The following is a 68,512-nucleotide window of genomic DNA, read 5'->3' as shown; positions in this document are numbered from 1 at the left end:
TCACAATAATGCCGTATTATGCTGTACGCGTTGGCCGAAAACCGGGAATTTATTTGACATGGTATGACCAAAAATCTAAAGCAGAATTTCTCGAAGTATTAAATATTTCTTTAATATACCAATATTCAACACAATCACTGTTTTGAACCATTTGTTTCTTCAAAATAGGGAGGAATGCAAGAAGCAGGTTGATGGAGTTAGTGCAAAATTCAAGAAATTTCTTACTATAGATGAAGCCGAAGAATTCATGGCAATAAAAGACCCAAGAGATAACAAAATAACACGCAAATTTGTATGTTTCTTTCGTTATTCTCAGAACAGTTTTAAACTGATAGCATGATCGAGGTTAGTTCAGGCTTTTCTTAGATCCTGTAAAAATGTGTTTAATAGCATGCCAAACCGAAAAAGGAGCGTAGCCAGAAACGAAAACACGAGGAGCCGGAGGAGGAAAATTGGAGTTTTGAAAAAAGATCAAGACAAGGTCTGATGATGTGATGACGAGTTCTGATATTGTCTTTCACAATGCATAGTGTAGAAGTTCTTTTAAATTTAAGTCATTTAACAATATCATATGATTGTCTTTGACAGAATATGATCATAGGCGTACGGGCATATTTTTTTTAGGGGGGCTGCGCTCAATTTGCCCGAATGACATGACGTCATAGATTTTGTGACGTCATCATAAAATTATATAATCTGAGAAGACTACAAATGAAAGGATTTCCTTTGAAGATTGACAGACGTAATATAAAAAGAAATATCATCCCTAGCCATTTAAATTCTAAACTAAATATATTCATTACGATTTACAACGAAAGAAAAAGTGACTAACATAATAACATTTTATTTGATATATGAAATTCCGTCATGTTTTGCACTAGACATGCAAGGAATTTAGTTTTGTAAAACTATAATCTAGACTAGAAGAAATATGATTTACGATTACGTCGCTGTCCAAAAATGTCAATTATCTTTTCCATATCGTTCTTTAAAGTACTATTTGCATAAGCTCTCTCAATATTGATAAGGGCAATGCTGTTTAAGCGTTTTTGCCCCATTGTACTTCGAAGATAGGTTTTCAAGCGGCGAAGAGCGCTAAAAGATCTCTCAGCAGAGCAGGATGTTGCAGGGATCGTGGCCAGAATCGAAAATACTTTGTAAGCAACAGGAAGAACTTCATGAACACCATTTTCAAACATTTTCCTCACAATTTCAGCGGCGTTTTTTCTTTCAGGATCAGGGTTATCAGCATCAATATCTCATAGACGTTTTTCTCACTGCCAAGAAGCTCACTGTCGATACTATAGAAGTCTGATACCAACTCAATATTCTTCATGGTCGGAGAGCTGCTGAAGACTATGTCTGCAAGTGCCAATAGCACCTCTTGATCATTACCTTCAAATCTATATTTCATCTCCGCGACAATCCTGTCAATGCTTAGGTAGTAACATGTGATACGATAGTGGTCTTCCACTGTTCGGTACTCCACTTCTGCATTCACTTCAGGCATTTCGCCGACAAGTGTCTGCAGCCGGCGTGATGGCTGTTTGAGTCTTGGTACCTTTGCATCTTTGAAATTGAAATCAGTACCCTCAATTTGTTCCTTGATTTTGTCTGCCATGATTTCAGCGCGCGACCACAAGAGATCAAAATTTTCCTGGGTACGACATTCACTTAGTGTTTTGATCACGCCATCAACACTCTTCTTTGCCGTTACGACATCCATCTGCTTTCCTTGTAGGTATCTGCTCAAACCATCGGTGTTGGACAAAACAACCTTTAATACCATCAAACCAAAAACGAATCGAAAGTCACAAATCGAGTTAAGTAGGGAATTGCTGTCATTGTACGTCTTCGGATCACGATCTTTTGAGAGTGAGAGAAGAGCCTCGATGATCTTAGGCATTTGGTTTACCACTGCCTTTACAGCTGCCCAGCGACAAGACCATCTAGTAGCGCTCTGCGATTTAATTGTCAGTTTAAAATCTTCGCCCTCATCTTCGACTTCGATATCCTTGAAGATAGCGTGGCGTTTGGGACTTCCTTCCAAAAAATTATGGAGACTCTGGATCACGCCTAAAGCTTTCTGAAGTGGCTCAATTGTGGTCATAGTATCTTGTAGCGCCAAGTTAAGCCGATGTCCATGGCAATGAACGTAGATACTAAGAGGTGAACACTCCTTCATACGTGCGGCAAGCCCTTTACGAGCGCCACTCATATTTGCAGCGCCATCAAAGCATTCTGCAACTATGTCTTCTAACTTCAACTCCAGCTTGCTAATGGCTGTCTTCACTAGCTCATATAATACTTCCCCTTCCGTGGATTTAGTTGAATAGAAACCAATAAATGTCTCTTTAGTTTCGCCATTGAAAACATATCTAAGGAAAATGGATACTTGCTCTGTTCGACTGATATCTGCTGTTTCGTCTACAACTATTCCGTAATAGTCGCTACTTCTCGCTTCAGCTGCTATCCTCTCAAGCATGACGTTTGCTACTATTTCTAGTAGTTCATTTTGAACAACAGGCGATGTCCACTGAGCATGTAACTGGAGCTGGCTTTGCAGTTTAGACCTCAGCCAAGGCAAATCGTTGCATCTTATGCAAAGTAACTCGAGAAAGTTCCCTCGATTTATGTCAGATACCTCCCATATATCATTCCGGGTCTCTTCATGACCTCTAATCGCAACATTCTGTTGCGCAGTATACATCAAGGATTGTATGATTACTTTTAAGTATTGTCTGTTACTGGCAACCTGGTCCTTGTGTGCAGTACTCAGCTGCTGTAGGACGGAAGTTTTGTTTCTCTGCATTGCTTTGAACTGAAGCCATCTTGCCATGGACCTGACATGGTTCTCGCTCTTGCCGTGTTTTGCTAGCTTTGCTGACTTCTTCCAATTCTTAAACACAAATGAAGTATCTTTCCCAAATTCCACGCAGGCAAAACACACGCATGCATCCTTATCCACTTCATAACTTATCCACGGATACTTCTTGTACCATTCAGATTGAAATCTTCGCACAAATGTTTCATTGCCGAATTTTCTTGCAGGATACTCCGCTAATATAGGCTGTTTTGGGGCGTGAAGGGACGAAATCTGTTCTGTATTTTCACTGGGAATGGAAACCTTTTCAGGCTGTTCGTCTAGAATATGTGCTGGTGAACTAAGATCATCCATTGGTGTAGCTGCTAGAATACTAGACATCGTCATTGATTCTGGTGTAACATTTTCGCTATCTGTCACTGTATTCTGTTCACTATTTTCTCTGAGCTGTGACAATGCATTTAATTCAACATCATCAATGAACGCCGTTATTGGTTCTTTGCTCACGAGTTCCTTCACATTTTTGTCCGGCAGATCTTCATCAAAAGACACTGTGGCTGCAAAGTCTTTACTACCACTCGATTCAGTTCCAGGTTGGGTTATGTCATACTGCAGGTCATCGTCCTTGGTTGTCATGTTACTTTTTAGAAAGAAATTACTGATTTTCGACTGGGATGAGTCTGATGATTCCATTACTGGATGGCATTTTACTTTTTTACCATTATGAACCAATCGAGAATGCACCTCTTGATAATCACTATCGATTTCCTTATTGCATTCCTCGCACCGAACACGGTGTCGGTACCGCCTTTTACGAGATGCCATACGCTTTATTAGAGCTTGGTTATTGAGTTTTGTAATATTCCAGGCGATTATTTATATAGCGACGAAGCGGTCAAAAAAGATAAAGGCCTGAGGAAAGACTAGTGTAAGTTTACTTCACATGCACACACATGTGGTTTAGATCCAACTCTATTATTCAATATTTCGCATTTGGTATTTATGCTCTCGTTCCATAGGGCGTGTACGCTTCCTTTATTATCTAGAATGCTATATTTATTATCAACTGCTATATTTATATATTAATCTCGGACGCACTTGCAATGGTGCATCCGCGGCAGCTTACTTTTCCTTATTCTATTAGTATTAGCCTATATTTACATTTAATCCATTATCCGATATCCGTTACACTAGTCTAAACCGTGTGGTATAAAATTACTTATCCGATTGTGATCAAAACCAAATCCGGTTAATTTATAGCACTTAACCTTTAATAAAGGTTAATTTGACGCACATGCTTGAACCAGTTATGCGATCTATGCTAATATACACAACAGTTTCAGTTTAGCGTTATTGGGTGAATAGATTCCCCGTGTAATCACCAGACCGTCGTAACGTCTTTGCCCGAATGACAAGACTCTTTTTGCCCGAATAGATTAATTCCCCCCAAAATTGGGGGGGCTGCAGCCCCCCCAGCCCCACCCCCCCGTACGCCTATGATTATATGATACTGATAGTGATAGAGTCGTGGTTTATTCTGATGGCTGTTGCTTTGAAAATGGTAAAGCTTTAGCCAGGGCTGGTATAGGAGTTTATTGGGGCGAAAATGACCCGAGGTGAATTGAGGATCTGTTAAGCTTATAAGATATAAAATATGAAGAATAGAATTCACCTCTTTTTATCATGTATAAATGAACATGTTTCATAGAAATGTCAGCGAGAGATTGCAAGGATTGCAAACCAACCAAAGAGCAGAATTGAATGTAAGGTTCACATGCTTCATAAAATAATACATGATACATTCATAGGTAACCACCAAACTAGTACATTTTAGTGAACACACTGGGTTCCCCATGTTAAAATGGAAAAAAGTCAATGAAAACGACATGTTTTGTGATTTTAGGCAGCAATAAAGGCTATTCAAACAGCCAAGGCAAGCAACATAAACAAGTTGGAAGTTAGAACAGATAGTAAATACACTATAAATGGTAAGTAAAATACAAGCAAGATGTTGATAAGGTACTTGTTGACATGATGACATTGAAATATACCATGTTGTAATATACCACACTGTGACAGCATACGTCTTTTATCAATCCTCAATGCGATGACTTAAACATTTTTTAACAGCTGTAACAAAGTGGATGGACAAATGGAAACAAAATGGTTTCAAAACTGCAAATGGAACGGACGTAAAAAACAGAGATGATATCATTAAACTTCACAACTTATGTCAGAGAATCAATATAAAATGGGTAAACTATAGTCCTTTATCAAGAGGTTCTTAGGGATTTTAGTTCTGATTACAAAGAGAGAGAAGCATTATAGTTGAATGTTCTTGAATTTTAGACCCATGTCCGTGGACATAGGGGCCATGAGGGTAATGAACATGCTGATAAATTGGCGAAACAAGGAGCAAGAGCTTAAACTTGGATGCTAAAAGTGATCCTTTGGGTGTGTCCATAGTGTTAGTTACGTTTTGTGTTCCAAATGTTTATATATATAATGTATATATTTTATATGAGATAAATTCAAGATATATATATACGAGATATGACAGATATTGATTGAGATTTTGTAAATATGAAGTAAAAACTTGGTGAATAAATGTGAGTGAACTTCATTCCAAAGGTGGAAAACATTGTTAGATACAAATGAAAGATTTGTGGAAAACAATATAATAAATACTGTTTTCTCAATAGAACAAGTTAATAGTACTCTTTCACAAAAATACCCCGGAATGAGAACACAAGATATACTGAACTTTCCTCTTACATTTTGATAAATCCTGTACATGAATTACATTATTAGGCACATAGAAAAATATGAAACACAAATGCTGTATATTATTAACCAACCACCCTGATAGATATTGTTTAGCAATATTGGTAAGGGGGGGAAGTAATTATTTTAACAAAGGTGATATTGGGACTATTGGGAGCAAATAGGGTAAAGGATATACACATGCATCTCCTGATTACTATTTGTATTGTCCTGCAAATGGTTTATCAAATTGAGTGGGAGGTTAATAATTTACAGCATTATAATAGTTCAACTAACATACAACTTTTATACTAGGGTGATCTAACTACAAAAACACACAAAACTATCACATTTGTTTATAAAATAATCCTACATCCAGAACATCTGTTATCATATTACTTTGCCATACTCTTTGTCTTTTGCCCTTAGAGCTCGTTGTAGCTCGTTATTAATAATTAATATTTCTCAGCAATCTAAAAAATTAGCAGCCATTAACAATTCCAATGCAATCTCTGGTGCGATCGGGAACTCTGGAATCTCAGTGCTGCTGTTGGTATACCTCACTTTATATAGGAAGTACATGCAAACTTTTGCCAAGATATGAGATGGGATTTCCCGGAAATGAACCTCGTTCGTCTCATTTTCTGAGAATTGACCTGTTGTGGAAAATACACAAGTTACTTTCTTTTCATGAGTAAAGTGAAAATGAAAATGTTTTATTCTAATCAAAATAAAACATGAGATGAAAGCAAAGATATTTAAGAGGCTTTCTGTGCAAATTTAGACCCTAAACTCTTCAACTAGGAATTATCACCTGGTCCACTCAGCATAGCTTTAATTGTTCCAGAGGTCAATGCATAGTGACGCTTTACTACAAACTCATGTCCATCGCTTGAGATAAGTTTCACATATTGAGCTTCAGGCCCTTCACAACCACCATATGCCGGTTCAACGCCTGGGTTAGCCATTTTATGTCTTTATAACCTAGCAACATTAAAACATGTCTTGGAATATTTTGTGGTACATTTTGTTGTACAGATCATTCTGGTGGGGGGGAGATTAGATCAGTTCATGATATTGCTTCACTGCTATTATTAACCAAATATCTAATGCTAATTGTGCAGAACGCTATGTTTTAAGCACATTATATAATTTCACATATTCGATGAGCAATATCTGAGGAGAATTATAAGACCAGGAAACGAACTTAGCATTCAGCGAACCACAATATCTATTGAGCTCACATGACACACTTCATGAAACATCCTGAAAAAATGCATGTTGCCAACGTCAGTGAAGTCACAACAAACGTATTTTCAATAAATCTTACCCTTTCGCTTTAGTTTCGTGAGAACTATGGTTTAGACACGTTCCATCGTTCGTCTCGCGGGTTATTTCTTAAAGATTATTGGTGTAAAAGACTTGTATTTTCAAAGAAACTTCTCCACCTTTTCAATAAACACAGAGATGGAGACAAGATGGCGCATGGCTAGCACGGTTATTATATACGGGACTGGACACGAAACGAGGCTTTTCGCCGAGGTTTGATTTCCCTATTCCGTGCCGAGGCCAGGCACTTTCCCCGGTAGTCGCTTAAAATATCAGGACTCAGGGATAATGCCCGGCGTTTCGCCATTTTACCCACGTTTTCTCGACTAATTCCTTGTTTCTGTAACGGTTTCTTGATTGCTCAAGATAAGCTTCCTTTTTTTCCATTCATTTAACTCCCATCCACTCTGGTTCTTCACTCCATTCCTACATTCTCATATTGAGATGATGGTATATTTATTCCTCAGAAAAAAGTTGCTCTTTTCTATCAGTTTTCATTGCTAGCTTAAACTGTCGTTTCCTCTGTCATTCAACCAGTAAATAGCTTCTTAATATCTTCAATTTCTTTCCACCTTTTCGTCTCACTTTCTTCTCCATTACCCATCACTCAAATGCCCTTTTTTCCAAGGTCCTCCTTCCATCATTTATTCCTTCTTTTTTTCATCTCTCGTGTAAAAAAATACCACACTCTATATTTACAATGTTTCATTATTTATTTACAAATCTATTGTGCGACCAAGACTTCTTCTACAGCTGACCTTCATGAAATCCACCTTCTTGAAGGATTGTAAATAAACGACTGTTTCCCGACCTGTCGTGGACGATAGGACGCTATAAGAAACATTCATGATTGATAAACACTCTGATAACAAATAAGAAACGTGAGTTTTCGTTTAGGGCAGACTGGAAAGTGGCCAGACCGTTCAATGCATAATACAAGTTCTTAGCCACGGCTCTGTTTTTCCTACTTTCATGACTTAATATCTTCATGGAGGGGGGCGTTTCAGGCTGTAAAAGATATTAGAATGCGTTTTTTCCTTGTCAGAATGAGATGATGCTGTTTAGATTGACAGAACCTCCGACAGGATTCTAAACTTAATCCCCCCTAAAATTAAACTAATACTCAAACTTGCACCCCGTCCTAGTCCTGCACCCACTAGGGGGAGGGTAGGGGGGTACTCACTATCCCTGGTAGATCCATCCTGGAATTTAGTACTCACTGGGTCCGGGTATTTCCATCTCAGCCTCCCACGTGGGATTCCATCGGCTTGTTGTTGATACAAACATGGAACTGGACATGAATCGCTTTCCTTCGCCTTCGTAATTGACAAGGTTATAGTGTCCAGGCCCTGGCGTCGGTTCTACGTCAGGCAGAGCGAGCGCTGGTGCCGAGATACTGAGATAGTGCTGACGTCTTAGAGTAAGAAAGGAAATAAGTTAAGGACGAAATCAATGTAAATTCAAAACAAAGTTGCCCTAAACATGCGATGATTTTGAAATTGCTCAAAAAACTCAAATTTTAAGATATTTAATGTCTCTTAGTTCTTAATTGATAAAGTAATAAATGTGCTATTATGAGTAAATATAGCCTTCATTCCCCCCAAAAAGCCATTAAAATTGCGATTGATTTATATGGGGGTCGTTTGGTGGTTTGGAGATCTTGAAAACCCGTCTGCGTGGTATAAGTGTTTTCGCATTTCTTCTGAAAACACTCAAAAGTGTTTTCGTGTTGCAACTGAAAACACTCAGAAGCAGACAATTTCGTGATTCTCAACACAACCACAGGAATATCTGGACACCTGTTTTTCTCCAAACTCTCCATACGACCGTCATTAATTCCCTTATCGAAGTAAACATTATGGAAAGGGCTGAAAGAAAGATTGCGCTGAACACGACAGTTTCTCAGTCGACGCTCTCGCATTTAAATCGAAATCAGACGAGAGATGACTTACTGGAATTTATAACCTTTTCGTTTCGCGTGTTTCGCGTGATAAGGATTGTAAGAGGCGGGGCCTGGGCTGAGGTCAGGTGTACGCGTCATTTTACGGTTAGTCGTGGATTTGAATGATGCTGTGACGCCAGATGATGTTTTATGGATCAAGTCTTCTTTAACATTATAGTGACCTGGCAATGCAATAAATGTTTATAAGATGGTTTTCTTGAAGATAAAACACGGTACTTCATGTAGGATCGTTGTAACTTACATGGTGATGGAACATTAGAAGCATTTTTCTTGTTGATAAAACTTTCTCTTTTGGAACTTTAAGAAAAACAGATCTAATTAGGAATCAACTAGACATCTTTATGGCAATTTTCTTCTCCTGGTGTATGTTATTGAGAAAATTTAATGCAGTTGATTACTGCACTTTGCCTAGCTTATGTAACTCTGTATATAATTCACTCAATAACATACGCTAGGAAGACAAAATTGTGGACAAAATTGGCCTTTGCAGCTGTGGTTTAAGAAACCAATCTGACCATATATTATTCAAATACTTACTTTGACTTGAAAGCGGCGTACGCGGACACATTATTATCATGAACTACTCTGCCAGTTGCTTTGGATATCTTGAAAAAGAGAATGAATGTACAGATGGTGAATTTGTGAGAAAGATGAGATCTCAATAGGATGAAATGGATGTACCTTGTATGAGTTTGGAGCTGGTGCTTGGCGCTGTTTTCTCTCACTTGGTGGTATTGCGATTGGCAAATGAAAGTTGCTAAGAAACAAAACATTGCATTTGTTCAATTTGAAGGCATTCCAGTGATTTGTAAAGATGTGTAGTTATATAAATAATGTGTTTTTTCTACCTTGTGACACTTGCTTTGTTAAAATCTGTTTTGCTTGGAAGCTTTCTTGGTTCGTATTCCCCTGCAGTTCATAAAACATGATTAATATTTCATTGCTCATTTATCAAAACAAAGTGGATTGAGTTGTGTCCAAGTCATGGTCTTTCCAATGTCGATCGTTCATGAACAAAAACAAGATTCTCATAATCTAAGAGCATCATTTCCTAGAAATACTCACCCGGACCTGGCTGAGCAAACTCCCTTTTATCCCTGTTAAATCTTCCTTTCTAAGAATAAATTATTGATTTGATAAGAAGTGGGATTCATAGAACGAAATACTGTGGTATTTCAAGTCAATATTATATATGATACCTTAGAAGCGAACGTCCCTGTGCCATGTTTGGAATACGACGGCGATGGTTCATCTTTCGCACACACAGGATCTTTGTAAGTTCCTGGTCCTGGGTTTTCATTCTGCATCACGGCAAAAACAACAGATAAGATTCACAGTACACAATTGTAATAAATATTAATTCATTGTTTTATGCGATTTCTTCTAAAGAAAAATGTCTCTTACAACGTATCCTAGATCTTGAAATCTCTTAGCTCTGGACAAAAAGCCTTTCTTTTCCGAGTTATCCACAACAAATGTTTGATATTTACTTGGAATCGAAGACGAAGCCGCCACAGTGCCATGTCCTTTTGAAATACAAAAGTTAGACCATCGAAATCAATGATCAGACGCCCAAATTTCACGACAGAAATCTGACTTTTTTACAAGGGTGATACTTTAAAAATTTAGCGGTATTTGATGGAAATGGTATTAAACTATAATTTGAAATACGAAATTTACCTCTATGTAGATGGCCAAGTGAATTTCCACCGACAAATCTGCCTCGATTGCTTTGAAGTAATACACTATCAGCCGCCATATTGCCTCAGTTACCATGACAACCACATGAAATACTATACTGACGCTGAGCTGTGAAAAAAACTGGACTCATCACCTATCTTTACCCTAGAAGTCCTAGAATACATCGAGTTTTACGTTTTTTAACTTTATATTCTGACAAAATTCAAACATAAAGGATAAAGCAATAATAAAGCTAGAATATTAACACTAACCTCTATGAACCCTTTTGAATGGCAGATAGGATCAGCCATCTCCTTATTAAACATTTACTCCACAAGAGACTCTGGAAACGGTTGCCTGAGGACAATTCCTTCGAGGGAACGAGCAAGTATTCTCAGAAGCAATACATTCATACAATTCGAGACAATTCAAGTCGAGTAGTCGACTCTCTATTACTGCACATTATTTTCTCACATTACTCTCACATTATTTTCTCATATCTCGATAAAATAAATTGGAAGAAAGACTGAAATACGAGTTGAAACAGAAAGCAACGATTCAACGTTGGTAACATGGGAAAAATTTTAAAATACGATCCAAGATCAATTCATTCCACCCAGGTTTCTCTTCTGCGAGGGGAATCGCAAACCTCAGTCTTGATGAGCTGTCCATCATCCTGGCGCCTTATTATTATACTAGATGTAATACTAATTAAAATCCTCAACTATCAAAAAAAGAGGTTTGCCCCAAATCCCTTTGGGGTTATCGAAACGAACCAAATCCAAATTATATAAATATGCCAACGCTCCAGTGGCCGTGGTTATCTTTCTTGTATAACTGAACTGAGTGTGTTTCAGCGATGGCAAGATTTTTGATATGATATCTACGTCCGCAATGTTTATTTTGATAACCGAAAATAAAGTTTTGACAAAATCTCGGTGAGCGAAACTTGGAAGGCAATTTTAACCACAGTTTGATTGCAATAACGCAATCATTGTTATCTGATCAAATTTAGATCAATTTCAGTGTTAAGAAATGATCTTTGGTTTCCATATTCACAACAATACCGCGGCCAAATACGTGCCTCTCTGGTTTCTCAGCAATCATGATTGAAGTCAGGTCTCATTCCATGGATAATTTCCGAAAAATTCTATTCGTTTTAGAAATCTTCATTTCAGCTTTCAAGAAAGTAGTACGGACCACGACACCTGGGGCGACAAACTAATTTAAAATAAAAACCTTTCCAATACTCAAAGACTCTTTTAACTTCCTATAGGCAAATGTTCAGTCGTACTGTAACTTATCAGTCAATACGATTTCAGAAAAAATAGTCTGGTTTCTTGATTAATCCATGCCACTATAATTTTCACCTGAAATTGTGTGTTTGTAATATATTCATTCTCATAATTCATGAGAATGGCTGACATTCAAGACGACATGAATCTTATGAAAATCAACTACTTCAGTTTCGACTTTTGAGTTTGTTCAACGGAAACAATACTAAACTATTAGGTCAGTGCTATACTAAACTGTTTTAGATAGAAGCATCATAGTAAGATAAAAAAACACATTTAAATTGCACAAACGATCGTTAAAAACGATCTATATTTCATAAAATAAGATAAAAGCTATATTTTTACTGTCATATTTGGAAGTCAAAAAAAGTGGACACATTGTCTGGTCTGGTCGCTTGTGTAAATCATGTTTATATTTTTGTCCTTTTAATTTCAAGCTGATGTGGCAAGAATATTTGAGTTATCCCCAACCAATCTATATGGAAAACATATTTAAATTTCTGCCAAACTTTCCAGAGAAACTAAAAGGACAAACCGTGAACGTCGTATATTTCGAAATTCTCATCACAATAAAGCATACACTATATTTATATCATCAAATATAGAAAGCATTTCAATAGGCCATAAATAATCTTTTCCACGTCTGCTGCGCAGGAAACAAACAGTCATGAACATCTGTCACTTTTGTCAACTTGCTGCGACCAATCAGAGCGCAGGAAATAAGGCGTGCAGCCAATCACAACGCGTTTCGTTCATCGTTTTAGTTTTATCTTTGTTCAGTAATGTTTGGCGCCTCAAGCCGGATGGGTCATGACATGATAAAGTGATTAGAAGAAACTGATATACGTCAAATGAAATAGAACTTATTAGTAATTCAAACAGAAACGAGCGCCACATTGTTTTGGCGAGCGGGACGCTTAGTTTAAGTCTGATGTCCGCGTGGGCTTGCTAGCGCACAATCGACAAAACAGTCGACATTCTGCCAAAAACTCCGCTCGATAAGCACCCAAACATCTTAGCTCTGTTCCAAATAAAGCTATATTCACAGACGGACATCATTTTTGGAACTGAAGTAATGATGAATCCACCCGGGAAAGAGAAAAAGTGGCTTTTCGTGAAATAGCAGAAGGAATCTCGATTGGTTGGGATCACAAAGCCAGAGAAGTTGACGTGAGTCAGTCATAGAAAAACCCCAAAGAAAATGCCGCAATTTAAAAGACATAAAAGATTAAAGCGTATATCTTCGAGGCAGAAATTTGGCGTACGTTATCTGCATCAGCACTTATTTAAAGACGACCCGACAAGCGAAGAAGACTCGGCGGTCGAAGATAGTCATCTTATACCACACAAGGCAGATGGCCGCTTATGTTTTGTACGCTCTCTTTCCGGTTTAATGATTTTGGCCGGGCTTGTACTCGCTTTGGTTGGGGGTCTGGTGAAGAGGCGAGAAATCAACTACCGGGTTCATAATGATGGAGAAGAAGAGCCGGTCGGGGATGCGGTCCAATACAATTCAATGTTAGATGCTGTAGTTTTGATTGGAAGCGTGTTGATGATGTTAGGGGCTGTTATGTTAGCCTCAGTACAAATATTGATTTGCTATCCACGAAGGAAGTCTGGCACTAGGAAACCCAGGGTAAAAGACCCCGAGAGTTTTCTATACCCGGAGAAAAGCGAAAGTGAAGTAGCAGCAAAACAGCTCGAGAAAGTTCCCGTATATGCACTAGTTCACAAAGTACAGCCCAAGAAAAAAGGCGGGAATAAAAAGGACCGGACCAATCTTATTAAGAAACAGAAATTTAAAACATCCATCGATGAAGAGGAAGAAGAAGATAATTAAACATCATATTTTTAACAAAGACTTATAAATAAATTAAATTATTATTTATGCACAAATATCGATGAAACGTGTATTCTCCAGAGTGGACATAATTATAATAATTATAATATATGAGAAATATATTTGGCTCTGGTTTCTAGAGCTGGTCATGAGATCTGCTACGCTCCTCGAAGTCTCGGAAAGATGAAATTAAATCATGTTGACTAGCTCAGTGATGTTAACCAATATGTAACTATTCTGCCAAGGTAACAAATCTCAATTCTCGAAGTTTATATTTCAGAGAAACCGAGAATTCCGTTCACACACCAGTGCAATTTCGCTCAGGCCGATCTGATCCACGCTAATGTTATTTTGAATACGCGCGGCGTGCTTCAGCATTATGGCTCGTTAACCACCGACACTCATCATTAACATTCATCAAAGCCAAAATTGGCTCCACAAAATTCCATTTATGTAACCCACTATGAATACATTCCTTTGAGGAAGGAATTGATAGATCATCAGCAATCATTAGCCTACACGCAGGCAATTTAGTCCCAGTCTAAAGCCACGCGGAATTTGACAAATCGTGTTAGTTTGTTAGTTACTAATCGCTAGAAATTTTAAAACATTAAGTTGTAATCACAAAAGTGTATAAAAAGGTTCAAAAAGATAGCTGAGCTATTTATTCAAGAATATTTGGTGGAAAAGAAAAAGGTAAAAATATGGCAGCGGTGGGATTCGAACCCACGCCTCTTACGAGACTGGTGCCTTAAACCAGCGCCTTAGACCGCTCGGCCACGCTACCAGTCGGCTGAAAATTGCAAAATTATAGTATATAACCCGCAACTCTGCCCGTGTTTCCAACCAACATAAAGTTCCACCAGCTTTGATTGGTTAGTTCGCAAATAATCGAAATTCTACTGTGCCAAATTTGGTGAAAAAAACAAAATTAGACAGAAAAAATGGCGCGAAAAGACATCGGCTGAAAGAACAGCACGAATTTTAAGCCTAGAATATAATTTTTAAATTAGATATTTTACATAATATTGATATAGTGTAATTCACAAGAAATTTCATTAAGAAAGATAGTCTGAAGCGTTTAAATTTTATTGACAGAGAAGCATATTCTGGTAGTTCATTTTACAATCTAGAAACCTGCTAAATAATAGAAACATTTCGTTCAAACAGATATTGCAAGGCTTCATAGAGGTATTTTAAATTGCAAGATTTTAAAATCTTACTTCTAGTTACAGCCAAGGTATTCGGCCTCGTCTATAGACGAAGCGTGGAATCGTAACTTCTCATTTCTGTAAATTTGTAAGTTCGGGTTGAATTTTTTTCACTTTGGCTTTGCCAACGAAATTCCCACAAAGCGCCGCATCAAAATATAGAAATTGATTTGGAGTCATTTGCTCGACATTCTTGACGTAAAGATCCCCTGTCGTACACCAAAATCCCGGAGTATTTTGTGCATGTACCCGCCCGATACAAACAGGAACTAGCAAACAAAATGAAATCAAAGCACTGCCTATTGTCAGTACAGTTAAGCCCATGATAGCTATAATATGGATATACATTGTAGGAACATCCAAAGATTGCCAAAAATATTCTTTCGTTTCATCTGATGAAACAACAAATGACACAACGAGAGATGAGATTCCAATGAACACAAAAAGCGCTCCAAAGAGGACTCCCATTACTTGACATGATAACACGCGATTTCTTCGCTTGATTCTGCTGACAGTTTCCCTGTCAAGTGGGTGACAACATAAAAACCAATTCTCTTTTGGTTTTTCTTCATTCATTTCTCTGTGGTAGCCTCGTATGAGGCCAAAATGATAGTTATGATAATACTCCGAGTCCTCGTAACTAAATAAATTGCTTTGATAAACGGTTGATTCATCGTGAGGCATTTGAGAAGCCATAGAGCAAAAATACTCTTGCGAATTCGTTTCATTCAAGTGCTCAAACTGCTCGCAAACTGGCGAAGAATCCTCGTCTATTTCATATGTGATTCTGTTATCAAATTCCGCATTAATTTTTTTACTTGTTTCCAATGCGTTACTTGATTCATCACCCATGTCACATCATAATAGCACTTCAATTAAACATATTTTTGTCGATATTTTAACGAATACTCCATACAATCACACTTGATATTCCGAACAGAACATTTTGTGGTTTTACCGCGAACTATTCCTACACGGTGACGATGAAGCGCCCAACCCAGGAAAGATTTTAACAGATATGGACAGTCGGTGTTGATTATTTTCTTTGCGGCTTTTTTATCGAAGGAGAAAAGCTAACACACAAAGATTAAAGTTTTGAAATAGGAATTATTTCCTCGCCACTCGTGATAAATAATGCATTATTGAACGTCTGACCCCATTCAACTTTAAACGACCAAATTTCCAACTGTTTTTCGCTTTTCTTTCACGTTTCCTAACGTAATTTTCGGCAATCTTTGAATAGATCACACATTAAATACAAATTTCTGCTTAAAATTTAGCCATCTGATCAACACTAGACAATTTTACAGCCTCGTTCCAGCTCTATGGCAACAAACTCCTACTTGGACACCTGTTCAATTCACATGTTAGTTTAATTTAATATTGCAGTCTCTCAACAAACTCGTCCAACGAAACGCATTCACAAAAAAAATGTTTGCAGACAATTTCGGTTAATTTTATTTAAAAAAATGTGGTTTTAACGAAATTATGAATCGCACAATATGCACTAAGGCGGATAATGTTGCAAGTTATAACCTGTTCAAATACTGGTGTTTTCCTGTTGAAGAGGATAAGAATATTTCTTGATATTGTGTTCAATATGATATTGTATTTCTCTCAACTTAGAGCAACAAACTCCGTTTAAAAATGGTCAGATTTCTGCTGTGCTTTCCCTAGTTTTATTAGAGCTATGAAAATATGAAATGTCTCTTGTGTGTCTCAGTAAATACTTATAATGCTTCAATGAAAATTGTTCATGTTCCAAGAATATGAGTTGTGAAACACAGTTCTAATTCGGCGCACAATATCATTTAAGATTTACAAATCTTTTAAATATTTTTCTAATGAAAACAAAGGCGTGCTTAAAGCATTGCTGGAATTTTCTGGACAACAATTGCATCAGGGATATACAAACAAAACGTACGAATGACATAAGCACAAAACTTGATCTCATTTCAGTTGGGTTAAGGTATGAATACCAGTTAAATATTTCGTCGGAAATTTCGATTTTTTTCCTCGAAATTTGTCCTCAATTCGTTCTCAGTGCATTTCTAATCTTCTAGTCATAACTAGCCGTCATTTGGGTTTATATCCGAGGGTGACTAATTTTTTCCCATTTTGAATCAAGTGGCTAAATATTTCAACCATCATAAGTGCCAGTTAAGAAATATAAAGCTCCATCCCCCAAACTCCCCGCTGTTTTGAATTCATCTCTTAATCTAAACCTCCAATGTTCCTCAAGGTCTAGTTTCACCACGTTATCCCTCAACGAACTACGATCTGAGCTGATCACGCATATCTTCGCCCCAGGACAAAATTGAAAGCTGCGCAGACGTTCTTTGGTCACGTGACATCCGTTACAAAGATACAGCAAAAGTCCACCATATCGATTGGAACCAGGCTCCTCACGGTCGGAGCAGGACGAAGTACGATAATCCACGGTAAGCCCTGGGCCCAAGTCAATGAAACAGTCAAGTAGTAAAACAGGGTTTGGCACGTTCTGATTGGCTGTCGGGAAAACCTTCTGAGTCGATTTGAGTCTTAAATATTCCTCTAGAAGGTAATGAGCAGGGATTGGAATCAAGTGGCCTGGGTCCCGATCAGGAACGGAAACAATGTCGTCAATATGAGGTGAAACATCGTAACGGCGACCACCCCCGGCCGGGATACATTTCGTCAGGACGTTCATGTGGTTATACCGCAGAATAATACCACCGTGGGCGCTTAGTTTCAAATTGAAGTCCACTTGCTCCCATGAAAACAACCGTCTATTATAAGTCACATGATGCGTGGTGTTAATATTTAGAAAGAGCGACGAGTAAACGTGGCAGACTGAGTACGAGTTTAGCTTATATTTCGTCTCAATTCCAGTTCCCCATTGGTTGAACCCGATGATGGAAAATGACGTGATATTTGGAGAAAATTCTACAACTTGCATTGCTCGGAACAGTGACCAGTCTCTTGGCTTGCCAACATCATCCTCCTCGAAACTAGAACGGTTTAAATTTTGAAAGTATTTCAAATGAAAATACCCTCGATGGGCACACGAATCCTACAGACATCTCTCCAATACAAATATAAGACCTACCCAATACAGGCACCTCTCAAATACAGACCTCTCTCTAATACAGATCTAGACATCTCTCTAATACAGGCATCTCTCTAATACGGATCTAGACATCTCTCTAATACAGATCTAGACATCTCTCTAATACAGACCTCTCTCTAATAAAGATCTAGACATCTCTCTAATACAGATCTAGACATCTCTCTAATACAGACACTCTCCAATTCGAAAACGTCTTTATTCAATTAGAACTTACTTGCTCAAGTCATCAACGCTCAAATTTTGCCACATGACGCAAGAATCATCCATGATGTGAACAAGCGGCCACAATATACTAGCCGAGGTGTTTCCAATTTGTTGCCGTTGACGTTCATTTATCAGGTTTTGAGTTGCAAATTCCTAGAGAGAAATACTGTCACATACTTTGTACAAGAAAACAGCGCATGAAGAAGTAACTGACCTTGATTATATCTTTGATCATTCCCAGGCCTTCGTAGTTACAACTCGGTGGCAAGGCAACGATCACGTGATTCGACCATGCCTTTTGGTATAACGGCATTTCACTGTGTTTCACAAAAGTAACGTGAACACCATCACGACCCTCCATAGCGTGGTAAAGGTTCAGCAAACCTGTTGAAAAAACAAGAAGTTGTTCTTTGCTGGGAAATGGTTTAAAACTGATACGGAAGTTCAGTTTTTATAAGTAAACAATTTTTCAACCAGTTCTAGGAATTCATCATATTACATGAAAATGAGGCCGTACCTTGCTCTGCCCGCCCGAGTGATGCCATAAAGATGGGAGATTTTAGCGCATGCTCTGAGTGACGACTGACAATATCCCATCGCTCAGAGCTTGACTTTCGTGTCACAATCGGAAGTTTCAAGGTCTGCAGTTCGTTCTTGTCGTTAAAAACAAACCACTCTCGGCGCGTGCTCGGAACTACGAACGTGAGCTGTTCACCAGTCCCTAGTGTGAACACGTGTTTCGTAAACAAACTAGAGCCCAGACCTTCGCGGTAATTCTTGCAATCGTCACAGTGGTGATACGAATCGTACGCGGCAAATGATGACATCATTACTGATGACGTTGGTAAATCCTTAGCCATGACGTCATGTCCACTGACGTCATTATTTGTGAGGTTATTGCTGGCGCCACGTTTTCCACCGCTGACGTCACCATTTGACAATTTTCCTTCAATTGGCTTTGTTTTTTTGGCGTTACGATGAATAGCACTGACAGACGAAAACCTGGCACCAACAAGGGTCGAGTTGAAGGGGATTTTCGACAATATTTTGTAACTTGGTTGGTCCATTTCTGACCCAGGGATTTCTTCTGACGCTGCCAGGCACTCTGGGACTTCATTGTAAACATCTACCCGCTGCAGCTTCTGAAGCGTGTTGTGTAATAATTGAATAAAATGAAGTACCGCAGACATCTTTCCTACCTATGCAGATAAATACTTATTATTAAACACATATGCCACGGGGCTATTGTCTAAATGAAGTACGAATGCTGCTTACCTGAGGAGGACCGCTGAATAAAAAGCACGCCGGATAAAATTTCATAGGACTTGTATCCAGAAAAGTTTTGTCCTTTCCCATGCGAGAAAAATTTTCTACAACAGGGATGAGACAAAGATTCAATACAACCTTCAGTATTATGTTTACATCTTCAACATTCGTCCACTCTTATCAACCCTTATCAACTCCCGTCAACTGTCATCAAATCTTATCAACTGCCATCAACCCTCTTCAACTGTCGTTGAATTTCATCAAACCTGTTTAACTCCAACAACCCACATCAACTCCTATCCCCTATCATCAACTCATTAACCTTGATCAACTCCCATCCACCCTCAGCACCTCCTACCCACTCTCATCAACACTCATCATCAATTCTGATCCGATCAACTGTCAACAATGGTTCCAGTGTGTCATCATCTTGTGTTACCTCTGGGTTTTGTCCAGCGACGATAATATTTGGATTGCTCTGAAGGAAGACCACTGACCAAAGCTGGTCTTTGATTGTTGTTCCACGCAGTGGCCGGGTCTGGTCCAAGACTTAGGTTTTTAGGACAGCCAAAGAAATCCTTTTTAAGGGTGCTAAAAAGAAGGTCGATGTTGAACCATAAAGTTTCAGTAAAACACTACACAACCACTGACAAGTACAACCAACTAAGTAAGGTGTATGTATTAATCTGTTTGTACCTGTAAGCTGCTCGAGAAACCAGTAAAACTGGTAATGGATAACTGGAACAAAACTGGTTTCGGCTATCACCCTCCGTGTCGGAAACATCGCGCACTTGCTCGCCATGGTCAGCAGAATGCCCACTTTTCACAGCGGAGTGGGAACTAGTACCGAGGCCACTATTGATATACCGCGAGACGGCGTTAAACTCAAGTTCCAGACTGGATCGATACGAACAATGCTCGTCCAACAACCGAAAGTCACAGTACTTCAATGATCTACGTAAAGATGAAAAATTACAAACATATTTAGATCAAAGCATTGCTGTGGTTGTTTAGTTTGTACGCTGGTAGAGTCTTCGTAGTTGACAAGATCATACCTTGGGTACGTGTCCCCATTCCTCTCTTTACCGCTGACCACAACAATGGACGGAAGGTCAAGTAAATCTTCGAAACACGTCGGATGCCAATCGGAATTGGTCGTATTGCTCCCGCCTATTGAATGAACAAATGCAAGCAACTGACAAAGTTCGTCTGCACGAATGACGTCCAAGTTAGTTTAGGTTTCTCTTGATGAATTATGATCTCTAAGATACGATCCTTACTGGACCTCTAGGAAGAAAGGTCTAACAATCACGAACAAGCCGTTCTCACCTCTGCTATTTCTCCAGACGCGCAATCTTTTAAGAAAATGTTCTTCTATTTCCAAATCAGACTCGCCATCATCAAAGATTATCGCGAAACGATATTGAAAACCAACCCTACGAAACAAAACCATAGAAATCTTGTCACAAAACGGTCGTTCATCCCGCGATATTAAAACGGATCCCTACCTGTCTCTTGTATCCTTTAACTTCCTGTAAGCCCACGAGGAAAGCACGTGATTCGGAATCCGTATTATCAACATAGGTCCCCGACCAGAAGTACTAAACAAGGGACATTCAATGATATCTCTGACGACCTGCAGCGTCTTGAACGTACAGTGAGGCTCAATGGATCGCATGCCCGCTGACCACATGATCGCCGTAGTATAATGATGAATCAATACATAACAACGCACGATATTAGACGGAACAGTTGACAGGACATTCGCACGCAAAACCATACACTCAAACTCATCATCCTCACGAATCAATGGTATCTGATGCGTCCAACACAAGGTCTCGATGTACTCAGGCATCCCAAAATGAACCAGATTATCCTCATTCTTTAATAACTTCTGATCTGACATTGACACCGGACCTAGGTTGAATATTCGATAGAAATGAATGTAATCATCTTTTATTAACCCAATAGTTAGGAGGTTATTTACTTATACTACTGGACAGTTCTATCTGTCCTAAGCTGCAAAGATCATCTCTCATCGATCCAGGGTTACTGCAGGCTAAACTAACTGGACTGCTTTACCAAAGTAACTTACCTACAAAGTGTCCAGGATCGCTCCAAAACACCTCATTGTCGGGTCTAATTCTTGACTGACAGGTTTCAAACATGTATGGAACCGGTGTGACGAGTATGATAAGAGTGTTTGGTAGACGAGAAAGCTCCTGAAATGATGGCAAACTAGTAGCAACTTCAGGTGTGAAATATCTGTGAGCTTCGTCGCACACCAGCACAAACAAAACATCCTGACAGGATTTTGCACTCGTGAGAAAATGCTTCATTCGTTGCTTCGTCTCTTCTGAGCCATCGTTCCTGAAGAACAGAGGAGTATATTAATAATATTGAGCCATTCATGAAGTTTTGATCGTGAACTCTTCGCTTGCCAATACGAATGCCTGAAACTAAAACACAGAACCACTCATCTAAAACAACTGTAACTTACTGAATGACGTGTTCCGGTGAAAATCCCGCGTTTTTTGATTGCGTTGGAGGACTGAGGCCTAATTCGACGAGAACATTGGACCTTTCTACTTGATGTAAGATTTGATGAAAGTAAGTCTGTGATGGAGGAATAACAATCGTGAACTCGACCGATGAGAAGTGACGTAAATCGTACGACGGTGCCCCGTCTTTTGACGTTAAGACACAGGAGAGCAAATGATGCGCTGACGCCACTTGTGGCGCGTGGAGGGCATATTCTGAGTCCTGGTAACTATACCCCAGACTCATTTTTGGAACCATACACGCGGCTTCTTTCTCAGTGGCTTTTAGGATCGAGCTGCCATTAAAAGGTAGAAATACGAGCTTTGTTTTGGCGACGGATTGCTCAACTTGTTTCATGAGATTGTCAATTGCGGCGTTCACCATTTGATACGCTCGGTCCAGGGAACTCACGCACTCCTCTAGCTGAACTGATGTAAGTAAACTAGACTGTTCATTGATCAGTCTTTCTTGGATAAATTTTGATTGATTTACACCTGGAGATAGGAGCAAATGGTTAAATCTCTCTAATACAGACATCTCTCTAATACAGACATCTCTCTAATGCAGACATCTTTGTAGTACTGACATCTCTCTAATACAGACATCTCTCTAATACAGACATCTCTCTAATACAGACATCTTTGTAGTACTGACATCTCTCTAATACAGACATCTTTGTAGTACAGACATCTCTCTAATACAGACATCTCTCTAATACAGACATCTTTGTAGTACTGACATCTCTCTAATACAGACATCTCTCTAATACAGACATCTCTCTAATACAGACATCTCTCTAATACAGACATCTCTCTATTACAGACATCTCTCTAATACAGACACCTCTCTAATACAGACATCTCTCTATTACAGACATCTCTCTAATACAGACATCTCTCTAATACAGACATCTCTCTAATACAGACATCTCTCTAATTCAGACATCTCTCTAATTCAGACATCTCTTTTTTTAATTTTTCTTCCGCACTTACCAGTGACAAGTATACAAAACTCCGGGCTTTGAGCGGGAGGACTTGAGACAAGTAATAAATAATGTGGCACTTGCAGCTTGGTCTCCCTGTGTTGATTGTGTTTGGATATTTGATACAAAAAACCCAGGCCTTTGCTGATGGCGTCATTCAGAGACAGCACAGATGAGACCAATTTTACGGAGCCTTTTGATGGCAACGTCGCGACGCTTGTGAAGTGGACCAGATTTGTCGAATCTGTGAAAAGATTATAATCATAGTCAACTAAGTAAGTCTAGTACAGTATGGTATCGTAGATGTCCATTTACAGTAACGAATTTATTTTCAATTTTACTCGCAATTCCCACCTTTTGATGGATGTGAACGAGCGGATAAGTTAGAAATTTGAAAGTAAGGGAACTTGTACATCACAATATTCGTAACTCTCCACTTGTTCACATTGTTCAAAAGAAGAAAATCGCACTGAAACTCACTTCCAAAAATGCAGGTGTGAACCGTAAACGGGCCTTAAATTATAAGTCATAATATGATAAGGTATGTCACGAATAGTACAAAAATAAATAAAAATACAATATTAAAAAAGAAAAAAGTTTGCTTTTATTTACCTATGGTAAGAAAGAAAGGTTGAATGGTGGAGTTTTCTTGGTGTGTTTGCCAGAACAGTTCCTTGCTATTCTGAATGAGATGATGTATTTCGTTTTTACAAATCGTCGCGTTCTCTGGCAAAGTTGAAAGGTATTGCGCAACCAGTATGATGACGACATTCGCGGAGAGCTGGGGAAGAGTAAAACCGCTGGATGGTGAACCTGCAGTTCTGATGTCAGCCGGGTGATTGAAGGTTCCACGTGTTTGATGGCTTGGATGCGCTGGTGATTGAAATGGTCTTGATTGGTTGCGATCTAGACGATGAAAATATTGTAAGAAAATCTGTATATACTGTGTGAACTTGTTTAGGTAAAGTTTTCGAGACATTAACTAGAGCTAACTTGAATTACGAAGGAGCAGGGACCCAAGCTACAATTGAAGGGTTAGTTCAGGAGTTATCTATAAAACGTAACTCTCTTTGAGTGAGAAAAATCCTGTTTACCCAAAGAAAACATATAACTCTTGGTTGAACGTTAACTAACTGTTTTCACACATAAAAGTTAGAGTCTTGCACGAGGATAATTGCGTCCAGATATTTTCTTTTAGCCTCGAATTGAACGCTAAATATGATTTCTACTTTAACTTCTTCATCGTATCTTACTTGTTGATACTGGTCTTTTCAAAAACTCGAAGCAATCCAACAGCATATCAGAGAGTATAATTTCTTTATACGAGCTGATGAAATGTGGTGGTGTGTTAGGATAACCAAGAATCAACACTGGCCTAACACCACACACCGTCTCAAGCCAGGCGTGAGGAGGAAACATGTCTTCTGAAAGACAAGAGTAAAGTTTAGGGCCGCATTTCAACTACATACCTTACAACTTGCTAACGAAACTTGTAGCAAGCTTCTTGTATTTTGTTGCATATTTTATGAAGTTGTTATGAAGTAAGTTTTAAGTTGTACGAAGCCAAAAATTAACAATAATCACAATTCAAGGTTTCTTTACCGTTTTTCCCGTCCAAATCGTCTCGGCTTCGTTTGAAGACGGGGGGTGTGGAAGATGGATCAAAAGATGAGCTGCTCTCACAGGAAGACTGTGAACTGGTTGAGGATCTTCCTTCTCTCATGGCGTGACTTCCACCAATCATGGTAGGGTATGTCGTAGAGCTGACGTCAGTGATCTTGTGTGATGACGTGATATTCTCCATGACTGATTGGAAGCCCGGGGGGTAGGGAAATGTTCTTTTTCGAGGAGTATCTGCTATAACAAGACATAATGTTGTAGGATAAATAAAATACAGATGGCGCGACCTGCCATATAGTCATGATCATGAGAGTTGACGAGAGTTTTCCCTCGTTTGACTGTTACGTGCATGTGGTAATATCCAGTCAACTCTCATGCAACTCTTGTTCTCGTTTGACCAGGTCATGAGAGTTGATGAGAGTTTTCCTTCGTTTGACTGTTACGTGTGGTAATATCCAGTCAACTCTTATGCAACTCTTGTTTTCGTTTGCCAGAGGAAAGATAATTAATGAAACGCTCTGCAAAATCTCAATGATCAACTCTCATTAACTCCGCAGACAGCAGGAACTGAAGAATGAATTCAGACAAAAACAATGTTAATTTTCACGATTTAAAACACCAAAGTTACGTACAAACTCCTCTCCAAAGGATGCGCGGACCTCGACACAGGCGACCCAAATTATCTTGGACAATATAGAACTTCAAATGCTTTTGTTTCTTGGGCTGTGTCGCTAGAAGGAGGTTGATGTGTGTCGCAAACTCGGTGAAATAACGAAAGTGAACGTCCCCACAACCAACACAACACCCGGAGAACCCAAGAACCGTAGGAGTGGTTGTATCACATGGTAGAAATCTCTTGTTCACAGCTGTTACCAGGATTATTTTACCAAGTATTGGTGATTTTGCACCAGCAAGTACCATGCCCGATGGTACCTCCACTTCCAGACCATGTTGCTCCAGATGACTCAGAGATATAGGCTTTCCGTTCACACAGTAGCCTGCAAGTGGGTGGAATGATAAATTAACCCACTATTCTCTACTTGTGAATGCATATTCAACCTGCTCAACAATACCTGGTCGTTTCATATTGCTCTCTTGTGATGTACTGGGGTGTGAGTCTGTTGACATGGGAACAATTTCATGACTGTTTGATTCAAGTGCATTGCCTGAGTGAGAACAATTGAATGTGATTTTGTGGTTTTGTAAGATCTCTTTTGTGAAATCTCAATGCATCAGAGTGAAGGCAAAATGGAATATACCTGGAGCAATGGATGTCCTAGGATGAGGCAGAGGATGCTGTTCAGAATCACTTTGATATTGTGATGACCCCCCTGGCGGGGGCCAGCACATGGAGTAGATCTGATCGGCCATGTTTGTTATGCATTAACGAACAACATCTCTTCTTTTCCTGAAATAAAAAGTTACATACTACAACTGGACACTAACCTGTCAGGCACAAACCTATGGGCAGCTTGCCCTTGGGGGTAAGAGCTCAATAAATTCAACAATGGCAGCCCCTTTAAATTATATCACCCCCCCCAAAAAAAAAGGTGAGCATGCCCCCTCCTGGAAAAAACATCATGATATTATGATGGTCAATCTCCCTGTGAGCTGTCTCCACAAGTACTAAGCATCCCCCCCCGTAAAACTACATAATATCAAAATATGCATCCCCCCGTCATTGACCTCGGAAGAAAAGAATGAAGATTTAGAACACACGCGTCAAACGCGTTTATATCTACTGTTGTCATTCTGGGAACAGTAGTCGTTGAAGAAGTCAATTTTCAGATCTCTTGGAAGATACTGTTTATGTGAAAATGAAAAGTACAATATCAATCAACGTGAATTGATGTTAGGAACTTTAAGTATGAATGAAACCTCTCAGAGATTAGCATATCGTGATATTGGACTTAGCAAAGGCATTGCATTGCAATATCAACGATTAAGCTTCGTCGCATGGAATATAAACCTACAAGAAATATTCCTAAAACGTCGTTTAACATCGACAAACTATCAGATTCCAAGCTATGATAGCCTTACACACGGCATCAGTATCTCGGGCATAATTTGTTGCTAAATATTCACGCTTTGTAAAATATGATTTCATCAACGATATTATGCTTTGACAGAATTAGCATTACTAATACTCCACACGAAATGCCAAAAATTTGCTCGTGAAAATATCAGAAAAAGAACACTGCGCTATTTTTAAAAGCAGTTCCCTAAAAACTGGCACTTTTTGTGAAGATATTACAAATTGTTACATAAACTCGGACGCATAGTCTACAGACCAAATACCAGACGAAGTTCGGGTCGTTTGTGGTCAGACGTTTGTCACTCACGGGAATTGGTACATTTGGACAGGGCGCCTGGCTTAGTTCTGCTCAAATACGTCTTGTTTTCACAAGCGACTTCTTCTGAACGTAAAAAGCGAAATCGTAATATATATTGTGTGCTTTCGAATTCAACTTGTTCCGCGTATGAAAAAAAGGGGCCCAAACGCAGTCTGACTGTCGCCTCTCAAATAGTTTTCAAATGCATTTATAAATATATTCACAAATATTGTCATAGGCCATAAAGTTACGAGCCGTTTATAGCCTACTCTGACGGCATATGATCGACGATAGATGCCTGAAAGAACGTTGAAATATTCTGTATTTCCGAGCATTGCTTCTCAGATATACCAGGAATAACAGGGCCTCATATGATATTCCATAGACGATATCCACTGCAACTGCTAGACATCAGCCCGTCAGCTTTACTTTCGACAAACAGAGAAAATATACATTCTCTTCAAGCGCAAACCGTGAAAATCTTTGAAAACTATTGAACCTATGTTCAATAACTTTGCATTGTATTATTGTATTTACACATTTGGTCGAAAGCTGGATTTGGAAACAGCTGTGGCATAATATTCATGTCCATATATCGCGCTTCGGTTCAGCGATATTTTGAACATGTCAACATTATAATATTTTCACTTTGTTTTCGTCTGTGCGACGTACGAAAGTCCGCGTTGAAAGCCTGTACAAGCAACTGGAATACCCTCCAAACAATATCTTAAACTAATAACACTTTAAATCGATATTTAGTTTAGTTAAAAGCTATAAGACGGCCTGACATATTGAGACCACAGCGTCCTTACTGCCCTTTGTCCTCATCACACAACACCGTACGAAATATTCTCGTCCCATTCGTCCTGAATTTAAGCTAATTTTTGTGCAAGCTGAGATATATTATTGATACTTACAAAATTAGGTTTCCAGCCGCTTCAGGATTGAACGTACTGCTCCAGAAATTGGTCAAAAGCTCGCGAGAAACAACGGTTTACAAAATACAGAGTCCGTTCGTCCATGAATCTTGAAGGCCTGACCTTGAGACGGCTGTGCGCGAGAGGTACGACCCAGAACGCCGGCCTTGAATTTGATTGGCTTATCTGACATATTGGCCGTACCACTGGGGATAATATTCTACACTGAAGAGGTCATTATCTTGCTTTATGATTAAATATTAATAGCAAGAAAAATGCATCGAAACAGCCAGTGATTCACATTTTGTTTGATCGGAATATCACAATACGCTAAGTTGTGGCGATATATTGCTGCATTTTTCCTGGTGATAAACAAACGTAAACTTGTTATCTGAAGACTGAACAGAAATGTAATAAAAATGTTAATTAATGAGGGGCTTGGCTGTGTATGCTTAGAATTTAGCGCCTATTTGGCAGTGCTCCCATCTTCTTCATTATCTCTTTCTGACTGTGAATGCCAAAGGAGTTTATCCAAGAGCAGGCAGTGCTCTAACAACAACACAATAGCTTTGATCCTCGAAAACAAAGGAAATTGCAACTGACACACGTTCGTGAGCGCTAAAGTAGCTGAAAAACTGTTTGCATAGTAACCACCACACTATCAATTCATGACTATGTTTTATACCTGGAATCATCTTGAAATTTTCCGTATGTAATTTGTAACGCTTTGACCCAAACACAAGTCTTTTTGTTTTGCGGTTTTATTTTGCAAGAATTCAGACGTTTTTAAAGGTGTTTACTCTAATGCACCCTACCTGAAATTCATACAGTGGTCTGCACCATGTCAGTCAACCCTGCGCTTGACCCACAATGCGTCACGATTCAAAATGGCGCCGATCTTGTTTAAAAGGTCTACATTGATGAATAATCAAATTTTCTATGCCCAGTCCTCGGCGCAGAAGGCGCGCGATGTTGCGTCATCCTTCTTCTCCACATGTTTTAATGGAAAATTTTCAAAGTTGTTTCAAATCTTTTCACTGAAAATATTTTCAAAATGCCTCTATCTTGTCGTTTTTATAAACATAAATACCCCGAAGTGGACGATGTGGTTATGGTTAATGTAAGAAATATTGCCGAAATGGGCGCTTATGTAAATTTACTGGAATACAACAATATTGAGGGAATGATTTTGCTTAGCGAGTTATCTCGGAGGAGAATCCGATCTATAAACAAACTCATCAGAGTTGGAAAGAATGAATGTGTCGTTGTTATTCGTGTGGATAAGGAAAAAGGTTATTATGGGTTGCTTTTCATTGGTGATAGAAGTGGATTGACAATCTTTCAATGATAATAAGGATTCTTTATTAATCAAAATAAACAAAGATCCCATGCAGATTCTACCCCAAAGATATGTCAAAAATGTTGAACATTTACACCATGCAATTTTCAATTTGAGCACATAAATCTGAAGGCTAGAAGCTGAATGTTAATATGCTCAGATTTATGGTAGATTCCTTATAAACTTTGCCTGAAAGATCTTGCAAATCTTAGGCTATTATTTTTAAATCCACCTTGACCAGGTCACTACATCAGGTTGAGACCTATACCCAGCCTTGTGCGAAAGATCTTTGGACTTTTTTTTGGACTTGTCACATTTAAAATTTTCCAAAAAAATCAACCCCCAGTATAGAAAACTCCTGTCTTTAGCCCAAGGGGTTAGAACAATGCATATGCAGATGTGTTTATCAGTAGCTGGTAGGTTTGAAGTAATAGTTTGCTGACCATTTCACAGGATATATTGACCTTTCCAAACGAAGGGTCTCCCCAGAAGAGGTGAAGAAATGTGAAGCGAAATATTCCAATGCGAAAACAGTAAGTCAAAGTGATAGCACAATGATATTCTACGTCAAAAATAGGCCAGTAAACTTGTGTTTCACCCTAAACTTTTCTTGCAAAGGTTCATAGCATACTACGACACACAGCAGAAATTCTCAAATACGAAACAGATGAACAACTTGAGGACTTATATGAAAAAACAGCATGGGCATTGGACACAAACCTCAAAGGAGTTGGCAAAGCCTTTGAAGCATTTAAAAAAGCTGTTACGTAAGTTTGTATTCCCATCTCTGAATGAAGAATTTCAAGGTTCTAATGTTCTCATGTTTCTTGCAGGGACCAGAGTATCCTGGATGAACTAAATCTTGATGAAGATACCAAGAAAGTTCTTTTAACTAATATCACTCAACGCCTGATGCCTCAAGCAGTGAAATGCAGAGCAGATATTCAAGTCTCTTGTTTTACTCACGAGGGTATTGACGCTGTGAAGGAAGCCTTGATGAAAGGCTTAGAAAATGACAATGAAGATATGCCCATAAAGGTCTAATCATATGACACAGATTTCTCTAGTAGAGACACCTCTCTAATACAGACATCTCTCTAATACAGACATCTCTCTAATACAGACATCTCTCTAATACAGACATCTCTCTAATACAGACATCTCTCAAATACAGACATCTCTCTAATACAGACACCTCTCTAATATAGACACCTCTCTAATGGAGACATCTCTCTAATACAGACATCTCTCTAATACAGACATCTCTCTAATACAGACATCTCTCTAATACAGACATCTCTCTAATACAGACACCTCTCTAATATAGACACCTCTCTAATGGAGACATCTCTCTAACACAGACATCTCTCTAATACAGACATCTCTCTAATACAGACATCTCTCTAATACAGACATCTCTCTAATACAGACATCTCTCTAATACAGTCATCTCTCTAATGGAGACATCTCTCTAATACAGACATCTCTCTAATACAGACATCTCTCTAATACAGACCCTTCTAATGCATATTTCTCCATATTAAAGACGCATATCTCTCTAATACTGGCACTTATACGAACACTTGACTGAATTTTTGCAGATAAACCTGATTGCTCCACCTACATATGTTGTAACAACGACCACCATGGACAGAGAGGAAGGTCTAAAAGCTTTGGAAACATCGATCAAAGCCATCGAAGACGTTATTGTCAGCAAGAAAGGAACATTCGTATTACAACACGCTGTAAGTACCTTTACCCAGAAGTAAAGGTTGGGGTCTTGATAGTCCGGGATAGTGGTGGTGCTTGCTGGATAGAGGAGTACTAATGCGCTGATCTCATGTGTTCCTTTTAGCCCAAGGTTGTGACAGATATGGATGAAGCTGATCTCGCTAAAGAACTAGAGAAACTGGAGAGACAAAATGCTGAAGTGGACGGGGACGATGATAATCCTGATGACGAAGACGATCAGGATGAACTTTGACACAACTTTTGAATAATTTTCATTAAAAAGATCAAATTTAAAAATAAATATAAAAATATTCATTCTGTTGTAAGTTTCGTGAAGACTCGCCAGTAAACCCTGGTTCCCATTCTGTCGTAATTCCCATTCTGCCGTGAACATTTTCACCGATGAGAACTAGTCCAGGTGTGGTTTGTCTTCATTTCTGTATTCAAACCCGTCATTGTTGACTACACACACACATAGAAATATTCTATCACATCCCCCACCTTGACATGTTCACGACACTCACGATTAAGCGGCATTGTGTACTGTCTCTACCCCGAGTGATTTCCAAAGTAAAAACTGTTTGTACCAACAACAGGTCGAGTCCATTCTAGTTCGATTGCAATCTGATATGCAAAATATATTCACCACTTTTCCTGCGCTATGGAATGAAATCAGACAGTGGTATATTTTGAAAACATATTTTCACGAAACATAGTTTTCAATGATACGATTTATCCCAGAAATTGCCGAGATCGCTGATGCAAAACGAGGACGTAATAAGTCATTTGCATGATGGTAGGTGGTCTCTGAAATATTCAAACATTTTTGGCAAAAGAAAAGAGACGTTTCGCCTTCGTGATAATTGAGAATACAGAGATTTGAAAGTCTATATCTTACAAGGTAGGAAAGGTTGGGAACTTTTTTAAATTCCTAATTTTAAGCATAAGTTACACCACTACTGAAAGGGCAGAAAATTGTGGTTTGATTTACAAAGGAATCAAGGTTTTTAGGAGCAACAAATCAATCATGTATCACAAGTCTTCGTGATCAAACCGGCAACATAGTGAACTTGACTTTACGGCGTAGATTTTGACTGTGATTTCTATTGGTTTGTCAACAATTGTCGCATGTCGTTTTACCTACATTCCTAGCGACCAAAACGCGAGTTTTAAATAATGAAAATTAACTTATTTTGTAATGGCGTAATGAAGGAACGATTCAATGTTTCGTTATCACAATTATGAGCATTTTGTTTAAAGTTCTCCTTATATTGTTATGTAAAACTGTTTGTTTGTTTGCTTAAAACTGACCTAAAACGACGTAAACTGATTATAAAAGTTTGTGCATCAATAAAATCTTTCCGTTGCGTCAAATAGACTCATTGGAAATGATCACAAATATGCCGATCAAAATATTTATGACTGACTATTATTATCTTCAGATTATGCGTCTGATAAATAGTTGCCGGATGCATCAGCGATGCTGTGTATTGGAAGAGCTCAGCTATGAGTGACAGTTACACTTTATGTCAGAGTAAAACTAGACCAATACTGAACGGAAATCTCTATAAGTATCGACATACACACCTGAATATAACATATATCGATTTACATAGAGGCAATTTATCAGCTTGATTAATTCTTTCCTTTGTCCTCAACACAATACAGAGAAAATATTTGAAAGAGTTTCCAAGCAACTGATTGAATATTCACGGGGGCGTCGTTTAATAGCACAAAATGAGGTTCACCTTGAGAGGAAAACTCTGATTTTCGAATCATTTCTTTAATGCTGACATGTTCTGTACATATTCTGTTTTAGTGAAAATGAATGCCCGGGTGGTTCAGGTCTGCCTTATTTTGGCGCTATTGGGTAAGTTGAATCGAGAAAAAGTTTATAACATATTTCACTGCGAGGATAGTTGTGAGTTATAAATTATGCATCTCTTGTGAGTTTTAAAAGGATCCTGGTCAAAGCCAAACTGATCAGTTTGTAGTGTGAAAGCAAGGTTTTGTTTTGGTAATGTTTTCAGTCCTAATCTTATCGACAAAATAGTTGATAACAAAACTGTTAACTTGTCCAGTGGCTTGTACTTCGCTTATCAGTACGTTGAGGAGTTTCCAGGTTTCAGTAAAACTCCAATAAAACTTGGACTAAATCTCTGCTCCTTACGGTCGCTGATGAGATGAAAAATTAACATTTTGAAAAAATCTTTATATTTCCAGGCGCTGTGATGCATTACGTCTCTGGTGAAGCAGGTAGGTTAAAAGGTTTTTTTTTCACTAACAAGAAGCGGTGATAATTTATTTACAACTCTCTCGTCTTTCCCTCTGATATTTCAACTCACGAAAGATCTCTAATTTTGCTGATTTAGCGACAAAAGAGGATGTGAGTGAAATTGGAAGTCTTTTGGGCGGTCTCCTTGGCGTGATGGGAGTTGGGATCGTCCTCATCATTGTCATTGCAATCATCATGGGAATTATGTAAGTTTGAATCGATCCGTTCATCTTTCTATCAAGTAGGTTTAGCGAAAGCAAGAACCAGGGGCCAGTTGCTCGAAAGGCGTTTAGCTTAAACGGTGCATGTGGATAAGTTGAATTGTTGAAAACATATTAGCTACATATATTAAACAGAATAATGATCTATTCCTTGAACAACTGAGCTGAAATATTTCGACGTAAAAAGTTTAATTTTCAATGAAAGTACAATCATAGTTGATGCATAAGACGCAGGTTCAGTCATTCACAAGATGTATCAAGAGTATTTGGCTTATCCAACCGCCCTTCTTCCTATATTGTGTAAAAGCAGTTGATGAACGCAAATTTGTCCTTTGATCCTGAACTGTAATATCAACGTCTTTTTATCGCCTTGCAATTAAACTTTGCGATAATCTTGTGAGGAATATGTCAGCCGAAAAGCTCTCAGGAAACTAACGTTACGGCTCAAAGAATAAACATATTTTAATTTGTTTTCTTACAGGAGCTGGTCGAAGTACTAAGACGAAAAATGATGAAGAATATTGATAAACGTTTCCTTTCTATTTTCATCATCTATTCAACATAATTTAAAGCAACATTTAAGCAATGAACATATATACCTCAGCACCGCATAAGTATTGTAAATCGCCAGAAATTGTACGACTCAATTTTATTCTAAACTGCTAGAAGGGAACAAAGCTTATATATAACATTTTTAAGAAGTTCACAACTGCTGTTTTGTAAGGGTTTAGTGTATTACAATGCTGAATAATTACACTTACTAAATGGTTTTCAATCTTTCGTATTCTTTCGTTGGGGTTTTTCAAGTTAATGGGGGATTTCTAAGTTCATGGGTGTATTTTTTCGTTGGGGTTTCCGGGATAATCGGGGATTTCTAAGTTAATTGGGATGGTCTTGCATTGTGGAATTTTAGAGGGGGAGGGAGGGAAGGGTCAGTTCGGGGGCGTTACGAATTTCTTTATCTAGATCTACGGGAGGGGAGCGGGGGTTGCTATGCCGGCACTAGGGCGAGTTCACTCTTGTAACCTAGATTACAGAAACGCTGTAAGTCGTTACTCAATGAAAAATGGAATACCTGGAGTGTTAGGTTATGGTTTAAAGATAAACAACGATAAACACACGGGATATTAGAATTCTCATTCCTTTTAAGCTATGATAATACGATAGACATTAGTAAGTTCTCTATTTTTCTTGAATATAGTTGAAATGAAATGAAATGAATGATTAGTTTCAATGCAAGATATCGATTGTTGCTAGTCTATTTTGCAAGCAACTGCAAGCAAATGTTGAAAACTTTGAATTTTAGACATACAAGAGGTCTCTGTAAAAACTAGCATGTCCCGAGAACTCAACAAAAGATGTTAAAATCCTTTTCTACACGATTCATAAAGACTTTTGATGAAATACTTTCCCAATCTTTATCAACAATTTGTATTAAATATTCATTTTTGATATCATTTGAAACACGACTAGTTCAAATCATTAATATATATCACGATTCCTTTCCATATGTATTCCGTGATGCAGCCCATGTCATAACCAACACGTCTGATTTAGGAATGAGTCCAAAGGATCTTCCCTTTTATAATGCAAGCCATAAAACTTCGATGTCAAACTTGCGAACATTATGAGGTTCGCTACACGAAGTATCTCACCGAGGAATGCAAGACGGGTACATAACCGGAGAACGATTCCTACCGGGGGAAGGAACCTCGAGACGGATACTATCGTATAACTGGATACGGAGAAACAGGACAAGACGCCTGCGATGAAATAAGCCAGCGGGAACAGAGACAGGAGGACGGCACAGTCTAGCGCAAGTTTTACCACCAAATAACTCGGGGTTTTCATGATGCATCTTTCCAGGTCACATTCCCGCCAAATTACACCAGTCACGTGATCAATGCATGCTCTGATCTCTATCAAATAGCCAGTGAGATCAGTGACGAACCACAGACCAAAAACGACCGACAGCATTTCGGCAGAACCGATGAGGCGTCGCGAGATGAAGGACGTCAATAGAAAGTTTGAAACGTTACACAGTGCAAAACAGAGTAGAATCCCAGCCAGAATTATAGCTCCGGTGCGGACTGGACGCCAGAGACGTCCCAGAGCAAGATAAACCAGACGTGATGCGATGTAGAGAAAGGCTGTAAAGGCTAATATAAAGCTAGTGTGATGAGCCTCGTGAAGCAGAGATTTCACATCATTCGCTGTAACAAACTCCTTGAATGTCAACTCAAGTTCCCTCTCTAACACCTCGTGCTCCTTAATGCCAATCTTATCCCCTTGTGCCACGCGTGTCACGGCGTATGCATTCAAAACACTTTCCTTCAATTGCACGTGGACTTCACGCATTCGATCCAGCTCCTTCGCGTAGCGCAGTTTCTCGATCTCTCGCTCGTACATCCCACGAAACGCGAGGACACGCGGGTCGGTGGATCGCGTGTATTTTTGAAACTCGGGCTCTTTCGATCCGTATTTGAACCATATGCTCGCAGCCAGCAGAAGAAGAGTCACCAGAATCTCAGTTGAAAGAAAGTAAAAGGCGAAGAGAACCATTGTGAGACAGAAACCACGAAATACGGGGTGTGTAAAAATTTCCTTCAGCAAAGGACTGTCAATGTTTCTGTAGGTTTTGTAAGCATTCGTCAAGTTTGTATAAGTTTCGCGCATTTTTTCCTTGTACTTTTCAAAATTATTTTCATCATTTTCCTTCACGACAGCTGAGGGTTGTGTAGCTTCGGTTTTAGGAATGGGTACTGGCTCCTTTTTCGTAACTTTCTGTCCGTTCTTCGTCGTTTTCGTTTCGGATTTCATCGACGCCTTTCGGTCATCGCCGGCGTTCTTCGGGCTTATCAATTTTTGATCTCTTTTCAAAGACATTGTCGATCTTGGGCTGGTCTCGTTTTTCAGCGATCTAGAATCAGTTGGTTTGAAAACTTTGGAGTTTCTCTTCGCAGCATTCTGTTCAGTATTCCTTCCCAATTTTGGCTCTCGTTTAAGATTTGACTCACTCTTGCTCGTTTTTAATTCCTTCTTAATCAACTCTTTTTTGATAGTTTTATCTTCTTTCTTTAAAGATTTCTCATCTTTCTTTATGATTTTCTTAACAAACTTCCTCTCCTCTGATACAACTTTTTCTTCCGTCTTCACTTCTTCCTCTTTTTCATTAGTTATTTCACCTTCCGTCTTGGTCGTGTCCACAGTTGATTCTTGTTCGCTCTCTGGTAACGAAGCAACATCTCTCACTTGAGTATCGTGTAACCCATTCTTAACAACATACTTCAGAAATTTCTTCTCAAATTTAGTAAACTGGCATTCCTCTTTCCTCCAGTGCAGACACACCAAATCCGTTGCTAGGTAACGATTCCAGGTGCCCTCAAGTCCTGACTCTAGTCCACAGTCCTCCGCATCAATCTTAGGGTAGACCACCAGAACCTTGTCGACACTTTGTAATTTCAACAGTGCATTTGACAAGGTCTTATCACAGAGATCCTCAGGTCTTGGATAGGGGACATCACATAAATTCAACAATACATTATTGAAATCTGAGTTCTTGATCACATTCTGGATGTCCTCTAATATCCCCTTCTGACACAGTTGTCTCAACTGGGATCCATTGGGATCCCCGGTGACATCAACTTTTCTGGTTTTAAATCTGATGTCGCCCAAAAAGACTAAATCAGCCTCAGGTTCTGAGGATTCCTTCGACTCGCTGTATTCTTCGAACTTCAATTTCCAGACGTGCGCTTCATCTTCTATTTTAAAAACAGGTGAGCACACATGATATATATCATCACCCACCGACAACAAAGTCTTCAATTCAGGATTGATGGATTTCTCCAACACTGATTGCTGCACGACCTTATAACCATGAAGTCTTATTACCGTGGCAACCAGGCTGCTGCGGTCAGAGGCCTGGATACGACGTGGTAGTCGCATGTCCTTGGATGACATGACTTCAGTGTTTAAAACTTAGCCGTACGTGTTCAAATTCCCTGTAAGAAATAGTAAATATATTAACCAACAACATCTCGATAAAATTCTGTATACTCATAGACTAAGATCTCAAAATATTGCCACAAAATATTGCTCATTTCAAAATCAAATAGCATCTGACACTGTTATCTTATTTTGTCTAAAAAAGCTTTTCAAAGGCATTTAATTGCCAAAGAAATTAACTTGCTTAATTCTGTTTTAGTCTAAAGTTATTCAATAGAAATTCTGAGTCATTTATAATACACGAATCCCTCCATCTTGTGATTGGAGAATAATTATCCACCTATGCAAACACTTTTATTTTCACTTTCTTGAAATCTTGCTGCCAAATGATGTGTGTAGAGGCACACATGCCACCTTGTCTTACATCGGATGAATTTACATCAATCAATAAACTATCAGTACTGCCACAAAAAATAATATATCATTTTATATTCTCAGTTTCCCTTGAATGTTAATATGATGCAAAGCCCCTCCCTTGATATACTTCCTGTTGAATATATGCAATAAAATTATCATTATTGTAAACAATTCTGTCTTCAGACTAAAATACTAGAAGATAGCACCTATGAACTGGAATAACCTAAAATAATCATGCAAAATCACAATGCATTAGAAAACCTCTACGAAATCAATAATATTTGCACAAATGGCATTTCTGAGACAGACACTTAGTGAAATTAATTAGTAATGCAACCTCACACTACTATAACAGAAATGTACCCAATTATTTGCTGTTGGAATCAGTTGTTAATCACTTAATCCCTTCTAATTGTTTTTGCGGGGGTATAAGTTACAAATTAACTCGAGATAGGGTGTCATATTACAGCATACAATATGCATTTGCTGAAAAAGTATTAAAATGAAATATTATTTACAGCCAATATTATCTGTGAGAGAGCCAATATAGGAAGATGTCACTTATCACATGTATAAAAGAAATACGATATTTTTCGTTATAAAAATAACACTATGAGGATATTATTTAACATACACAAAGTAATTTGTTCTGAAAGGTTGTAATTTGAAACTTTATAAGTGATGTGTTATAAACTTATAATTTTATCTTTCAAGCTAAGCTCCTCGTGTTCTTAAAATAATGATGATATGACAGCCACGAGTGAATTATTAATATATCTCATGTAAAGAATTATTTTGAAAGAAGCTAGACCACCGTCATGTGTCTTTTATATTAAATTTATGTGTCGACTGTCGGGGGGAAAACAAACATCACAGCGCAAGTCAAATATCATTGTTTGGAAAACAAATCTCTAAAGATTCGCTTGAATAAAGACAGTGTTTAAAAATTACTACGAAATAAATGGAAATACAGTATTTAATAATGATCATGAAAGTCTATATTTGCCGTTATTTTGTTGCCAAATAGGGGCAGACTTTGTAGAAACGAAAAGCAAAATTCGTCCAGAATGTCAGAGTTGACATGAGACAGAAATGGATCGCATTAGAAACTTTATTTAATAGTCTTTCATACCCCAGCTCTGTCGACTATTTCGTGCAAAATATAAGTACTTCCTGAAAAATTAAAGCTTTGTTTTAAACTTCTCGCAAAGTTACAAAACTTCGAATAAATATTTAACGGTACAACCGCAAAAAAAGATGCATGTAAATATATTTCGCCATAGACCTGTATATTTCATTGTAGTTGACGCGGGTTGAACACCGGTAATTATTAATCCTATCGCCTGAAGGCCTACAAATTCATTTTGTTGTACGAAATAAGAAAGAAATGAAAAGAATAGAAGCGTACCTGTCTTTACTGTGCGTTTAACGTTTTAGAAAAGCTTTAAAACACATTTTCCTCTGTGTAACCGGCTCAGGTCACAGTCATGTTGTCGGAGAATAGAAAATTTTGTATAATTGAAAATTTGATTCTTCCTGACGAGTGGGTGACGACAGCCTACGGAGTATTGTTTCCGTTCGCCCAAGAAAAATAACACAAAACAGGAGAATTGTGCAGGAGTTAGGGCATTTCAGAATGGAGAGTTTTGAAGGAGAGAATTAGAGGAAAAAGATGCAATTATTCATGTTAGAATTAATTTTTGGTAGCAAATTAGGGAAAATTCTTCGAATATTTAACATACGAGAGTGACTCGACGGTCAACCGAAGATAAGCCGATGATGTAACTGCTTGACAACGTGGCTATATATCACGGGCTCGTTTAGGCAACATGGCGGAAACATATGGAGTGGTGGAAGGACAATTTGACGATCTAGAGAGCAGGTATGACACTGGAGTGATGTAGTTAGGGGGTAGATATATACAATAAACCATCGTTTACAAGGAGTGCACAGTTGCTATGTTATAGTATCGTTTGTGGCCTTATTATAAATAGATTACTAGAGGTGACGTATGGACCAATTTTATGACTTCATTTGTTTTATATATGGGGATATAAAGACTGGTCGTATTGGCTTGACGTCTGTATTAAAGTCTAAAGAGATGTCTGTGTTAGATGTCTGCATTAGAGAGAAGTCTGCATTAGAGAGATGATTGTATAAGAGAGATGTCTGTATTAGAGAGATGTCTGTATTAGAGAGATGTCTGTATTAGAGAGGTTTCTGTATTAGAGAGGTGTCTGTATTAAAGAAGTGTCTGTATTAGAAAGGTGACTGAATTAGAGAGATGTTGGTATTAGAGAGGTGTCTGTATTAGAGAGAGTAATGAGAGTTGTCTTTATTAGAGAGAGGTCCTAGAATTAGAGGTGTAGTCTGACTCTACATTTGTTTGTTATTTTTAGTGATGGTGATGAAAAACACAGTAGTCATTTACAAGGTATTTTGATGTATAAAACATCAAGAGTATTCTCTTTTCAACCTTGTTTCAACTCATTAAAAGTACTCTAATCTATACTTGTTCAGTTAACTGACATGTTCTTCAACAGTATTGAGCTCAGAAAGCAAACATCTTGAAAGTATGGACGTCGATGATGGTGATGATGATGAGAGCGATGAAGATGATTTTGAAGACTGGGACTGGCTAGAACAAAGTGGAGGTTGAATGTGAACGATTAGGAACTAATCACTGAATCCCACAGATTGACTTTGCTGTCCATGATTAACACTTTTCAATACAATATGTTTTAGACCTTACCAAGAATTACAATGCCAGCAGAAATCAAGTTAACACAATGGTAAATTTTGTTGAAAAGCATCACAATTTGAAGCTAGTGGTGAACCCAGTGCTATTTATTTCTTTTTTTGTTCATACAGAATGTCAACCAACCAAAAACTCAAAATCTTTCATACCAGGTGAATTTCACCATATGTAACTGATTATGTTGATTTAGTAGAAAGTCCAAATAGATTTAGAGACCATAGTTTCTATGACTTATTTCTCTGCATTTAGCCGAATGAAAAAGCTTGGCAAAAGTTCAATAACAAGATTCGAATAGGTATAAAAAATCTGCTAGTTTTTTGTAAAAACAGAGCTTTCAACTAACACGGCAGTGTTTCAGAAACTGTGTTGGTCTAACAAAAGTTGCCTCATATGATAATGCTTAGTTTCTAATATTGTGTAGAGAAATACGAAGGTCCTAAACTACCAAATACAACAGCAAACATCTTGATAGAGTCTGAGAAACGACGTGAAAATGACAGGTAATACTGTTGAAAATATCATCACTTGTTAAATTGTCAATATCGCTACGGGTAAAAGTGTCATTGCGTTGATCAAACACAACTCAATCGTAATTTTATTTATCGACTTAGAATCAGAGTTAAAGATAAGTCAGATCGAGCGACAATGGAGCAGGTGGGATTATTAAATTGTGTTCTTCAACGCGTGTACTTGTAGTAGTATTCACTAACACCTGACTGACCTAAGGTGAAACTCTCACAGGTCAGTCTTCGCTGGCTTGAACTGAAAGAAATATCAAGTTTAGTTCCACTTTCTCGATGCCCTTTTCCCATTCAGGTCCTCGATCCTCGCACACGAATGATCATTTTCAAATTGTTGTCGCGTAATTTTATCACGGAGATCAATGGCTGCATTAGCACCGGGAAAGAGGTAGACCATTGGACAACATGCTTGTGATATACCATATTTCTAATATTTCCATCGTGTTGTTTCACCCGCAGATCGAGCTTTATCTTATTCATGATCGATTACACCACAACTATCACTCTTCCTGAGCTTGAAGATTTCCCGCGCTCAAGTGGCTTCGGTTTTTGAACGTTTCTTCCATCATGTCTATACTAAAATTTTGATTTTTTGTTTTTTTTTCAAGGCGAATGTATACCACGCTTCTGCAAAAGAGGGCTCTGAACGGGCAGTAAAAGTATCCCAAATCTTCGTTATTCTTGAATTCTTTCCTGAAGAGATTTCTTTTCACAACCCACTTTTTTAATGTTTTTGCCCATCAGGTTTACAAGACCTCGATTTTGATCTTCAAGGATCGAGACAAATATGTGACGGGTGAATTTAGGTAAGACGTGAGATGTCGGGTTGAACAAGACCTTGGTAATGGTGCCGTCACTCGCGATTGTCTGTTTTCATTTGTATTGCTGGCAAACTGAATTCTCTAGCTGAATTCCTAAACCAAACTCTCGCGTTTAAGTTTAGTTTATCAATAAACACTTTGCCCTACAAGCATTCAGAAAAATTCTTTCATAACTCTTAGAATATCACAGAACATGAGCAAAAACATACTTGGCTTTGTAATCTACGACAATTTGACGATTGGCCGAATTAAAAAGTGATTCGTAAGAACGTCTATCCTATATTTCAAGCTGTGCAAGGCATGGACTCTCAATTCCATGAGATCACGGCGAAGATCCGCATACCCATATTTGACGAAATAGATTAAAGATTCCTATCTCTAAATATTAAAAGATAAAATAACGACAGAAGTAGTGTACACTACATTTCTCGGTTCCTTCAAACTTTTCAAATGATTTTCGATGAATTAAACGCTTTGAAGCTAGCATTCATTATGTCTTCATGAAAACATGATCAAATATTCTGACTATATCTCGCTGAATTGATGCGCAATTTTCAAGGTTTCGTCACGGCTATTGTCGTCATAACCCGAGGAAAATGGTCAGAACTTGGGCTGAGAAGGAGATGAGGAATCTTACAAGGTTCGACGACTTCGTTCATCTTCCGTTTTTGATTCATTTTGGAGTTCTTCGGCTTTTCTAATATTTCATCATTTAGGCTGCACAATGCTGGTATACCATGTCCTGAGCCGATCTTGCTTCGAAGTCATGTCCTTGTGATGGATTTCCTTGGAGTCAACGGATGGTATGCCTGTAGGGACTTAAAAATCGCCCAGGATAACAAAACCCAATTTCATAGCATTTTTAAAAGTGGTCCAAAACCGCTTCAGGTCCACATGTACGATAGGTTATGAAGTACTGGATTTCGTTCAATCAACTCTAAATATTTATTTTGCTTCTCAACAGGCCTTCCCCACTTCTTAAAGACGTCAATTTAACAGAATCCAAAGCAAGGGAATTGTATTTACAATGCATTAAAATCACAAGAAATATCTTCTGGAAAGCGCGTCTTGTCCATGCAGATCTCAGTGAATTCAATATGATGTAAGAAAGAAAACACTTTCAAAATTGAAACCAGGGATAGTTCATGGAAGTTCACCAAAGATGAGCAGGATTTTTCCTGCCGACCTACCTCTCTCTCAGTCCACAAGTCTTTTCCTTTTTTTTTATAGATATCATAATGACAGTATCTTCATCATCGACGTGTCTCAGTCTGTAGAACATGACCATCCTCACGCACTTGAATTTTTACGTAAGGATTGTACAAATATATCAGGTATTATATGCTTAAATACTATAGTTAAACGGCTTAAACTCGGTTTAATTTAGTTCGTATAAACAAGACTTTGAAAGCGACCAAAGATGCTCTTTATTTCTCTAGAATTCTTTCGAAAAAATGACGTTTGTGTGATGACGGTTCGAGAGACATTCGACTTCGTTACAGACCCAAATATCACTGACGAAAACATTGAAGAGTATTTAGAAAAGGTCAGTCTTAACTTGATCATATTTTAGCCGTGCAAGCTTCATGTATTTTGTTGAAATATTTGTGTTTAGGCTCAGCAGGTTGCATTATCTCGCTCAGAAGAGACAAAGAATGCAGAAGATGAAGTGAAAGAAGAGGTAAAATATAGAATATATTTAGGATTTTGTAAAATGTCTATTTTGTTGTAAAGTAAGCGAGTACTGCTCCTTCACTATCTATGAGATCACGATAGGACACTAGGCAAGTTGATAAAATTTGCAAGCAAAGGTTTCACTCAATCCTAGGTATTTAAGAATGCGTTTATACCAAGAACATTGGAGGCTGTGTTAGACTTTGAAAATGACATGGAGAAAGCCAGGGAAGGCGACACAGAAGAGGTGAAAAACCAGCGAAAAATATTACTTTCAATACCTATTACCACCTATTTACTTGCACATATTGTTTTAATATAGTTAGTCTGTTTTTTCAAGTCTTTTTAGGTCTGTTTAACAATAATTGATATGCATTTGTTTGCAGATATTATACAGAACTTTAACTGGAATGAAAGCGGATCTTTCTGGTGCCCAGGAGGTGAGAAAGACTTTAAAAAAAAAGAGTCGAGAATTGAACTCGCCGTTGTGTTTTGGTTGAAAACTATCAATAGAACTCCAGGTATGAAAGATCTGGTGTATATTTGTTTCAGCGGCCTGTTTTGCTGCAAGATTCACAGACAGAAATATCTCACGAGTGTTGTGAAGACGATGAGAGCGAGGAGAATACATGTTCAACATCGGATGAAGAAGACAGAGATGACTCCCACTTGAGCAAAGAAGAAGAGAAGTCCCAAAGAAAGGTATTCTTGGATCTTTTATTGTCTTCGGTTTGAAAACGGTTAAACGTATTCATATATGGAATAGAATCTATACAGCTGTATCAAACGTGTGTCAGATAAATAAATGAACAGAATTTAACAATATTTGACACTTTTCAAGGACCACAAAAAGACGGTGAAGGAAGCGAACAGGGAACGAAGAAAAACAAAAACACCAAAACACGTGAAGAAAAGAAAACAAAAACTAGCCCAAGTTAGGAAAGGGAAAAAATAGTTTGTGTTGATGTAATACGTGTGCAAGTAATCGTGCAACTTAAGAGAAATATAAATTATATTTTCTTCTATGGCGATATTTTTTTATTGCAAGATGTTTTCTCTTCCAAATTATTGTAATGTAACACGTTTAAACCTTTGTCACCACACGAGTTAACATGCAAGAAACAGGGATGTCAAAAACTGCTTGAACAACTAATATATTTTCTGTAGAATTTTTTCCAGTTTGGTTGCATATAGACTAGGAATCTCACAACTGTTCACCAATGAATTACTTTTGCAACAAGTTTTTTCAATGTCGGAGCGCCTGCCCATGCACTATGTTACATGAATTACATTTATCTTTGCCGTAGTCAGCGCTTTGTCCCAGCCCGCCTGATTTTTAAAGTACACAGATGTGTATCCAACATGAAATGGTGTGCCTGGACATTCTCTTTTAATTATATCTTGTCTGGCGTTTATAATTTCCTTCACACAATTAGACGGGAAGCGACTGTTGTAACAGGGAGAGTTATATGTATATAGGAATATCGCTCCAGGACAGACGTTGCCTGCCGAGTTTCGCTTGTACGACTGCAACATTTTCCCTAGCGCCAAGTTAAGAAGAAGATATTCAGAATGACCGGCATTCGCCACGGGCTTATTTAGATATTTATCAAAACCAGCAGTCGCTACATTAGGATGTTGATTTTTGCAATCACTGGCAAGGACTGGAATCTGAGTCGGCCATATTGGGGGCTTAAACCTCATAATAACATTTTTTGGACCCTTATTTTGAGCCCAAACATTTGCAGATGCTTTTATGATGTTTCTCTGGCCCCCTTTATCCACGACTGTACACAGGTTCTGAACATCGTAGACAGGGTCTGTGGCGACGCTTCCTTGGTGAAGATAAAGAACACCAAACTGTCCTTGCCCGGGGGGATATGCGTTGCGAAAGTTGTTGCGAAGGGTCGTCAGTATAGCTTTCTCATCTCCAAACACCGCAGAGGATAATGACAGGATGAGAACAAGACCAATGAACCGTCTGATTTGCATCTTCCTGAAGTTTAACAAAAAGAAAAACATCAGAGTCACAGGTAACAAACATGAAATTAAAAACATTAGAAACATTAAAAACATCTCTTTTTAACCAGAAAAGGTTACTGCATGAGGAAAAGTATACTGGAAAATTTCTTTTCAAAATTCTTAACCTGGGTAAAGCTAACCGCGGCTTTTCAAAAGCCAATATACCTGGTGTTAAAACGCACACTAAAACACTGCAACTGTTAAATCATCAATAACCGTTTATACCTTGGCTTTGCCTTTGGATAATGAATAACTTCGTCTTTAAGTTCGTGTGAGATCTTTACATGCGGATAATAAACACGAACGATGAAAAAGATAAATATATAATTGCGTGTTCAATACATCAGTTCTTCACATTGGTTTCATGTGTCATGTGTCATACGCATGAAGAATTATCGCAGGGTGTTCAATTGTACCAATTTCATACTTTAACGACTTCGTTGTATTCAATGGCACTTTAAACACTTTTTTGCGGGTTTTTTAAGTGTCCATTATCTTCCCATAATCTTGTATTGTTGACAAAATGTCTTGTAAAAGACGAAACCATTACTTCTAAACTGTTGATCGAAGCTGCATGCTTCTGCGTTTAGCATTTCCTACCGTGACTTCCGTGAATATTTTAAGAGGAGATTTCTTTAAATGGAGAAACTCGCGCTCAAAAATATCATGATGCTTTGCAAAAGATATGTAAATTTTGTTATTTTTTTGAAACATGACGACAAAAAAGTGAATTTATAAATTTTTTGTAGGCTGAAGCGGTTCTCGGAAAAAAACCGAAACCGATATAGATAGATACCAACTTGAATAACTTGAGGTGATTTTGAGGGACAAAATTTTTCTCAAGAGCCAGGATTTAGAGTTTGCTGACGCTAACTGCTACGAATTCAGATGCCTGTTAAAAACTCGTGTAGAAAAAGAGGAGATTTTTAAAGCAACCAGGCTTTCGCTAAAATATTCTTTACAAAGTTTGGTAAAGTTTCATGTTGAATGACGGATCTGTTTAACAATAATTGATGCGCATTTGTTTATCTTATACAAAACTTTGACTGGAATCAAAGCGGATCTTTCTGGTGCCCAAGAGGTGAGAAATATTTTAAAAGAGTCGAGAGTTGAACTCGCTGTTATGGCTCGTTGAACACTCTATCAATAGAACTCCAGGTATGAAAGATCAGGTGTATATTTGTTTCAGCGCCCTGTTTTGCTGCAAGATTCACAGACAGAAATATCTCACGAGTTTTGTGAAGACGATGAAATTGAGAATACATATTCAACATCGGACGAAGATGACAGAGATGACTCCCACTTGAACAAAGAGAACAGGAAGTCCCAAAGAAAGGTATTCTTGGAACAATTATTGTCTTCGGTTTAAAAACGTTTATAAACGGATTCATATATGGAATAAAATGTACAGAGGTGTCTCAAACGTGTGTCAGATAAATAAATGAACAGAATTTAACGATATTTGACACTTTTTAAGGACCACAAAAAGGCGGTGAAAGAAGCAAACAGGGAACGAAGAAAAACAAAAACACCAAAACACGTGAAGAAAAGAAAACAAAAACTAGCCCAAGTTAAGAAGGGAAAAAGTAGTTTGTGCTGATGTAATACGTGTGCAACTATAATCATGCAATTTAAGAGAAATGTAAACTATATTTCCTTCTATGGCTATATTTTATTATTTGTTTTCCCTTCTAAATTATTGTTTAAAGCTTTGTTAGCTATACTACAGTCTACAGTTCTAAACGAGTTAACATGCAAGAAACCCAAATGTCAAAAACTGCTTAAACAACTGATCTGTTTCCTGTGGAATTTTTTCTTTGGTTGCATTAGACTATAGGAATCAACTGTTCACGAATAAATCACTTTTGCAACAAGTTTTTTCAATGTCGGAGCGCCTGTCCATGCACTATGTTACATGAATTACATTTATGTTTTCCGCTTCCAGGGCTTGGTCCCAGCCCGCCTGATTTACGCGATACAGAGCTGTGTATCCAACATGAAATGGTGTGCGTCGACATCCCATATTATTTATTTTTTTTCTGGCTCTTTTAATTTCGTTCACACAATTAGAATAGAATCTATAACAGGGAGAGTTATATGTATATAGGAATATCGCCCTAGGACAGAAATCGCCAGAGTTGTCGAAGTACGACAGCAACATGCATTTTCGTCAGCACCACTCTAAGAAGCAAATATTCAGAATGACCTGAATTCGTTTGTAAATCATTATTATAACCAGCAGTCGCTATATTAGGATGTTGTTGTATAACTTGTCTTCCTCTTCTAACTCGTCTACAATAACGTCTAAGGAGTGAAAGACTCGGCCATATTGGGGTGCGACGCGTCATGATATTATCAAAACTTTGATCTCTTATGTTATCTCTTATGATGTTTCTCCCTGTACTTCTGGCAGTACACAAGTTATGTACATCGTAAAATGGGTCGTTGTCGACGCTTCCCTGGTGAAGATAAAGAACACCAAACTGTTGCCCGGGGGGATATGCGTTGCGAAAGTTGTTGCGAAGGGTCGTCAGTATATCTTCCTCGTCTCCAAACACCGCAGAGGAAAAAGACAGGATGAGAACAAGACCAATGAACCGTTTGATTTGCATCTTCCTGAAGTTTAACAAAAAGAAAAACATAGTCACAGATAACAAAAATGAAATTAAAAACATTAGAAAAAATTCTCTTTTCAACTAGAAGAGGTTTGCATGAAGAACAGTATACTGGAAAATTTCATTTCTAGATGCTTAACCTGGGTAAATTAAAGCTAACCGCGGTTCTTTAAAAGCCAATCCCTGGTGTCAAAACGTACAACAAAACACTGCAACAATATAAGTTCAATAGTTCATAACATTAATCACTAAAAACACATTTTAATCAACTCATTCGTCAAGCCGTTCGTTTTTTCTTCACAAGCCGTCTTGACTATTGCAATTACCTGACTGTACTATCACTACTATGCATATGGTTTGCCTTCGTCTCAAGTATCAACTTATTAACAAGCTTCAACGGATGCAAAATGCAGTAGCGAGATTGATTTGTAATCTTCCTCGATTTGAACATATTACTCCAACCCTGAAAGGTTTACATTGGCTTCCAATTAAGTTCATGCAGGGTAGATTTTAAAACTGATTTTATTAATCGTTTTTAAAGCACCTCATCAGTCTTCATGGGCTGTCGTCTGATTAGATTTCGGAGTTTATAAGTATTAGACCTCCATTATGCATCATCATATAACATCAGATCAAACTAGAAACGTTTGCTTCAGCAACCCACTTTCAATTTTTTACCGACTCTTATAGTGCTCGCTCACTTGGGCCTAATTTGTGGAACGCCTTATTCCTCCTTATACCCAAAAGCAGACACTATTGAATGTTTTAAATGAACGTTTAAAAACTTATCTATTTCTAGAAAAGCTTTTCATGATATATAGGATTTTATATATTTTAGAAATATTTTATCTCATCTGTATATTTCGAATGGAACTTGCGAACTATAATATATTTTTATTATTATTATTATACCTTGGCTTTCGATAATGAATAACTTCGTCTTTAACTTCGTGTTAGATCGCGGATGAAAATTTTGAATAGAATAAACACGAACGTTGAAAAACATAAATATATGATTGCATGTTCAACACATCAGTTTTCCACACCTGCTTTCATGTGTCATGTGTCGTACCGTATTAAAGAATCATCACACGGTGTTAATTGTACTAATTTCACACGTTAACGATTTCATTGTTTCCATTCAGGGGCGTCGGAACGCCGCCAGAAGTGAGGGGGGCCACAAAGTGCCTGCCAAGTGCCAAATGTGGGCAACTTTCTAAGAGGTTACACTGTTACAGGGGCATGCCTTCCCTCTGGGAAATTTTTAAAACCAGAGTCTGAACACTGAAACGCCATATCCTGTACTTTGGGAGAAGATTTACCAGAATTCTAACAATTTACCAATTAACAACTTACCTTTGTCAAAAAGTGGGGGGCCCAATGATACTTAGGCCCCCCAAATAAAAAAGTGAGGGGGCCTGAGCCCCCCGGCCCCCCCGCTTCCGACGCCCCTGTTTCCATTTTCCAATGGTACTTTAAACACTTTTTTGCGGGTTCTTTATTGTTCATTATCTTGCCATAATCTTGTATAGTTGACAAAATGTCTTCTAAACCATGAAATCATTACTTTTTTAAACTTTTGACCGTTGATGCTTCTGTTTTTTCTCACAAAAATATAACATTTCCGTGATTATTTTAAGAATACTTTCTACACTAGTTTTTAACAGGCGATATTCGTGTGTAAATGTAGTAGTTCGCGTCAGTAAACCCAGGCTTTGAGAAAAATCTCGGTCCTTAAAATCACTTGAAGTTATTCAAAAACTCAATACCCACGGCGTGCATCACCAGGGGCACCGAAATTACCAGAGGTGTGAGGATCGCGGAATCTTGTCTGTGTGGGGGAGAGGGGAGGTCTGGGTGACACCCCTAATGCGTAATTCGCAAGCGATTTTGAGAAACATCAGTGCAAAGAACTGGCGACAAAACCAACCGTCATGTATGGACCTAGTGCAACTTGGTAACAACCACCTTCCCAATCTTCTGCTTCCGATAAAAACCAGCCAGTAATCCACCCTGAATGCTGTAGTCTGACTCTACTGACATTTGTTTGTTATTTTTAGTGATGGAAATCACAGTAGTTATCTACAACAAAAGAAAAAAAAGAAGAAAGATCGAACTTCAATATTCCCCGAAAATACAACAGAATCAACGAAGATAAAAAATAAAAACTTGTGAAATAAATACACACAATTTAGGCCCAAATTGTACCGGCGAATCAAGCGGCTATACTAAACACGAAACATTTTAATAAACTATAAAGCCGTTCAGTCATTTATATTGAGTTTCCTTTCGAGAATGATGACTATTTTGACGTTAAAAACCAACAAGGATTGTTTAAAAATGCTAAAAGAATACCAAAACACTAAAATTTCTCGCTAAAATCACTTAAAAAACGTTTAGGCGTTTAAATCTTGACATTTCCAAGCGTATGCCTTATTAATCGTTTTCTATGCATATACTTGTTAGGGACCGCCCCCGAGACCAGGAAAAGCTTAAATACGTTAAATTTATCGTCGCTCTCAGGGCTAGCCACTGTAGCTGATTCGTCTATGACGCTAGGCTTGTGGCGATGCATACTCTGTTTCTCACTGAGACGTAACGGTTAGGTGCACATACATCATGGTCTGGGGGCCGTAGTGCATCTCCCCCTTAGACGGCCGTTAAGATGTGAGTTATGGGGGGGAGTTCTTCCTATAGCAACTGTCCTTGCACCTTTCGTAGTTGTAACTATGTTGGTATATTGCAGCCGGTTGTATAACCAGGTTAGATTGTGGCATAGGCTGGATGATCTCTTTTGGGTGTTTTTACGTTCTTTCCCAAATTTTTCTTTTTTTTGGCGTGCTTTCCAAATTTTTCTTTTACATACAAAAAACACTGTTATTAAACATATATGAAACGGATATAAAAATTTGTATCGACTGAAAACAACCTTAATTTACCCCTGAATACTCTCCCCAGTCTCTGCATGGCTGAGTCAGCTCAACACGAATTATTATGCAAGAAAAAAAGTCAAACAACTACTTGAACAACTAATACAATTCCTGTTGAGTATAGGAATCTATAAAAAAAACCCCAAAAAAAACTCTGGGATAGACCAGAAATCAACTGTTCACGAATGAATCACTTCTGCAACAATTTTTTTTTTAAATGTCAAAGCGCCTGCCCACTATTGTACATGAATTACTTTTATTTTTGCCATAGTCAGCCACATTTGCCCTTGATCCCAATCACCGTCCTCGTCCTGGTACTCAGTTGTGTAACCAACATAAAATGGTATCACTGGGTCTGGACATTTCTTATCAATTTTTTTTCTAGCTTCTCTAATGACATTTACACAATTAGCCGTTGAAACGTCGCGAAAACAGGGAGAGAGATATGAATACAGGAATATCGCTCCAGGACAGATATGGCCATTCGAGTTTTGCTTGTATGACTGTAACATTTCCTCCAGCGCCAGGTTAAGAAGAAAATATTCCGAATGACCTGAATTCAGTGATAAACTTTTATCATAACCAGCAGTCGCTACATTAGGATGTTGTTTTTCGCAATCAATTGCAAGGAGTGGAGTCAGAGTTGGCCATATTGGGGGGTTAAACAATGCGACGCTATTATCTGGATCATAATTTGTAGACCAAAACGCTGCAGCTTCTTTTATGACGTTTTTCCGCCTACCCATTTCATCCTTGGTTTTACACAGGTTCTGAACATCGTAGACAGGGGGGTTGGCGACGCTTCCCTGGTGAAGATAAAGAACACCAAACTGCTCTTGCTCAGGTGGATATGCGTTGCGAAAGTTGTTGCGAAGGGTCGTCAGTATTCTTCTCTCGTCTTCAAATTCCGCAGAGGAAAAAGACAGGATGAGAACAAGACCAATGAACCGTCTGATTTGCATCTTCCTGAAGTTTAACAAAAAGAGAAACATCAGGAGTCACAGATCATAAAAATGAAATGAAAGCATTAGAAAAAAAAACTCTTTTCAACAAGAAGAGGTTTGCATGAAGAACAGTTCTGGAAAATTTCTTTCCTAGATTCTTAACCTGGGTAAAGCTAACCGCGGCTCTTTGAAAGCCAATCCATATAGTGTCAAAATGTACACTAAAATACTGCAACTATACAAGTTGATACATTAAATCATCAATAAACAGTTATAGTCTTATACCTTGGCTTTGGATAATGAATAACTTCGCCTTTAACTTCGTAAGATCTTTACATGCAGATGAATACTTTGAATACAATAAAAAACAAATATATAATTGCATGTTCAACACATGCATCAGTTCTCCACACCTGCTTTCATGTGTCATTTGTCGTACCGTATTAAAGAATTATCGCAGGGTGTTTAATTGTACTAATTTCATACTTTAACCACTTCATTGTACTCAATGACACTTTAAACACTTTTTTTAATTAATGTCCATTATCTTCCCATAATCTTCGACTTGTATTGTTGAGTTGACAAAATGTCTTCTAAACCATGAAATCCTTACTTTTAAACTGTTGACCGTTGCTGCTTCAGTGCTTCTGCGTTTTTTCACAAATTTCAAGTATACTTTCCGGCTATACGATTATTTAACAGGTAATATTCGTGTGTATATGTAATATAGTAAGCGTCAGTAAACCCTGGCTTTGAGAAAAATTTCGGCCCTCAATCAATCGATCAATCAAATTTACTTAAAACACGGTAAAATCTTCAGTATAACAAATTACAAGAACATTAACGAAACATGATTACATATAACTATTGAGTTACATAATATTACAAGGGTTAAAATCTCACTGATTTACAAGATTGCCATGCAATTGAAATAAAATATTTCGTATAGCGGTGAAACTGCATTTCCTGTGCAAGGCAGATGTAAATAACGATATACTTGAATACAGAGTTGAAACATTGTAAAATACCAGTAATCTGTCTGTACTGAAATACAACAGGGCCGGTCTGGTCGTCTTTACCGCAGTGGCGTAGGTCAGGCTGGCTACGCTACTGTTTTAGGCGTACCGTATAAATAAAAATGGTCTAGGAACCTGTAGACCAGACTAAAAATGAAGGATAGACTAGAAATCAACTGTTCACGAATGAATTACTTTTGCAACAAGTTTTTTTAATGTCGGAGCGCCTGACTATGCACTATGGTACCTGAATTACATCTACGTTTACCGATTCCAGCGCTTCTTTCTCGGCCTTCCAGTCCTCTTTCTTTCCATTGTACTTCTTCGTGTAACCAACATAGAATGGTACTTCAGTTGTGCCTGAACATTCCACATTAATTGTATCTTTTCTCGCAAATCCAATTGAATTCATACAATTGAACCCGTACTTCCCGTATGGCAGGCTATAACAAGGAGAGTTGTATGAATATAGGAATATCGCTCCAGGACAGACGTTTCCTTCCGAGTTTTGTTTGTACGACTGCAACATTTTCTTCAGCGCCAGGGTAAGAAGAAAATATTCTGAATGATGCATTGCTCACGGGCTTGTGTATACTTTGATCATAACCAGCAGTCGCCACATTAGGATGCCGATTTTTACAATCTTCTGCAAGGAGTGGAGTCATAGTTGGCCCTATTGGGGGATTAAACCTCATGACACCATTAGCTGGATTAAAGATATTTGTAGACCAAGATGCTGCGGTACTTCTTATGTTTTTCTGCGTACCCGATTTATCCACGAATGTACACAGGTTCTGAACATCGTAACTGACAACTGGGTCTGTGGCGACGCTTCCTTGTGAAGATAAAGAACACCAAACTGTTGCCCGGCTGGATATGCGTTGCGAAAGTTGTTGCGAAGGGTCGTCATTATACTTCTCTCCTTTTCAAATTCCGCGGAGGAAAAAGACAGGATGAAAACAAGACCAATGAACCGTCTGATTTGCAATCTTTCTGAAGTTTAACAAAAAGAAAAACATATAGTCACATAACAAAAATGGAATCAAAAACATTGAAAAAAAATTCTCTTCTCAACAGTCGCGTCCCAAATCGTTTTGTAGAGCATAAATATAAACCACACTGAGTGGTATCCTTGTCGCTTTGGCAATCAAACCGCCCGGCCTATACACCTTTTTATGAACCAAAAGTGTCCCTGAAAGCTGGTGCCCCCCCCCCGCGCAATCTCTGGATGCTTCCTACGTCCCAGCTTTTCAACTAGAAGAGGTTCCTGCGTGAAGTGCAACAGTACTGGAAAATTTCGTTTCTAGATTCTTAACCTGGGTAAAGCCAACCGCGGCTTTTTTTAAAAGCCAGCCTATAATGTCAAAACGTACACTAAAACACTGCAACTATACAAGTTGATACATTAAATCATCAATAAACGCTTGTACCTTGGCTTTGGATAATGAATAACTTCGCCTTTAAGTTCGCATAAAATCTTTTCACGCGAATGAATATAATAAATACGAAGGATGAGAAAGATATATATATAATTGCGTGTTCAACACATCAGTTCTCTAGACCTGCTTTCATGTGTCATGTGTCTTACTACGTATGAAGAATTATCGCAGGGTGTTCAATTATACTAATTTCATACTTTAACAACTTCGTTCACACTTTAAACACCTTTTTTGCGGGTTTTTTAATCGGTCCATTATCTTGCCACAATCTTCGATTTGAATATATTGCTGAGTTGACAAAATGTCTTCTAAACCATGAAATCATTACTTTTTTAAACTGTTGAACGTTGATGTTTCTGTGTTTTCTCACAAAAATATAACATTTCAGTGAGTATTTTAAGTATATTTTCTACACTAGTTATTAACAGGCGATATTCGTGTATATATGTAGTAGTTCGCATCAGTAAACCCTGGCTTTGAGAGAAATTTCGGCCCTCAAAATCACTTGAAGTTATTCGGGACGAAATTACCAGAGGTGTGAGGATCGCGGGGATCGTGTGGGGGTTTGGGTAACACCCCTAATGCGTAATTCGCAAGCGATTAGGTTAGTTTTAATTTAAGTCGATTTTGAGACAAAAGTCAGTGGTCACATGAATACGTATCGTATTTAACTATATTTGTGACATTTATAAGAAAGTATTATGTTTGGCGGAAAAATATGGAAAAGATTGATTAATTACGTTACTTTGTGGCAAGAACTACATGTATAATTATTAGTTATTTTGAGAAACATCAGTGCAAAGAACTGACGACAAAATCAGCCGTCATTTATGGACCTAGTGCAACCTTGTAACAGTCACCATCCCCGATCTTCTGCGCACGATAAAAACCAGCCAGTAATCCACCTTGAATACTGTTTTCTCTTGAAGGAACATTCATGATCTCAGCACCCTTTCCACCTTTGAAAATAAAGATTCGTATTTAAATATATGGAACTTGAATCACGACTTAAGTTATATGTCGTATTTTGAGACAATTTATGATTGATTTGTACAAAATATATACATTCATTGCATCAGAATCTCGACGTTAGCATTCAGGCAGTTCTTCTCACAGACGGGTCATAACTACTGCTACATGGATGATAACTCGACTTTGATACGGTTCTAAATGCCCGCTAGTATAGCTGGGTAATAAACTGTAACAAACCTTGTCTGCTCGATGCAAACGGATATTCGTCACAATTTTTTCCCGGTACTTTTGGCAATTTTGGACAACCGGAGTTTCTTCTGTTCTGTGCTATAATCTTAGGGTCTGTGACGCGGTTTAACATTGTAGGTTTTCCCTTTGAAATGGCGTTTCGCATATTGTTGCAGACGTTTGGGATACGAGAACATGGAAATGTGATGGTGGGACATTCTTTAAGAAATAAGAAATAACTTAAAGTTGTTGTGAAAGTTGTTGTGTTCATCCCGTTCAGCGAGTCTATAAACGAATATCAAAACTAAACTTTTCATCATGTGTGCCCGAGTCTGCCCCCAAAATTTCGTACACATCTGCTCAGTACTTAAGCGCGGTGAATATAAAGATAAAGTTGGAGTAATTTCGTTCATGTTTCACTGTAAGAGAATACTCGTGCACACAGGAATACTAAAGGCATCCATGCGTACAGTAAAATGAAACAAAAATTGCACAGTAGTCAATACACACCATCAGACTGCGCCATTAAAGTCGGAATGAAAGCAACAAAACTTTCAGATTCTACAAAATCAAATAACTCGCATTTACCATACTGTATTAAACCATAACTGAAAGCAAATTATATAGGAGGCGGAAGTCATATAATTGACTATTTGCTACCCTACAGCCTATATCATCTAGTTTGTCAACCCACTAAACTCAGCCTTCAGATATCTTACTTTTCAACTTCAAGACTTCCTTTTGTTTTCACTCCAACGAAAACGACGTGGTTATAGATCCAAGATACTGACTCAACAAGAAGTTAACCGTGTTTTAGCCTACTCAAAACGTACCTTTCAAATGTCCAGCGAAGCAGTTTTCCTTTATTTATTTATTTATTTATAAATAAATAAATAAATAAATTATTTCCTTTATTTATTTCCGCCCCAGAGCCGGAAATCAAGAAAGTGGAGATATTGACATTATTTGTTGTCTCGCTAAAACCCAGGGTTTGGTAAATGGAAGTCCTATAATAAGGTCTGGATGACTTGACAAATGTATGGTCAACCATTGACTCACCACACGACTGTCAACAGTAAAAATAGGCAACAAAAATACCCAAAACATCAGCGGAAAAAAGAGAACAAACCAGGGCTGGATCCAGCACTAAGGCACAAATTTGCATTACAAAACAAAGTGGTTTATATTTTTAGCAGTTTTCTTGTGTCATGCAAATTAGTGCACTAGTGCTGGATCCACCCAGGAACAAACGTTTGTCTCTGTCTCGCGCACGCAAATAAGACGTTTGTTAAAGAAATGTCGTATTACGTTTCTGACAATATTTATTTTGTGACAGCACAAAAGAAACGTCTACAACATCAGTAGCTTTAGACCACACGATATGAAGACCTGGCTCTAATAAGTTTGATCTTGAAAGAATCGCCATCTTTGATATCATATTTCTTGAAAAATTGTGCCAGTTTGCCCCCTTGCCTGTTGTTTTCTTTTATCGGAACCGGCCTCAAAACAGCACCTTTTCCACCTTAGAACATGAAATCTGTGTTAGATTAATATGTCACATGTGTTTCACGTGATCATCAGTTACCACTGAACTATATATACTTATCATTATGTGAAAATGCTTGTTTTTGACCGCGATATCTTACCCTGGGCACAGCACGCAAACGGGTACTCGTCAATATTATAGCCTGCTGGTCTCGATCCATACGCGGCACATCCAGCTTCCACTCTGTTTTTACGGATTAGGGCCTTGTCTGTAATGCGGTTCAAGGTTGAAGGTTTTCCCATGTTATTAATAGCGTAGTACATGTTATCCCAGACGTTCGGAATTTTACTGCGAGACATTTCTAAAACTGGGCGTGAGGCAGCAGTCTCGTGAGTTGCGGAGTCTAAATAATAATTATAACTAGGAGTTACTATCGCAAGGAGATTGCTGCCTTGGGAAAACAACTATATATTAGCTTGAAAAAAAACTTTATCTACAAGTGATATCAGTGATTAAGTCTAAACAGATAAACTTACAGCACTTCAAAACTTACTACTTACACTTATTTGATGAAGTCTGAAATATTTACATCTTAATAGTAACAAGCAATTAATACTGATAATAACTTTTTATTAATAAGGCATTAATAGTAACAAACACTATGTATGCAATACAGTGCCATACATAAGTGTTTGTGATTGACTTATTGGTGGGGGGAGGGGTTTACATTATGTTTTCTCAACTGGTATATTATTTATATGAAGAAGATTTGCAATGCTTTTCAAATAAAAGTAAGATCAATTTATATTAAAGAAGAACAGGAAATGTCAACATAATCGTACAAAATGTCAAATGCACTATCAAATTTAAATGTCAATTTCAGCAGCACAGTAACATGTGCCATAAATAGTTATTTAATGTTACATGTCAATAACATCTATAAAAGGGTACACAAAAACAAAACTAGAACATTTCTAATGTGATAATGGGGACTGTTGACACAGTAGAAAGACAAATGTCTTGGGGAACTATGTCTACCAAGGCTTTTACATTTGCACTATTAAGTCTATATTGTCAAGCCAAATCAGTTTCATTACACTGTTGTTTGCTTGTATACTCCCTCATATTTTTCATGATCATTTTCCTTTGAATGTTTAGCTTTTTTGTAATTCTCTATTTTTTCGGGGCCTTACACTCTGGATAAAATTCCCAGTTTTAGTTGAGGTGCAATTTTAAAAAAGAAGTTCTGTAAACTGAACAGGCACAATTTCAAACAAATTGCAATGCTATGCCTCAGAAAGAAATACAAATATTGCTCTAAATCTGAAATGTTAAGTTTGCAAAAGTTCTGCAATACTATTGCTGTACCATTAGGCTTGGACATTCCAAAACAATTATGTGCATGAGAATCAAACAGATAGAAACACTCCATATTATGCTTTATCAAAGAACATATTTATATTTAACCAATGTATTTGCAATTGCTATGTGAAGTTTATGAGAGGGAATGTCCTCATGAATGATAACAAGCCCTTGCAGTTCTTCAATTACACAAATTACTTCCCCATCATTTGTTGTGACCATTGAGTCAGCCACAATGGACGACTCATAATTGTCATTTACCACAACAGGTCACTATCACTCACCACGATGGGTGGTTCATTTCGCTCAGATGTCGAAATAAAGCTCATTCTCAAAACATGATACACTAACAAGTTTTGGCAGGTCTTTCGCGGATAAATACACGGCACCTGGTGGCAAATTGTCAAGTGATTTCTGTGATTATTCATCGCTTTTATATACATTTTGTCGCCTTGTATTAATAAAAAAGTGTTTAATGTCGTTAGCGACCATTGATTGCCAATTGCCATTGGCGCAAAGGCTTTTGTGGGCTGTTAAAAGTCCTAATAAACTATTAAAAGCACACTGTTTACCTCTAGAGGTAACATGAAAACAGTCATCAGCCATAATTTGTCGATTGCTTCAGCGTCAAGTCTTTTACTTGCCTTGCCTACGAGTACGAACTTGCTTGTTATTAAAATACCGCAGCGTCACTGCGTCAAACTCCGCCCGGTCACAAAGCCCGTGTCACAGGATAATTGCCCCCCCCCGATATATAATTGCATGTTCAATGCATCAGTTCTCCACACCTGCTTTCATGTGTCATGTCTCATACCTTATTAAACTAATTAGAGAATTATCACACGGTGTTAATTGTACTAATTTCACATTTTAACGACTTCATTGTTTTCAATGGCACTTTAAACACTTTTTTGTGGGTTTTTTATTGTCCATTATCTTGCCATAATCTTGTATGGTTGACAAAATGTCTTCTAAACCATGAAATGGTTACTTTTAAATTGTTAACCGCGTTGGCTTCTGCGTTTTCTCACAAAAATATAACATTTCCGTGAGTATTTTAAGTATATTTTCTACACTAGTTTTAACAGGCGATATTCGTGTATATATGTAGTAGTTCGCGTCAGTGAACCCTGGCTTTGAGAGAAATTTCGGCCCTTAAAATCACTTGAAGTTATTCGGGGCGAAATTACCAGAGGTGTGAGGATCGCGGGGATCGTATCGGGGTTTGGGTGACACCCCTAATGCGTAATTCGCAAGCGATTAGGTTAGTTTTAATTTAAGTCGATTTTGAGACAAACGTCAGTGGTCACATGAATACGTATGGTATTTAGCTATATTTGTGTCATTTATAAGAAAGAATTGTTTAGCGGAAAATCGTTGAAAAGATTGATTAATTACGTTGCTTTGGCGGCAAGAATTACATGTATAATTATTAGTTGAGAAACATCAGTGCAAAGAACTGACGACAAAATCAGCCGTCATTTATGGACCTAGTGCAACTTTGTAACAGTCACCATCCCCGATCTTCTGCGCACGATAAAAACCAGCCAGTAATCCACCCTGAATACTGTTTTCTCTTGAAGGAACATTCATGATCTCAGCACCCGCTCCACCTTTGAAAATAAAGATTCGTATTTAAATATATGGAACTTGAATCACGACTTAAGTTATACGTCGTATTTTGAGACAATTTATGATTGATTTGTACAAAATATATAGATTCATCATAGCATCAGAATCTCGACGTTAGCATTTAGGCAGTTCTTCTCAAAGACAGGTCATAACATGGACGACAACTCGACTTGATACGGTTCTAAATGCCCGCTAGTATAGCTGGGTAATAAACTGTTACTAACCTTGCCTGCTCGATGCAAACGGATATTCGTCACAATTTTTTCCCGGTACTTTTGGCAATTTTGGACAACCGGAGTTTCTTCTGTTCTGTGCTATTTTCTTCGGATCTGTGATGCGGTTTAACGTTGTAGGTTTTCCCTTTGAAATGGCGTTTCGCATATTTTTGCAGACGTCTGGGATACGAGAACAGGGAAAGGTGATAGTGGGACACGGTGCAAATGCTCTAAGAAATAACTTAAAGTTGTTGCGTTTCATCCCGTTCAGCGAGTCTATAAACAAATATCAAAACTGAAATTTTCATCATGTGTGCCCGAGTCTGCCCTCAAAATCTCGCACACATCTGCTCAGTAGTTAAGTGCGGTGAATATAAAGATAAAGTTGGAGTAATTTCCCTAATGTTTCACTGCAAGAGAATACTCATGCACATAGGATACCAAAGGTATCCATGCATACAGTAAAATGAAACAAAACACAGTAGTCAATACCCACCATCAGACTTCGCCATTAAAGTCGAAATGAAAGCAACAAACCGATCAATAATAGGATGGACTTCATTTTTAAACTTTCAGACTTCTACAAAATCAAATAACTCGCATTTACCATACTGTATTTAGTGTATTAAACCATAACTGAAAGCACATTATATAGCGAAGCGGAAGTCATATGATGACTATTTGCTACAGTCTATATCATCTAGTTTGTCAACCCACTAAACTCAGCCTTCAGATATCTTACTTTTCAACTTCAAGACTTCCTTTTGTTTTCACTCCTACGAAAACGACGTGTTTATAGATCCAAGATACTGACTCAACAAGAAGTTAACCGTGTTTTGGCCTACTCGAAACGTACCTTTCAAATGTCAATACTCAGAAGAACCGCCCCAGAGCCGGAAATCAAGGAAGTGGAGATATTGACATTATTTGTTGTCTCGCTAAAACCCAGGGTTTGGTAAAATGCATGTCCTAATAAGATCTGGATGACTTGACAAATGTATGGTCAACCATTGACTCACCACACGACTGTCAACAGGAAAAAAAGGCAACAAAAATACCCAAAAAATCAGGGGAAAAAGAGAACAAACCAGGGATGGATCCAGCACTAATGCACAAATTTGCATTACAAAACAAAGTGGTTATCTTTAGCTGTTTTCTTGTGTCATGCAAATTAGTGCACTAGTGCTGGATCCCCTGGAACAAACGCTGGTCTCTGTCGCGCGCACGCAAATAAGACGTTTGTTAAAGAAATGTCGTATTACGTTTCTGACAATATTTATTTTGTGACAGCACAAAAGAAACGTCTACAACATCAGTAGCTTTAGACCACACGATATGAAGAGCTGAAGCTAGCAACTGACTATTAATTCGTAAGAATTCGTAAGAATTGCCATCTTTGATATTAATTTCTTGTAGAATTGTGCCAGTTTGCCCCCTTGGATGCTGTTTTCTCTTATCGGAACCGGCCTCAAAACAGCGCCTTCTCCACCTTAGAATATGAAATCTGTGTTAGATTAATATGTCACATGTGTTTCACGTGCTCATCAGTTACCACTGAACTATATATACTTATCACTATGTAAAAAGTGTGAAAATGCTACTCTGAAATATTTTTACTTGTTTTTGACCGCGAGATCTTACCCTGGGCACTGGATGCAAACGGGTACTCATCAATATTATAGCCTGCTGGTGCCAATTGATACACAATAGTACATCGAGATTCCATTCTGTTTTTTTCGATTAGCCTATCGTCTGTAATGCGAGTCAAAGTTGAAGGTTTTCCCTTGGTATGAATAGCGAAGTACATGTTATCCCAGACGTGCGGAAGTGTACTTCGATACAGTTTAAAAACCGGACGTTTGTACGGCAAAAAATACAAATATTGTTTTTTGCATAATAAGCCTCGCTTCCATGTTATGCGAAGGCGCGGTTACTAAGTTTCGCAATTGGTCTATGCAGCACGTTTCTCAAATGATGATTCCTTGTTACTAATCTCGTGAGATGCGGAGTCTAAATAATTATAAAAACACATTTTTGATAGCACCTTTCGCTTTGTTTTTCTTTTCAAGGCCTTTTTTTCGAGATTTGTTTTCGGTTCGTCTCGAGTCATAATTTACGACATTATACAGCTTTATGGTATAAAATACAGTAAGTTGATGGGTTAAAATAAAATAGACGGTTTAAAAAGTGGGTTGGATACGAACCTCTTCCACGAATGGTTGTTGTGAATGCGGCGAGAAGAGCACAAATAAGAAATGGCAAAAAAACTTTCATCCTGAATTAAAACGTTGATGCGAGTGTTTAAAAGCTAATCTTCTGACGTCTGTAAGTCTGAAAAAATAATCATACTCAGTTAGGCTATTGCTGTGTATTTTATCACATTATTTTCATTAATAAAAACATACAATAAAATCGCAAAACAGAATGACCTGTCATGTGGTGAGTCCACAGTTAAAAATGTTGCGTATTTATTGCAGAAAGAAGCAGTTTCTGCATGAAGAAAAGTATTAGAGTGTGTATTCGTGTATATGCCTGTAATAGTTCGCGTCAGTAAACCCAGGCTTTGAGAGAAATTTCGGCCCTTAAAATCTCTTGAAGTTATTCAAAAACTCAACCCCACGGCATTCATCACCAGGGGCGTAATTACCAGAGGTGTGAGGATCGCGGGGATCGTGTGGGGGTTTGGGTAACACCCCTAATGCGTAATTCGCAAGCGATTAGGTTAGTTTTAATTTAAGCCGATTTTGAGACAAAAGTCAGTGGTCACATGAGTACGTATCGTATTTAGCTATATTTGTGTCATTTATAAGAAAGAATTGTTTAGCGGAAAATTATTGAAAAGATTGATTAATTACGTTACTTTGTGGCAAGAATTACATGTATAATTATTAGTTATTTTGAGAAACATCAGTGCAAAGAATTGACGACAAAATCAGCCGTCATTTATGGACCTAGTGCAACTTTGTAACAGTCACCATTCCCGATCTTCTGCTTCACATAAAAACCTCTCAGTAATCCACCCTGAATGCTGTTTTCTCTTTTAGGAACATTCATGATCACAGCACCCGCTCCACCTTTGAAAATAAAGATTTTATTTAAATATATGGAACTTGAATGGCGACTTAAGTTATACGTCGTATTTTGAGACAATTGATTTGTACAAAATATATAGATTCATAGCATCAGAATCTCGACGTTAGCATTTAGGCAGTTCTTCTCAAAGACAGGTCATAACATGGACGATAATTCGACTTTGATACGGTTTTAAATGCCCGCTAGTATAGCTGGGTAATAAACTGTTACTAACCTTGCCTGCTCGATGCAAACGGATATTCGTCACAATTTTTTCCCGATACTTTTGGAATTTTTGGCCGCAACCGGATCTTCTTCTGTTCTGTGCTATTTTCTTCGGATCTGTGATGCGGTTTAACGTTGTAGGTTTTCCCTTGGAAATGGCGTTTCGCATATTTTTGCAGACGTCTGGGATACGAGAACAGGGAAAGGTGATACGGGGACACGGTGTTAATGCTCTAAGAAATAACTTAAAGTTGTTGTGAAAGTTGTTGTGTTTCATCCCGTTCATCGAGTCTATAAACAAATATCAAAACTGAAATTTTCATTATGTGTGCCCAAGTCTGCCCTCAAAATCTCGTACACATCTGCTCAGTACTTCAACTCGGTGATAAGATAAATGCAAGAGATACTCATGCACACAGGAATACAAAAGGTATCCATGCGTACAGTAAAATGAAACAAAACACAGTAGTCAGTACCCACCATCAGACTTCGCCATTAAAGTCGGAATGAAAGCAACCAAAGCAATGAATAATAGGATGGACTTCATTTTTAAACTTTCAGACTTCTACAAAATCAAATAACTCGCATTTACCATACTGTATTAAACCATAACTGAAAGCACATTATATAGCGAGGCGGAAGTCATATAATTGACTATTTGCTACAGTGTATATCATCTAGTTTAACAACCAACTAAACTCAGCCTTCACCTAACTTACTTTTCAACTTTAGGACTTCCTTTTGTTTTCACTCCTACGAAAACGACGTGGTTATAAATCCAAGCTACTGACTCAACAAGAAGTTAACCGTGTTTTGGCCTACTCGAAACGTACCTTTCAAATGCCCAGCGAAGCAGTTTTCCTTTACTCAGAAGAACCGCCCCAGAGCCGGAAATCAAGGAAGTGGAGATATTGACATTATTTGTTGTCTCGCTAAAACTACATAAAACCCAGGGTTTGGTAAAATGCATGTCCTAAAAAGGTCTGGATGACTTGACAAATGTATGCTCAACCATTGACTCACCACGTGACTGTCAACAGGAAAAATAGGCAACAAAAATACTCAAAACATCAGCGGGAAAAAGAGGACAGACCAGGGGTGGATCCAGGCACTAATGCACAAACTTGCATTACAAAACAAAGTGGTTTATATTTTTAGCAGTTTTCTTGTGTCATGCAAATTAGTGCTCTAGTGCTGAATCCACCCAGGAACAAACGCTTGTCTCTGTCTCGCGCACGCAAATAAGACGTTTGTTAAAGAAATGTCGTATTACGTTTCTGACAATATTTATTTTGTGACAGCACAAAAGAAACGTCTACAACATCAGTAGCTTTAGACCACACGATATGAAGAGCTGGCTCTAAGTAAGTTTGATCTTGTAAGAATCGCCATCTTTGATATCATTTCTTGAAAAATTGTGCCAGTTTGCCCCCTTGGATGCCGTTTTCTCTTATCGGAACCGGCCTCAAAACAGCGCCTTTTCCACCTTAGAACATGAAATCTGTGTTAGATTAATATGTCACATGGTGTTTCACGTGATCATCAGTTACCACTGAACTATATATACTTATCATTATGTGAAAATGCTTGTTTTTGACCGCGAGATCTTACCCTGGGCACAGCACGCAAACGGGTACTCGTCAATATTATAGCCTGCTGGTCTCCATCCTGTGCGTGAGGCAGCAGTCTCGTGAGTTGCGGAGTCTAAATAATAATTATAACTAGGAGTTACTATCGCAAGGAGATTGCTGCCTTGGGAAAACAACTATATATTAGCTTGAAAAAAAACTTTATCTACAAGTGATATCAGTGATTAAGTCTAAACAGATAAACTTACAGCACTTCAAAACTTACTATTTACACTTATTTGATGAAGTCTGAAATATTTACATCTTAATAGTAACAAGCAATTAATACTGATAATAACTTTTTATTAATAAGGCATTAATAGTAACAAACACTATGTATGCAATACAGTGCCATACATAAGTGTTTGTGATTGACTTATTGGTGGGGGGAGGGGTTTACATTATGTTTTCTCAACTGGTATATTATTTATATGAAGAAGATTTGCAATGCTTTTCAAAAAAAAGTAAGAAATTTATATTAAAAGAAGAACAGGAAATGTCAACATAATCGTACAAAATGTCAAATGCACTATCAAATTTAAATGTCAATTTCAGCAGCACAGTAACATGTGCCATAAATAGTTATTTAATGTTACATGTCAATAACATCTATAAAAGGGTACACAAAACAAAACTAGAACATTTCTAATGTGATAATGGGGACTGTCGACACAGTAGAAAGACAAATGTCTTGGGGAACTATGTCTACCAAGGCTTTTACATTTGCACTATTAAGTCTATATTGTCAAGCCAAATCAGTTTCATTACACTGTTGTTTGCTTGTATACTCCCTCATATTTTTCATGATCATTTTCCTTTGAATGTTTAGCTTTTTTGTAATTCTCTATTTTTTCGGGGCCTTACACTCTGGATAAAATTCCCAGTTTTGGTTGAGGTGCAATTTTAAAAAAGAAGTTCTGTAAACTGAACAGGCACAATTTCAAACAAATTAGAATGCTATGCCTCAGAAAGAAATACAAATATTGCTCTAAATCTGAAATGTTTGCAAACTGCAATACTACTGCTGTACCATTAGGATTGGACATTTCAAAACAATTATGTACATGAGAACAGTGCCGTAGCCAGCCCGACGATTTTGTCCTGCTATGTAAATTTCGAGTTATTATAATTATTCATGTCTTTAGAAATTTATTGTTTTAACACTCAGTGAACACCAAAATATTAGCATAGCGGGACAAATCGACAGGCTGACTACGCTACTGCATGAGAATCAAACAGATAGAAACACTCCATAATATTTTTCGTTTTTTTTAAACGATTTTCGTCGCCCCCCTTCGGGCACTACTTGAAAACACGATAGAAAATTAGGATGAATTATAGAAAGTCTAAATTCACTTGTTTTCACTTTCACAAACCTGCAGTTTTCGAGCATTTCTTCTTCGAAGAGTCAGTAAATTTGCATGTTTCACTCAGTGAACTGGTTTCACTATAATGCATCGACGCCATTTTGATTCAGGAAATGTTGAGAATACTTGGTGTAATATACGACAAAATATTTATACGACATATATAGCAGATTCAGTTTTATACCGGTATTTAAATGAAGTTTCGAACATTTTTGCTGTGCAAGCAGGTTTCAATAAGGAAGCTTTGAGTGGAGTTTTACGAGGTTTTTCGCAAATTTTCACAGTTTTTCCTAACTAAATTAGTCAGAGAAGACTTAGACAACAAGTAATCGGAAAAAATCCGACAAGTTGCGATTTTTTATAGCATTTGGCTCTTGGAATTTACAAATAAATTAGAACTTTATTTACACGCATCAAAATCATCGACGAGCGTTTTGTTTCTAGTCAAGTTATATAAAATAATTACTACACAATTCCTTTCCAGCATAACCTTTGTTTTATATTAACTACTTTTATAATACACACGTTTTCTCAACAAAACTATTTACAACATCTCAGTTTTTTGACAAAATTAATTACCAACGCCTTTATCTTATTATCATCAATCTACTAAAAACGAATTTGTTGAGCGAAGACCCAGACATCTTTACGAAGTTGAAACAGAACAAACTGCAGACATTTTCCTTATGAAAACTTGAGAGGACTTGCCAACGCCAACATCTATTTAATACGTGATTTGCAACGTACAACTACTGTAAAAGTTAAAATATTAAACACGCATTCCTAAGTTAATACCAAGCTAATACCACAACTCATCATCGACGTCATCTCCGAAATCCAGATTAGATTCTGATCCTTCAAGTTCATCATCGTCATCAGATCGAGGCAGGCCATAACTGCTATCATCCTCATTACCATCTTCAACTACTGCATTCTGGCAATCACCACACGAACATAGGTCGGTGCACTGTAAGTCAGCCTTTTTGCAGGAAAAACGCATGGTCGAGCATCCAGTCTTGCACTTGCACTCAACACACTCAATTAAAGATCGCTGATTGGTTCTTTGCCGGTCTGGAATCCCCCAGTATTAGACCGTTGCCGTAGTAAAGGTCCAACTCTCATACCGTAAACCTCCGACTATAAGCCCCCCAAAATATAAGCACTCCCGTCTATAAGCCTATCACATTATTAACATTCACGTCATTCCAAATATAAGCCCCCCCCGAATATAAGCCCACTATACAGGTCGAGATACAGGTATATATTAAATACTCTTGCACTAAAACAATTCCCTATAGCAGTAACTTAGCAAAAACATTCAAGCAGTGTGTATTTTAATGTTTTAATTTTACAAAACATGTTCGTCCTGGTTTCAAAGCGGCACGGACGAATCTTTTGTGCAGCTTAACATGTTAATGTTTGTTTATCTATAATTCTTGTTTATTTTCGTGTTTATACCTTAACAATAAATACGGTACTTGGTTTATATAAACCCGAAATGTTGTCCATGTATAAGCCTTCCCGTATATAAGCCCTCCCGTGTATAAGCCCATCAAAAAACGCTTACGAACTTATATAAGCCCAGGGCTTATAGTCGGAGGTTTACGGTATTTTTGAACAAAAACAAGCTTGTACTTTTATTTTTGACACGAAAAATATCGACGGAGAATGAACGAAGAAAAGCATTATTTGGTACAAATGAATATTATATTTATTCATCTTTGATTTTTGTTTATATTATTGTATCATTCTTATCAGTACACTGGCGGTCAAAAGGAAC

General features: G+C 37.9%; 11 protein-coding genes, 1 long non-coding RNA gene and 1 other non-coding gene across 15 annotated transcripts in view; 5 read left to right on the top strand and 8 right to left on the bottom strand.

Moving 5' to 3' along the window:
- Positions 1-465, top strand: part of LOC114528785 — a 578-nt gene extending 113 nt beyond the window's left edge. The window contains exons 1-3 of the long non-coding RNA XR_003687528.1: positions 1-61; positions 169-292; positions 391-465. The exon at positions 1-61 is cut by the window's left edge and continues 113 nt beyond it. This is a non-coding gene — a long non-coding RNA (uncharacterized LOC114528785). The remainder of the gene's footprint in view (positions 62-168; positions 293-390) is intronic.
- A 739-nt stretch (positions 466-1,204) lies between these two features.
- LOC114528723 (zinc finger MYM-type protein 1-like) lies at positions 1,205-3,460 on the bottom strand. Its single transcript, XM_028550399.1, has one exon. It carries the CDS (start codon positions 3,458-3,460, stop codon positions 1,205-1,207), a length of 2,256 nt encoding a protein of 751 aa, XP_028406200.1.
- An 867-nt stretch (positions 3,461-4,327) lies between these two features.
- On the top strand, positions 4,328-5,729 carry LOC114528722 (ribonuclease H1-like; the record flags this gene model as incomplete). Its single annotated transcript, XM_028550398.1, has 5 exons — positions 4,328-4,440; positions 4,533-4,587; positions 4,728-4,812; positions 4,955-5,079; positions 5,174-5,729. Coding segments are annotated over 5 exons (456 nt in total), but the record flags the coding sequence as incomplete, so codon positions are not given.
- A 1,578-nt stretch (positions 5,730-7,307) lies between these two features.
- LOC114528803 (O(6)-methylguanine-induced apoptosis 2-like) lies at positions 7,308-10,681 on the bottom strand. Its single transcript, XM_028550520.1, has 11 exons — positions 10,560-10,681; positions 10,284-10,405; positions 10,079-10,180; positions 9,945-9,993; positions 9,728-9,788; positions 9,561-9,636; positions 9,417-9,484; positions 9,121-9,176; positions 8,869-9,040; positions 8,137-8,330; positions 7,308-7,747 (listed from the first exon to the last, which is right to left on the bottom strand). Exons 1-11 carry the CDS (start codon positions 10,636-10,638, stop codon positions 7,677-7,679), a joined length of 1,050 nt encoding a protein of 349 aa, XP_028406321.1. The 5' UTR covers positions 10,639-10,681; the 3' UTR covers positions 7,308-7,676.
- A 1,978-nt stretch (positions 10,682-12,659) lies between these two features.
- On the top strand, positions 12,660-13,777 carry LOC114528811. Its single transcript, XM_028550525.1, has one exon. The coding sequence runs from the start codon at positions 13,056-13,058 to the stop codon at positions 13,692-13,694; it is 639 nt and encodes a 212-aa protein (XP_028406326.1). The 5' UTR covers positions 12,660-13,055; the 3' UTR covers positions 13,695-13,777.
- Positions 13,778-14,399: 622 nt separating this feature from the next.
- Positions 14,400-14,481, bottom strand: Trnal-aag. The gene has a single exon. It is a non-coding gene; the product is annotated as a tRNA-Leu (tRNA).
- A 1,289-nt stretch (positions 14,482-15,770) lies between these two features.
- Positions 15,771-28,079, bottom strand: LOC114528737 (GREB1-like protein). Its single transcript, XM_028550420.1, has 21 exons — positions 27,878-28,079; positions 25,887-26,035; positions 25,701-25,793; positions 25,260-25,625; positions 24,610-24,864; positions 24,261-24,431; positions 23,620-23,913; positions 23,018-23,251; positions 21,985-22,519; positions 21,580-21,854; positions 20,993-21,401; positions 20,814-20,920; positions 20,540-20,654; positions 20,181-20,438; positions 19,924-20,075; positions 19,494-19,588; positions 18,826-19,417; positions 18,736-18,789; positions 18,433-18,602; positions 18,229-18,371; positions 15,771-17,895 (listed from the first exon to the last, which is right to left on the bottom strand). Exons 2-21 carry the CDS (start codon positions 25,996-25,998, stop codon positions 17,046-17,048), a joined length of 5,280 nt encoding a protein of 1,759 aa, XP_028406221.1. The 5' UTR covers positions 25,999-26,035; positions 27,878-28,079; the 3' UTR covers positions 15,771-17,045.
- Positions 28,080-28,837: 758 nt separating this feature from the next.
- On the top strand, positions 28,838-31,238 carry LOC114528791 (eukaryotic translation initiation factor 2 subunit 1-like). The gene is made up of 6 exons (XM_028550508.1): positions 28,838-29,169; positions 29,670-29,749; positions 29,835-29,983; positions 30,050-30,254; positions 30,818-30,961; positions 31,072-31,238. Exons 1-6 carry the CDS (start codon positions 28,932-28,934, stop codon positions 31,198-31,200), a joined length of 945 nt encoding a protein of 314 aa, XP_028406309.1. The 5' UTR covers positions 28,838-28,931; the 3' UTR covers positions 31,201-31,238.
- Positions 31,239-34,568: 3,330 nt separating this feature from the next.
- On the bottom strand, positions 34,569-39,363 carry LOC114528780. 2 transcript variants are annotated; one of them, XM_028550496.1, is made up of 2 exons: positions 39,214-39,363; positions 34,569-37,444 (listed from the first exon to the last, which is right to left on the bottom strand). In XM_028550496.1, the coding sequence occupies exon 2, from the start codon at positions 37,401-37,403 to the stop codon at positions 34,977-34,979; it is 2,427 nt and encodes an 808-aa protein (XP_028406297.1). In that variant the 5' UTR covers positions 37,404-37,444; positions 39,214-39,363; the 3' UTR covers positions 34,569-34,976. The 2 variants fall into 2 exon arrangements, with proteins under 2 accessions (XP_028406297.1, XP_028406298.1); XM_028550497.1 differs by lacking the exon at positions 39,214-39,363 and adding an exon at positions 37,729-37,818.
- A 14-nt stretch (positions 39,364-39,377) lies between these two features.
- Positions 39,378-44,610, top strand: LOC114528781 (serine/threonine-protein kinase RIO1-like). The gene is made up of 21 exons (XM_028550498.1): positions 39,378-39,687; positions 40,205-40,239; positions 40,349-40,459; positions 40,551-40,597; positions 40,677-40,715; positions 40,813-40,858; positions 40,985-41,063; positions 41,175-41,217; positions 41,380-41,472; positions 41,693-41,743; positions 41,829-41,890; positions 42,465-42,545; positions 42,622-42,708; positions 42,870-43,007; positions 43,136-43,239; positions 43,345-43,451; positions 43,521-43,586; positions 43,734-43,826; positions 43,966-44,019; positions 44,132-44,281; positions 44,421-44,610. Exons 1-21 carry the CDS (start codon positions 39,635-39,637, stop codon positions 44,532-44,534), a joined length of 1,653 nt encoding a protein of 550 aa, XP_028406299.1. The 5' UTR covers positions 39,378-39,634; the 3' UTR covers positions 44,535-44,610.
- A 1-nt stretch (position 44,611) lies between these two features.
- LOC114528782 lies at positions 44,612-45,895 on the bottom strand. Its single transcript, XM_028550499.1, has 2 exons — positions 45,827-45,895; positions 44,612-45,575 (listed from the first exon to the last, which is right to left on the bottom strand). Exon 2 carries the CDS (start codon positions 45,569-45,571, stop codon positions 44,852-44,854), a length of 720 nt encoding a protein of 239 aa, XP_028406300.1. The 5' UTR covers positions 45,572-45,575; positions 45,827-45,895; the 3' UTR covers positions 44,612-44,851.
- A 10,745-nt stretch (positions 45,896-56,640) lies between these two features.
- Positions 56,641-59,238, bottom strand: LOC114528873. Its single transcript, XM_028550600.1, has 3 exons — positions 59,166-59,238; positions 57,392-57,634; positions 56,641-57,267 (listed from the first exon to the last, which is right to left on the bottom strand). The coding sequence occupies exons 1-3, from the start codon at positions 59,197-59,199 to the stop codon at positions 57,113-57,115; spliced, it is 432 nt and encodes a 143-aa protein (XP_028406401.1). The 5' UTR covers positions 59,200-59,238; the 3' UTR covers positions 56,641-57,112.
- Positions 59,239-59,955: 717 nt separating this feature from the next.
- Positions 59,956-64,254, bottom strand: LOC114528871 (sporulation-specific extracellular nuclease-like). Of its 2 annotated transcripts, XM_028550597.1 has the most exons (4): positions 61,183-61,324; positions 60,937-61,020; positions 60,450-60,716; positions 59,956-60,206 (listed from the first exon to the last, which is right to left on the bottom strand). In XM_028550597.1, the coding sequence occupies exons 2-4, from the start codon at positions 60,950-60,952 to the stop codon at positions 60,076-60,078; spliced, it is 414 nt and encodes a 137-aa protein (XP_028406398.1). In that variant the 5' UTR covers positions 60,953-61,020; positions 61,183-61,324; the 3' UTR covers positions 59,956-60,075. The 2 variants fall into 2 exon arrangements, with proteins under 2 accessions (XP_028406398.1, XP_028406397.1); XM_028550596.1 differs by lacking the exons at positions 60,937-61,020; positions 61,183-61,324 and adding an exon at positions 64,218-64,254.
- Positions 64,255-68,512: the final 4,258 nt, after the last annotated feature.

Source organism: Dendronephthya gigantea, unplaced genomic scaffold, assembly GCF_004324835.1.
Source record: "Dendronephthya gigantea isolate DGI-Jeju-01 unplaced genomic scaffold, DenGig_1.0 000051F, whole genome shotgun sequence".
In the NCBI taxonomy this organism is placed as follows: domain Eukaryota; kingdom Metazoa; phylum Cnidaria; class Anthozoa; order Malacalcyonacea; family Nephtheidae; genus Dendronephthya; species Dendronephthya gigantea.
This window is presented reverse-complemented; position numbering and strand designations above follow the sequence as displayed.

Bases quoted from the DNA above. Each gene is read 5' to 3' on its own strand.
- LOC114528791 (XM_028550508.1), top strand. From the start codon at position 28,932: ATGCCTCTATCTTGTCGTTTTTATAAACATAAATACCCCGAAGTGGAC. The intron at 29,750-29,834 runs GTAAGTCAAAGT...TTTCTTGCAAAG, and splicing joins AATATTCCAATGCGAAAACA to GTTCATAGCATACTACGACA. The intron at 30,962-31,071 runs GTAAGTACCTTT...TGTTCCTTTTAG, and splicing joins CATTCGTATTACAACACGCT to CCCAAGGTTGTGACAGATAT.
- LOC114528781 (XM_028550498.1), top strand. From the start codon at position 39,635: ATGGCGGAAACATATGGAGTGGTGGAAGGACAATTTGACGATCTAGAG. The intron at 41,744-41,828 runs GTATCCCAAATC...TTTGCCCATCAG, and splicing joins GCTCTGAACGGGCAGTAAAA to GTTTACAAGACCTCGATTTT. The intron at 44,282-44,420 runs GTATTCTTGGAT...ACACTTTTCAAG, and splicing joins AAGAGAAGTCCCAAAGAAAG to GACCACAAAAAGACGGTGAA.
- LOC114528780 (XM_028550496.1), bottom strand. From the start codon at position 37,403: ATGTCATCCAAGGACATGCGACTACCACGTCGTATCCAGGCCTCTGAC.
- LOC114528871 (XM_028550596.1), bottom strand. The intron at 60,207-60,449 runs GTTAGTAACAGT...TTATTTTCAAAG, and splicing joins GTTTGCATCGAGCAGGCAAG to GTGGAGCGGGTGCTGAGATC.
- LOC114528811 (XM_028550525.1), top strand. From the start codon at position 13,056: ATGCCGCAATTTAAAAGACATAAAAGATTAAAGCGTATATCTTCGAGG.
- LOC114528803 (XM_028550520.1), bottom strand. From the start codon at position 10,638: ATGGCGGCTGATAGTGTATTACTTCAAAGCAATCGAGGCAGATTTGTC. The intron at 9,637-9,727 runs GTAGAAAAAACA...TTTGTTTCTTAG, and splicing joins AACAAAGCAAGTGTCACAAG to CAACTTTCATTTGCCAATCG. The intron at 9,177-9,416 runs GTAAGTATTTGA...TTTTTCTTAAAG, and splicing joins TACGCCGCTTTCAAGTCAAA to TTCCAAAAGAGAAAGTTTTA.
- LOC114528782 (XM_028550499.1), bottom strand. From the start codon at position 45,571: ATGCAAATCAGACGGTTCATTGGTCTTGTTCTCATCCTGTCATTATCC.
- LOC114528737 (XM_028550420.1), bottom strand. From the start codon at position 25,998: ATGGCCGATCAGATCTACTCCATGTGCTGGCCCCCGCCAGGGGGGTCA. The intron at 25,626-25,700 runs GTATTGTTGAGC...ACCCACTTGCAG, and splicing joins GAGCAATATGAAACGACCAG to GCTACTGTGTGAACGGAAAG. The intron at 22,520-23,017 runs GTAAGTGCGGAA...TCCTATCTCCAG, and splicing joins GTTTTGTATACTTGTCACTG to GTGTAAATCAATCAAAATTT.
- LOC114528873 (XM_028550600.1), bottom strand. From the start codon at position 59,199: ATGGCTGATGACTGTTTTCATGTTACCTCTAGAG. The intron at 57,635-59,165 runs GTAAACAGTGTG...ATTATTATTTAG, and splicing joins TTTTCATGTTACCTCTAGAG to ACTCCGCAACTCACGAGACT. The intron at 57,268-57,391 runs GTAAGATATCGC...TCATGTTCTAAG, and splicing joins GTTTGCGTGCTGTGCCCAGG to GTGGAAAAGGTGCTGTTTTG.
- LOC114528723 (XM_028550399.1), bottom strand. From the start codon at position 3,460: ATGACAACCAAGGACGATGACCTGCAGTATGACATAACCCAACCTGGA.